Here is a 72,089-nt window from a genome sequence, read left to right as displayed (position 1 = left end):
TTCCAATCCTGAGACCCTTCCTATAGCTTGGGATGTGATATCCAACTCCTTCCCATTCCAATTCTAAGACCCTTCCTATACCATGAGACTTGATATCTCAATGCTTCTAATACGAAACCTGAGACCCTTCCTATAGCATGAGATGTGATATCTCAATGCTTCTAATACCAAACCTGAGACCCTTCCTATAGCATGAGATGGGATATCCAACTCCTTCCCAATCCAATCCTGAGACCCTTCCTATACCATGAGATGTGATATCTCAATGCTTCTAATACTAAACCTGAGACCCGTCCTATAACATGAGATGTAATGTCCTAATCCTTCCCCTTCCAAGCCTGAGACCCTTCCTTTAGCATGAGATGTGATATCCAACTTCTTCCCATTCCAATCCTGAGACCCTTCCGATAGCATGAGATGTGATATCTCAATGATTCTAATATGAAACCTGAGACCCTCCCTATAGCATGAGATGTGATATCCAAGTCCTTCCCATTCCAATCCTGAAACCCTTCCTATAACATGAGATGTGATATCTCAATGCTTCTAATACCAAACCTGAGACCCTTCCTATAACATGAGATAGGATATCCAACTCCTTCCCATTCCAATCCCGAGACCCTTCCGATAGCAGAGATGTGATATATCAATGCTTATACCAAACCTGAGACCCTTCCTATGACATGAGATGTCATATACTACTCCTTCCCATTCCAATCCTGGGACCCTTCCTATAGCATGAGATGTGATATCTCAATGCTTCTACCAAACCTGAGACCCTTCCTATAGCAAGAGATGTGATATACAAATCCTTCCCATTCCAAACCTGAGACCCTTCCTATAGCATGAGTTGTGATATCTCAATGCTTCTAATAGCAAACCTGAGATCCTTCCTATGACATGAGATGTGATATCCAATTCCTTCCCATTCCAAACCTGAGACCCTTCCTACAGCATGCGATGTGATATCCCAATGCTTCTAATACCACACCTGAGACCCGTCCAATAGCATGAGATGGGATATCCAAGTCCTTCCGATTCCAATCCTGAGACCCTTCCTATAGCATGAGAGTTGGTATCTCAATGCTTCTAATACCAAACCTGAGACCCTTCCTATAACATGAGATGGGATATCCAACTCTTTCCCATTCCAATCCTGAGACCCTTCCGATAGCAGAGATAGGATATCTCAATGCTTATACTAAACCTGAAACCTTTCCTATGGCATGAGATGTCATATACAACTCCTTCCCATTCCAATCCTGAGACCCTTCCTATAGCTTGAGATGTGATACCCAACTCCTTCCCATTCCAATTCTGAGACCCTTTTTATACCATGAGACTTGATATCTCAATGCTTCTAATACCAAACCTGAGACCCTTCCTATAGCTTGAGATGTGATATCCAACTCCTTCCCATTCCAACCTGAGACCCTTCCTATAGCATGAGATGTGATATCTCAATGTTTCTAATAAAAAACCTGAGACCCTTCCTAAAGCAAGAGATGTGATATCCAAATCCTTCCCATTCCAATCCTGAGATCCTTCCTATAACATGAGATGGGATATCCAACTCCTTCCCACTCCAATACCGAGACCCTTCCTATAGCTTGAGATGTGATATCCAACTCCTTCCCATTCCAATCCTGAGACCGTTCCAATAGCATGAGATGTGATATGTCAATGCTTATACCAAACCTGAGACCCTTCCTATAGCATGAGATGTGATATCCAACTCCTTCCCATTCCAATCCTGAGACCCTTCCTATAGCATGAGATGTGATATCTCAATGCCTCTAATACCAAACCTGAGATCCTTCCTCTAACATGAAATGTGATATCCAACTCCTTCCCTTTCCAAACCTGAGAGCCTACCTATTGCATGAGATGTGATATCCAAGTCCTTCCCATTCCAATCCTTAGACCCTTCCTACAGCATGCGATGTGATATCTCAATGCTTATACCAAACCTGAGACCCTTCCTATAGCATGAGATGTGATATCCAACTCCTTCCCATTCCAATCCTGAGACCCTTCCTATAGAATGAGATGTGATATCTCAATGCCTCTAATACCAAACCTGAGATCCTTCATCTAACATGAAATGTGATATCCAACTCCTTCCCTTTCCAAACCTGAGAGCCTACCTATAGCATGAGATGTGATATCCAACTCCTTCCCATTCCAATCCTGAGACACTTCCAATAGCAGACATATGATATCTCAATGCTTATACCAAACCTGAGACGCTTCCTATAACATGAGATGTGATATCCAACTCTTTCCAGTTCCAAACCTGAGAACCTTCCTATTGCATGAGATGTGATATCCAACTTCTTCCCATTCCAATCCTGAGACCCATCCGTTAGCATGAGATGTGATATCTCAATGCTTCTAATACCAAACCTGAGATCCTTCCTATAACATGAGATGTGATATCCAAATCACCTTCCAAACCTGAGACCCTCCCTATAGCATGAGATGTGATATCCAACTCCTTCCAGTTCCAAACCTGAGACCCTTCCTATAGCATGAGATGTGATATCCAACTCCTTCCCATTCCAATCCTGAGACCCTTCCAATAGCATGAGATGTGATATCTCAATGCCTCTAATACCAAACCTGAGATCCTTCCTCTAACATGAAATGTGATATCCAACTCCTTCCCTTTCCAAACCTGAGAGCCTTCCTATAGCATGAGATGGGATATCCAACTCATCCTATCCTGAGGCCGTTCCGATAGCATGAGATGTGATATCTCAATGCTTCTACCAAACCTGAGACCCATACTATGGCATGAGATGTGATATCAAACTCCTTCCCATTCCAATTCTGAGACCCTTCCTATACCATGAGACTTGATATCTCAATGCTTCTAATACGAAACCTGAGACCCTTCCTATAGCATGAGATGTGATATCCAATTCCTTCCCATTCCAAACCTGAGACCCTTCCTACAGCATGCGATGTCATATCTCAATGCTTCTAATACCAAACCTGAGACCCGTCCTATAACATGAGATGGGATATCCAACTCCTTCCCATTCCAAATCTGAGACCCTTCGTATAGCATGAGATGTGATATCTCAATGCTTCTAATACCAAACCTGGATCCTTCCTATAGCATGAAATGTGATATAAAACTCCGTCCCATTCCAATCCTGAGACACTTCCTATAACATGAGATGTGATATCCAACTCCTTACCATTCCAACCTGAGACCCTTCCTATAGCATGAGATGGGATATCCAACTCATCCTATCCTGAGACCGTTCTGATAGCATGAGATGTGATATTCCAATGCTTCTACCAAACCTGAGACCCATACTATGGCATGAGATGTGATATCAAACTCCTTCCCATTCCAATCCTGAGACCCTTCCTATAGCTTGAGATGTGATATCCAACTCCTTCCCATTCCAATTCTGAGACCCTTCCTATACCATGAGACTTGATATCTCAATGCTTCTAATACGAAACCTGAGACCCTTCCTATAGCATGAGATGTGATATCCAATTCCTTCCCATTCCAAACCTGAGACCCTTCCTACAGCATGCAATGTCATATCTCACTGCTTCTAATACCAAACCTGAGACCCGTCCTATAACATGAGATGGGATATCCAACTCCTTCCCATTCCAAATCTAAGACCCTTCGTATAGCATGAGATGTGATATCTCAATGCTTCTAATACCAAACCTGGATCCTTCCTATAGCATGAAATGTGATATAAAACTCCGTCCCATTCCAATCCTGCGTCCCTTCCTATAGCATGAGATTTGATATCTCAATGTTTCTACTACCAAACCTGAGACCTTTCCTATAACATGAGACGTGATATCCAACTCCTTCCCATTCCAATCCTGAGACTCTTCCTATAGCATGAGATGTGATATCTCAATGCTTCTACCAAACCTGAGACCCTTCCTATAGCATGAGATGTGATATCCAACTCCTTCCCATTCCAATCCTCAGACACTTTCTATAGCATGAGATGTGATATCTCAATGCTTCTAATACCAAACCTGAGACCCTTCCTATGGCATGAGATTTGATATCACACTCCTTCCCATTCCAATCCTGAGACCCTTCCTATAGCATGAGATATGATATCCAACTCCTCCCCATTCCAATCCGGAAACCCTTCCTATACCATGAGGTGTGAAATCTCAATGCTTCTAATACCAAACCTGAGACCCGTCCTATAACATGAGATGTGATATCCAAATCCTTCCCCTTCCAAAACTGAGACCCTTCCTTTAGCATGAGATGTGATATCCAGCTCCTTCCCATTCCAATCCTGAGACCCTTCCGATAGCATGAGATGTGATATCTGAATGCTTCTAATATCAAAACTGAGACCCTCCTTATAGCATGAGATGTGATATCTAAGTCCTTCCCATTCCAATCCTGAGATCCTTCTGATAGCAGAGATGTGATATCTCAATGCTTATACGAAACCTGAGACCCTTCCTATGGCATGAGTTGTGATATACAAATCCTTCCCATTCCAAACCAGAGACCCTTCCTATAGCGTGAGCTGTGATATCACAATGCTTGTAATACCAAACCTGAGACCCTTCCTATAGCATGAGATGTGATATCTCAATGCTTCTAATACCAAAACTGAGACCCGTCTTAAAGCATGAGATGTGATATCCAACTCCTTCTCATTCCAAACCTGAGGCCCTTCCTATAGCATATGTGATATCCAACTCCTTCCCATTCCAAACCTGAGACCCATCCTATAGCAAGAATGTAATATCCAACTCCTTCTCATTCCAATCCTGAGACCATTCCTATAGCATGAGATGTGATATCTCAATGCTTCTAATAGCAAACCTGAGATCCTTCCTATGACATGAGATGTGATATCCAATTCCTTTCCATTCCAAACCTGAGACCCTTCCTACAGCATGCGATGTGAATATCTCAATGCTTCTAATACCACACCTGAGACCCATCCAATAACATGAGATGGGATATCGAGGTCCTTCCCATTCCAATCCTGAGACCCTTCCTATAGCATGGGATGTGATATCTCAATGCTTCTAATACCAAACCTGAGACCCTTCCTATAACATGAGATGGTATATCCAACTCCTTCCCATTCCAATCCTGAGACCCTTCCGATAGCAGAGATGTGATATCTCAATGCTTATACCAAACCTGAGACCTTTCCTATGGCATGAGATGTGATATCCAAATCCTTCCCATTCCAATCCTGAGATCCTTCCTATAACATGAGATGTGATATCCAATTCCTTCCCATTCCAAACCTGAGACCCTTCCTATTGGATGAGATGTGATATCCAACTCCTTCCCATTCCAATCCTGAGACCCTTCCTATACCATGAGATGTGATATCTCAATGCTTCTAATACCAAACCTGGGACCCGTCCTATAACATGAGATATGATATCCAAATCCTTCCCCTTCCAAACCTTAGACCCTTCCTTTAGCATGAGATGTGATATCCAAATCCTTCCCATTCCAATCCTGAAACCCTTCCTATGGCATGAGATGTGATATCTCAATGTTTCTAATAAAAAACCTGAGACCCATCCTTTAGCATGAGATGTGATATCCAAATCCTTCCCATTCCAATCCTGAGACCCTTCCTATAGCATGAGATGTGATATCTCAATGCTTATACCAAACCTGAGACCCTTCCTATAGCCTGAGATGTGATATCCAACTCCTTCCCATTCCAATCCTGAGACCCTTCCTATAGCATGAGATGTGATATCTCAATGCCTCTAATACCAAACCTGAGATCCTTCCTCTAACATGAAATGTGATATCCAACTCCTTCCCTTTCCAAACCTGAGAGCCTACCTATAGCATGAGATGTGATATCCAAGTCCTTCCCATTCCAATCCTTAGACCCCTCCTACAGCATGCAATATGATATCTCAATGCTTATACCAAACCTGAGACCCTTCCTATAGCATGAGATGTGATATCCAACTCCTTCCCATTCCAATCCTGAGACCCTTCCTATAGCATGAGATGTGATATCTCAATGCCTCTAATACCAAACCTGAGATCCTTCCTCTAACATGAAATGTGATATCCAACTCCTTCCCTTTCCAAACCTGAGAGCCTACCTATAGCATGAGATGTGATATCCAAGTCCTTCCCATTCCAATCCTGAGATCCTTCCTATAACATGAGATGTGATATCCAATTCCTTCCCATTCCAAACCTGAGACCCTTCCTATTGGATGAGATGTGATATCCAACTCCTTCCCATTCCAATCCTGAGACTCTTCCTATACCATGAGATGTGATATCTCAATGCTTCTAATACCAAACCTGGGACCCGTCCTATAACATGAGATATGATATCCAAATCCTTCCCCTTCCAAACCTTAGACCCTTCCTTTAGCATGAGATGTGATATCCAAATCCTTCCCATTCCAATCCTGAAACCCTTCCTATGGCATGAGATGTGATATCTCAATGTTTCTAATAAAAAACCTGAGACCCATCCTTTAGCATGAGATGTGATATCCAAATCCTTCCCATTCCAATCCTGAGACCCTTCCTATAGCATGAGATGTGATATCTCAATGCTTATACCAAACCTGAGACCCTTCCTATAGCCTGAGATGTGATATCCAACTCCTTCCCATTCCAATCCTGAGACCCTTCCTATAGCATGAGATGTGATATCCAATTCCTTCCCATTCCAAACCTGAGACCCTTCCTATTGGATGAGATGTGATATCCAACTCCTTCCCATTCCAATCCTGAGACCCTTCCTATACCATGAGATGTGATATCTCAATGCTTCTAATACCAAACCTGGGACCCGTCCTATAACATGAGATATGATATCCAAATCCTTCCCCTTCCAAACCTTAGACCCTTCCTTTAGCATGAGATGTGATATCCAAATCCTTCCCATTCCAATCCTGAAACCCTTCCTATGGCATGAGATGTGATATCTCAATGTTTCTAATAAAAAACCTGAGACCCATCCTTTAGCATGAGATGTGATATCCAAATCCTTCCCATTCCAATCCTGAGACCCTTCCTATAGCATGAGATGTGATATCTCAATGCTTATACCAAACCTGAGACCCTTCCTATAGCCTGAGATGTGATATCCAACTCCTTCCCATTCCAATCCTGAGACCCTTCCTATAGCATGAGATGTGATATCTCAATGCCTCTAATACCAAACCTGAGATCCTTCCTCTAACATGAAATGTGATATCCAACTCCTTCCCTTTCCAAACCTGAGAGCCTACCTATAGCATGAGATGTGATATCCAAGTCCTTCCCATTCCAATCCTTAGACCCCTCCTACAGCATGCAATATGATATCTCAATGCTTATACCAAACCTGAGACCCTTCCTATAGCATGAGATGTGATATCCAACTCCTTCCCATTCCAATCCTGAGACCCTTCCTATAGCATGAGATGTGATATCTCAATGCCTCTAATACCAAACCTGAGATCCTTCCTCTAACATGAAATGTGATATCCAACTCCTTCCCTTTCCAAACCTGAGAGCCTACCTATAGCATGAGATGTGATATCCAAGTCCTTCCCATTCCAATCCTTAGACCCTTCCTACAGCATGCAATGTGATATCTCAATGATTCTAATACCAAACCTGAGACCCGTCCTATAACATGAGATGGGATATCCAACTCCTTCCCATTCCAATCCTGAGACACTTCCGATAGCAGAGATGTGATATCTCAATGCTTATACCAAACCTGAGACACTTCCCTTAACATGAGATGTGATATCCAACTCCTTCCAGTTCCAAACCTGAGACCCTTCCTATAGCATGAGATGTGATATCCAACTCCTTCCCATTCCAATCCTGGGTCCCATCCGATAGCATGAGATGTGATATCTCAATGCTTCTAATACCAAACCTGAGATCCTTCCTATAACATGGGATGTGATATCCAAATCCCCTTCCAAACCTGAGACCCTCCCTATAGCATGAGATGTGATATCCAACTCCTTCCAGTTCCAAACCTGAGACCCTTCCGATAGCATGAGATGTGATATCTCAATGCCTCTAATACCAAACCTGAGATCCTTCCTCTAACATGAAATGTGATATCCAACTCCTTCCCTTTCCAAACCTGAGAGCCTTCCTATAGCATGAGATGTGATATCCAACTCCTTCCCATTCCAATCTTGAGACCCTTCCGATAGCATGAGATGTGATATCTCAATGCCTCTAATACCAAACCTGAGATCCTTCCTCTAACATGAAATGTGATATCCAACTCCTTCCCTTTCCAAACCTCAGAGCCTTCCTATAGCATGAGATGTGATATCCAAGTCCTTCCCATTCCAATCCTGAGACCCTTCCTATAACATGAGATGTGATATCCAACTCCTTCCCATTCCAACCTGAGACCCTTCCTATAGCATGAGATGGGATATCCAACTCCATCCAAATCCAATCCTGAGACCCTTCAGATAGCATGAGATGTGATATCTCAATGCTTCTACCAAACCTGAGACCCATATTATGGCATGAGATGTGATATCAAACTCCTTCCCATTCCAATCCTGAGACCCTTCCTATAGCTTGGGATGTGATATCCAACTCCTTCCCATTCCAATTCTAAGACCCTTCCTATACCATGAGACTTGATATCTCAATGCTTCTAATACGAAACCTGAGACCCTTCCTATAGCATGAGATGTGATATCTCAATGCTTCTAATACCAAACCTGAGACCCTTCCTATAGCATGAGATGGGATATCCAACTCCTTCCCAATCCAATCCTGAGACCCTTCCTATACCATGAGATGTGATATCTCAATGCTTCTAATACTAAACCTGAGACCCGTCCTATAACATGAGATGTAATGTCCTAATCCTTCCCCTTCCAAGCCTGAGACCCTTCCTTTAGCATGAGATGTGATATCCAACTTCTTCCCATTCCAATCCTGAGACCCTTCCGATAGCATGAGATGTGATATCTCAATGATTCTAATATGAAACCTGAGACCCTCCCTATAGCATGAGATGTGATATCCAAGTCCTTCCCATTCCAATCCTGAAACCCTTCCTATAACATGAGATGTGATATCTCAATGCTTCTAATACCAAACCTGAGACCCTTCCTATAACATGAGATAGGATATCCAACTCCTTCCCATTCCAATCCCGAGACCCTTCCGATAGCAGAGATGTGATATATCAATGCTTATACCAAACCTGAGACCCTTCCTATGACATGAGATGTCATATACTACTCCTTCCCATTCCAATCCTGGGACCCTTCCTATAGCATGAGATGTGATATCTCAATGCTTCTACCAAACCTGAGACCCTTCCTATAGCAAGAGATGTGATATACAAATCCTTCCCATTCCAAACCTGAGACCCTTCCTATAGCATGAGATGTGATATCTCAATGCTTCTAATAGCAAACCTGAGATCCTTCCTATGACATGAGATGTGATATCCAATTCCTTCCCATTCCAAACCTGAGACCCTTCCTACAGCATGCGATGTGATATCCCAATGCTTCTAATACCACACCTGAGACCCGTCCAATAACATGAGATGGGATATCCAAGTCCTTCCGATTCCAATCCTGAGACCCTTCCTATAGCATGAGAGTTGGTATCTCAATGCTTCTAATACCAAACCTGAGACCCTTCCTATAACATGAGATGGGATATCCAACTCTTTCCCATTCCAATCCTGAGACCCTTCCGATAGCATGAGATGTGATATCTCAATGATTCTAATATGAAACCTGAGACCCTCCCTATAGCATGAGATGTGATATCCAAGTCCTTCCCATTCCAATCCTGAAACCCTTCCTATAACATGAGATGTGATATCTCAATGCTTCTAATACCAAACCTGAGACCCTTCCTATAAAATGAGATAGGATATCCAACTCCTTCCCATTCCAATCCCGAGACCCTTCCGATAGCAGAGATGTGATATATCAATGCTTATACCAAACCTGAGACCCTTCCTATGACATGAGATGTCATATACTACTCCTTCCCATTCCAATCCTGGGACCCTTCCTATAGCATGAGATGTGATATCTCAATGCTTCTACCAAACCTGAGACCCTTCCTATAGCAAGAGATGTGATATACAAATCCTTCCCATTCCAAACCTGAGACCCTTCCTATAGCATGAGATGTGATATCTCAATGCTTCTAATAGCAAACCTGAGATCCTTCCTATGACATGAGATGTGATATCCAATTCCTTCCCATTCCAAACCTGAGACCCTTCCTACAGCATGCGATGTGATATCCCAATGCTTCTAATACCACACCTGAGACCCGTCCAATAACATGAGATGGGATATCCAAGTCCTTCCGATTCCAATCCTGAGACCCTTCCTATAGCATGAGAGTTGGTATCTCAATGCTTCTAATACCAAACCTGAGACCCTTCCTATAACATGAGATGGGATATCCAACTCTTTCCCATTCCAATCCTGAGACCCTTCCGATAGCAGAGATAGGATATCTCAATGCTTATACTAAACCTGAAACCTTTCCTATGGCATGAGATGTCATATACAACTCCTTCCCATTCCAATCCTGAGACCCTTCCTATAGCTTGAGATGTGATACCCAACTCCTTCCCATTCCAATTCTGAGACCCTTTTTATACCATGAGACTTGATATCTCAATGCTTCTAATACCAAACCTGAGACCCTTCCTATAGCTTGAGATGTGATATCCAACTCCTTCCCATTCCAACCTGAGACCCTTCCTATAGCATGAGATGTGATATCTCAATGTTTCTAATAAAAAACCTGAGACCCTTCCTAAAGCAAGAGATGTGATATCCAAATCCTTCCCATTCCAATCCTGAGATCCTTCCTATAACATGAGATGGGATATCCAACTCCTTCCCACTCCAATACTGAGACCCTTCCTATAGCTTGAGATGTGATATCCAACTCCTTCCCATTCCAATCCTGAGACCGTTCCAATAGCATGAGATGTGATATGTCAATGCTCATACCAAACCTGAGACCCTTCCTATAGCATGAGATGTGATATCCAACTCCTTCCCATTCCAATCCTGAGACCCTTCCTATAGCATGAGATGTGATATCTCAATGCCTCTAATACCAAACCTGAGATCCTTCCTCTAACATGAAATGTGATATCCAACTCCTTCCCTTTCCAAACCTGAGAGCCTACCTATTGCATGAGATGTGATATCCAAGTCCTTCCCATTCCAATCCTTAGACCCTTCCTACAGCATGCGATGTGATATCTCAATGCTTATACCAAACCTGAGACCCTTCCTATAGCATGAGATGTGATATCCAACTCCTTCCCATTCCAATCCTGAGACCCTTCCTATAGAATGAGATGTGATATCTCAATGCCTCTAATACCAAACCTGAGATCCTTCATCTAACATGAAATGTGATATCCAACTCCTTCCCTTTCCAAACCTGAGAGCCTACCTATAGCATGAGATGTGATATCCAACTCCTTCCCATTCCAATCCTGAGACACTTCCAATAGCAGACATATGATATCTCAATGCTTATACCAAACCTGAGACGCTTCCTATAACATGAGATGTGATATCCAACTCTTTCCAGTTCCAAACCTGAGAACCTTCCTATTGCATGAGATGTGATATCCAACTTCTTCCCATTCCAATCCTGAGACCCATCCGTTAGCATGAGATGTGATATCTCAATGCTTCTAATACCAAACCTGAGATCCTTCCTATAACATGAGATGTGATATCCAAATCACCTTCCAAACCTGAGACCCTCCCTATAGCATGAGATGTGATATCCAACTCCTTCCAGTTCCAAACCTGAGACCCTTCCTATAGCATGAGATGTGATATCCAACTCCTTCCCATTCCAATCCTGAGACCCTTCCAATAGCATGAGATGTGATATCTCAATGCCTCTAATACCAAACCTGAGATCCTTCCTCTAACATGAAATGTGATATCCAACTCCTTCCCTTTCCAAACCTGAGAGCCTTCCTATAGCATGAGATGGGATATCCAACTCATCCTATCCTGAGGCCGTTCCGATAGCATGAGATGTGATATCTCAATGCTTCTACCAAACCTGAGACCCATACTATGGCATGAGATGTGATATCAAACTCCTTCCCATTCCAATTCTGAGACCCTTCCTATACCATGAGACTTGATATCTCAATGCTTCTAATACGAAACCTGAGACCCTTCCTATAGCATGAGATGTGATATCCAATTCCTTCCCATTCCAAACCTGAGACCCTTCCTACAGCATGCGATGTCATATCTCAATGCTTCTAATACCAAACCTGAGACCCGTCCTATAACATGAGATGGGATATCCAACTCCTTCCCATTCCAAATCTGAGACCCTTCGTATAGCATGAGATGTGATATCTCAATGCTTCTAATACCAAACCTGGATCCTTCCTATAGCATGAAATGTGATATAAAACTCCGTCCCATTCCAATCCTGAGACACTTCCTATAACATGAGATGTGATATCCAACTCCTTACCATTCCAACCTGAGACCCTTCCTATAGCATGAGATGGGATATCCAACTCATCCTATCCTGAGACCGTTCTGATAGCATGAGATGTGATATCTCAATGCTTCTACCAAACCTGAGACCCATACTATGGCATGAGATGTGATATCAAACTCCTTCCCATTCCAATCCTGAGACCCTTCCTATAGCTTGAGATGTGATATCCAACTCCTTCCCATTCCAATTCTGAGACCCTTCCTATACCATGAGACTTGATATCTCAATGCTTCTAATACGAAACCTGAGACCCTTCCTATAGCATGAGATGTGATATCCAATTCCTTCCCATTCCAAACCTGAGACCCTTCCTACAGCATGCAATGTCATATCTCACTGCTTCTAATACCAAACCTGAGACCCGTCCTATAACATGAGATGGGATATCCAACTCCTTCCCATTCCAAATCTAAGACCCTTCGTATAGCATGAGATGTGATATCTCAATGCTTCTAATACCAAACCTGGATCCTTCCTATAGCATGAAATGTGATATAAAACTCCGTCCCATTCCAATCCTGCGTCCCTTCCTATAGCATGAGATTTGATATCTCAATGTTTCTACTACCAAACCTGAGACCTTTCCTATAACATGAGACGTGATATCCAACTCCTTCCCATTCCAATCCTGAGACTCTTCCTATAGCATGAGATGTGATATCTCAATGCTTCTACCAAACCTGAGACCCTTCCTATAGCATGAGATGTGATATCCAACTCCTTCCCATTCCAATCCTCAGACACTTTCTATAGCATGAGATGTGATATCTCAATGCTTCTAATACCAAACCTGAGACCCTTCCTATGGCATGAGATTTGATATCACACTCCTTCCCATTCCAATCCTGAGACCCTTCCTATAGCATGAGATATGATATCCAACTCCTCCCCATTCCAATCCGGAAACCCTTCCTATACCATGAGGTGTGAAATCTCAATGCTTCTAATACCAAACCTGAGACCCGTCCTATAACATGAGATGTGATATCCAAATCCTTCCCCTTCCAAAACTGAGACCCTTCCTTTAGCATGAGATGTGATATCCAGCTCCTTCCCATTCCAATCCTGAGACCCTTCCGATAGCATGAGATGTGATATCTGAATGCTTCTAATATCAAAACTGAGACCCTCCTTATAGCATGAGATGTGATATCTAAGTCCTTCCCATTCCAATCCTGAGATCCTTCTGATAGCAGAGATGTGATATCTCAATGCTTATACGAAACCTGAGACCCTTCCTATGGCATGAGTTGTGATATACAAATCCTTCCCATTCCAAACCAGAGACCCTTCCTATAGCGTGAGCTGTGATATCACAATGCTTGTAATACCAAACCTGAGACCCTTCCTATAGCATGAGATGTGATATCTCAATGCTTCTAATACCAAAACTGAGACCCGTCTTAAAGCATGAGATGTGATATCCAACTCCTTCTCATTCCAAACCTGAGGCCCTTCCTATAGCATATGTGATATCCAACTCCTTCCCATTCCAAACCTGAGACCCATCCTATAGCAAGAATGTAATATCCAACTCCTTCTCATTCCAATCCTGAGACCATTCCTATAGCATGAGATGTGATATCTCAATGCTTCTAATAGCAAACCTGAGATCCTTCCTATGACATGAGATGTGATATCCAATTCCTTTCCATTCCAAACCTGAGACCCTTCCTACAGCATGCGATGTGAATATCTCAATGCTTCTAATACCACACCTGAGACCCATCCAATAACATGAGATGGGATATCGAGGTCCTTCCCATTCCAATCCTGAGACCCTTCCTATAGCATGGGATGTGATATCTCAATGCTTCTAATACCAAACCTGAGACCCTTCCTATAACATGAGATGGTATATCCAACTCCTTCCCATTCCAATCCTGAGACCCTTCCGATAGCAGAGATGTGATATCTCAATGCTTATACCAAACCTGAGACCTTTCCTATGGCATGAGATGTGATATCCAAATCCTTCCCATTCCAATCCTGAGATCCTTCCTATAACATGAGATGTGATATCCAATTCCTTCCCATTCCAAACCTGAGACCCTTCCTATTGGATGAGATGTGATATCCAACTCCTTCCCATTCCAATCCTGAGACCCTTCCTATACCATGAGATGTGATATCTCAATGCTTCTAATACCAAACCTGGGACCCGTCCTATAACATGAGATATGATATCCAAATCCTTCCCCTTCCAAACCTTAGACCCTTCCTTTAGCATGAGATGTGATATCCAAATCCTTCCCATTCCAATCCTGAAACCCTTCCTATGGCATGAGATGTGATATCTCAATGTTTCTAATAAAAAACCTGAGACCCATCCTTTAGCATGAGATGTGATATCCAAATCCTTCCCATTCCAATCCTGAGACCCTTCCTATAGCATGAGATGTGATATCTCAATGCTTATACCAAACCTGAGACCCTTCCTATAGCCTGAGATGTGATATCCAACTCCTTCCCATTCCAATCCTGAGACCCTTCCTATAGCATGAGATGTGATATCTCAATGCCTCTAATACCAAACCTGAGATCCTTCCTCTAACATGAAATGTGATATCCAACTCCTTCCCTTTCCAAACCTGAGAGCCTACCTATAGCATGAGATGTGATATCCAAGTCCTTCCCATTCCAATCCTTAGACCCCTCCTACAGCATGCAATATGATATCTCAATGCTTATACCAAACCTGAGACCCTTCCTATAGCATGAGATGTGATATCCAACTCCTTCCCATTCCAATCCTGAGACCCTTCCTATAGCATGAGATGTGATATCTCAATGCCTCTAATACCAAACCTGAGATCCTTCCTCTAACATGAAATGTGATATCCAACTCCTTCCCTTTCCAAACCTGAGAGCCTACCTATAGCATGAGATGTGATATCCAAGTCCTTCCCATTCCAATCCTGAGATCCTTCCTATAACATGAGATGTGATATCCAATTCCTTCCCATTCCAAACCTGAGACCCTTCCTATTGGATGAGATGTGATATCCAACTCCTTCCCATTCCAATCCTGAGACCCTTCCTATACCATGAGATGTGATATCTCAATGCTTCTAATACCAAACCTGGGACCCGTCCTATAACATGAGATATGATATCCAAATCCTTCCCCTTCCAAACCTTAGACCCTTCCTTTAGCATGAGATGTGATATCCAAATCCTTCCCATTCCAATCCTGAAACCCTTCCTATGGCATGAGATGTGATATCTCAATGTTTCTAATAAAAAACCTGAGACCCATCCTTTAGCATGAGATGTGATATCCAAATCCTTCCCATTCCAATCCTGAGACCCTTCCTATAGCATGAGATGTGATATCTCAATGCTTATACCAAACCTGAGACCCTTCCTATAGCCTGAGATGTGATATCCAACTCCTTCCCATTCCAATCCTGAGACCCTTCCTATAGCATGAGATGTGATATCCAATTCCTTCCCATTCCAAACCTGAGACCCTTCCTATTGGATGAGATGTGATATCCAACTCCTTCCCATTCCAATCCTGAGACCCTTCCTATACCATGAGATGTGATATCTCAATGCTTCTAATACCAAACCTGGGACCCGTCCTATAACATGAGATATGATATCCAAATCCTTCCCCTTCCAAACCTTAGACCCTTCCTTTAGCATGAGATGTGATATCCAAATCCTTCCCATTCCAATCCTGAAACCCTTCCTATGGCATGAGATGTGATATCTCAATGTTTCTAATAAAAAACCTGAGACCCATCCTTTAGCATGAGATGTGATATCCAAATCCTTCCCATTCCAATCCTGAGACCCTTCCTATAGCATGAGATGTGATATCTCAATGCTTATACCAAACCTGAGACCCTTCCTATAGCCTGAGATGTGATATCCAACTCCTTCCCATTCCAATCCTGAGACCCTTCCTATAGCATGAGATGTGATATCTCAATGCCTCTAATACCAAACCTGAGATCCTTCCTCTAACATGAAATGTGATATCCAACTCCTTCCCTTTCCAAACCTGAGAGCCTACCTATAGCATGAGATGTGATATCCAAGTCCTTCCCATTCCAATCCTTAGACCCCTCCTACAGCATGCAATATGATATCTCAATGCTTATACCAAACCTGAGACCCTTCCTATAGCATGAGATGTGATATCCAACTCCTTCCCATTCCAATCCTGAGACCCTTCCTATAGCATGAGATGTGATATCTCAATGCCTCTAATACCAAACCTGAGATCCTTCCTCTAACATGAAATGTGATATCCAACTCCTTCCCTTTCCAAACCTGAGAGCCTACCTATAGCATGAGATGTGATATCCAAGTCCTTCCCATTCCAATCCTTAGACCCTTCCTACAGCATGCAATGTGATATCTCAATGATTCTAATACCGAACTTGAGACCCGTCCTATAACATGAGATGGGATATCCAACTCCTTCCCATTCCAATCCTGAGACACTTCCGATAGCAGAGATGTGATATCTCAATATTTATACCAAACCTGAGACACTTCCCTTAACATGAGATGTGATATCCAACTCCTTCCAGTTCCAAACCTGAGACCCTTCCTATAGCATGAGATGTGATATTCAACTCCTTCCCATTCCAATCCTGAGTCCCATCCGATAGCATGAGATGTGATATCTCAATGCTTCTAATACCAAACCTGAGATCCTTCCTATAACATGAGATGGGATATCCAACTCCTTCCCACTCCAATACTGAGACCCTTCCTATAGCTTGAGATGTGATATCCAACTCCTTCCCATTCCAATCCTGAGACCGTTCCAATAGCATGAGATGTGATATGTCAATGCTTATACCAAACCTGAGACCCTTCCTATAGCATGAGATGTGATATCCAACTCCTTCCCATTCCAATCCTGAGACCCTTCCTATAGCATGAGATGTGATATCTCAATGCCTCTAATACCAAACCTGAGATCCTTCCTCTAACATGAAATGTGATATCCAACTCCTTCCCTTTCCAAACCTGAGAGCCTACCTATTGCATGAGATGTGATATCCAAGTCCTTCCCATTCCAATCCTTAGACCCTTCCTACAGCATGCGATGTGATATCTCAATGCTTATACCAAACCTGAGACCCTTCCTATAGCATGAGATGTGATATCCAACTCCTTCCCATTCCAATCCTGAGACCCTTCCTATAGAATGAGATGTGATATCTCAATGCCTCTAATACCAAACCTGAGATCCTTCATCTAACATGAAATGTGATATCCAACTCCTTCCCTTTCCAAACCTGAGAGCCTACCTATAGCATGAGATGTGATATCCAACTCCTTCCCATTCCAATCCTGAGACACTTCCAATAGCAGACATATGATATCTCAATGCTTATACCAAACCTGAGACGCTTCCTATAACATGAGATGTGATATCCAACTCTTTCCAGTTCCAAACCTGAGAACCTTCCTATTGCATGAGATGTGATATCCAACTTCTTCCCATTCCAATCCTGAGACCCATCCGTTAGCATGAGATGTGATATCTCAATGCTTCTAATACCAAACCTGAGATCCTTCCTATAACATGAGATGTGATATCCAAATCACCTTCCAAACCTGAGACCCTCCCTATAGCATGAGATGTGATATCCAACTCCTTCCAGTTCCAAACCTGAGACCCTTCCTATAGCATGAGATGTGATATCCAACTCCTTCCCATTCCAATCCTGAGACCCTTCCAATAGCATGAGATGTGATATCTCAATGCCTCTAATACCAAACCTGAGATCCTTCCTCTAACATGAAATGTGATATCCAACTCCTTCCCTTTCCAAACCTGAGAGCCTTCCTATAGCATGAGATGGGATATCCAACTCATCCTATCCTGAGGCCGTTCCGATAGCATGAGATGTGATATCTCAATGCTTCTACCAAACCTGAGACCCATACTATGGCATGAGATGTGATATCAAACTCCTTCCCATTCCAATTCTGAGACCCTTCCTATACCATGAGACTTGATATCTCAATGCTTCTAATACGAAACCTGAGACCCTTCCTATAGCATGAGATGTGATATCCAATTCCTTCCCATTCCAAACCTGAGACCCTTCCTACAGCATGCGATGTCATATCTCAATGCTTCTAATACCAAACCTGAGACCCGTCCTATAACATGAGATGGGATATCCAACTCCTTCCCATTCCAAATCTGAGACCCTTCGTATAGCATGAGATGTGATATCTCAATGCTTCTAATACCAAACCTGGATCCTTCCTATAGCATGAAATGTGATATAAAACTCCGTCCCATTCCAATCCTGAGACACTTCCTATAACATGAGATGTGATATCCAACTCCTTACCATTCCAACCTGAGACCCTTCCTATAGCATGAGATGGGATATCCAACTCATCCTATCCTGAGACCGTTCTGATAGCATGAGATGTGATATCTCAATGCTTCTACCAAACCTGAGACCCATACTATGGCATGAGATGTGATATCAAACTCCTTCCCATTCCAATCCTGAGACCCTTCCTATAGCTTGAGATGTGATATCCAACTCCTTCCCATTCCAATTCTGAGACCCTTCCTATACCATGAGACTTGATATCTCAATGCTTCTAATACGAAACCTGAGACCCTTCCTATAGCATGAGATGTGATATCCAATTCCTTCCCATTCCAAACCTGAGACCCTTCCTACAGCATGCAATGTCATATCTCACTGCTTCTAATACCAAACCTGAGACCCGTCCTATAACATGAGATGGGATATCCAACTCCTTCCCATTCCAAATCTAAGACCCTTCGTATAGCATGAGATGTGATATCTCAATGCTTCTAATACCAAACCTGGATCCTTCCTATAGCATGAAATGTGATATAAAACTCCGTCCCATTCCAATCCTGCGTCCCTTCCTATAGCATGAGATTTGATATCTCAATGTTTCTACTACCAAACCTGAGACCTTTCCTATAACATGAGACGTGATATCCAACTCCTTCCCATTCCAATCCTGAGACTCTTCCTATAGCATGAGATGTGATATCTCAATGCTTCTACCAAACCTGAGACCCTTCCTATAGCATGAGATGTGATATCCAACTCCTTCCCATTCCAATCCTCAGACACTTTCTATAGCATGAGATGTGATATCTCAATGCTTCTAATACCAAACCTGAGACCCTTCCTATGGCATGAGATTTGATATCACACTCCTTCCCATTCCAATCCTGAGACCCTTCCTATAGCATGAGATATGATATCCAACTCCTCCCCATTCCAATCCGGAAACCCTTCCTATACCATGAGGTGTGAAATCTCAATGCTTCTAATAACAAACCTGAGACCCGTCCTATAACATGAGATGTGATATCCAAATCCTTCCCCTTCCAAAACTGAGACCCTTCCTTTAGCATGAGATGTGATATCCAGCTCCTTCCCATTCCAATCCTGAGACCCTTCCGATAGCATGAGATGTGATATCTGAATGCTTCTAATATCAAAACTGAGACCCTCCTTATAGCATGAGATGTGATATCTAAGTCCTTCCCATTCCAATCCTGAGATCCTTCTGATAGCAGAGATGTGATATCTCAATGCTTATACGAAACCTGAGACCCTTCCTATGGCATGAGTTGTGATATACAAATCCTTCCCATTCCAAACCAGAGACCCTTCCTATAGCGTGAGCTGTGATATCACAATGCTTGTAATACCAAACCTGAGACCCTTCCTATAGCATGAGATGTGATATCTCAATGCTTCTAATACCAAAACTGAGACCCGTCTTAAAGCATGAGATGTGATATCCAACTCCTTCTCATTCCAAACCTGAGGCCCTTCCTATAGCATATGTGATATCCAACTCCTTCCCATTCCAAACCTGAGACCCATCCTATAGCAAGAATGTAATATCCAACTCCTTCTCATTCCAATCCTGAGACCATTCCTATAGCATGAGATGTGATATCTCAATGCTTCTAATAGCAAACCTGAGATCCTTCCTATGACATGAGATGTGATATCCAATTCCTTTCCATTCCAAACCTGAGACCCTTCCTACAGCATGCGATGTGAATATCTCAATGCTTCTAATACCACACCTGAGACCCATCCAATAACATGAGATGGGATATCGAGGTCCTTCCCATTCCAATCCTGAGACCCTTCCTATAGCATGGGATGTGATATCTCAATGCTTCTAATACCAAACCTGAGACCCTTCCTATAACATGAGATGGTATATCCAACTCCTTCCCATTCCAATCCTGAGACCCTTCCGATAGCAGAGATGTGATATCTCAATGCTTATACCAAACCTGAGACCTTTCCTATGGCATGAGATGTGATATCCAAATCCTTCCCATTCCAATCCTGAGATCCTTCCTATAACATGAGATGTGATATCCAATTCCTTCCCATTCCAAACCTGAGACCCTTCCTATTGGATGAGATGTGATATCCAACTCCTTCCCATTCCAATCCTGAGACCCTTCCTATACCATGAGATGTGATATCTCAATGCTTCTAATACCAAACCTGGGACCCGTCCTATAACATGAGATATGATATCCAAATCCTTCCCCTTCCAAACCTTAGACCCTTCCTTTAGCATGAGATGTGATATCCAAATCCTTCCCATTCCAATCCTGAAACCCTTCCTATGGCATGAGATGTGATATCTCAATGTTTCTAATAAAAAACCTGAGACCCATCCTTTAGCATGAGATGTGATATCCAAATCCTTCCCATTCCAATCCTGAGACCCTTCCTATAGCATGAGATGTGATATCTCAATGCTTATACCAAACCTGAGACCCTTCCTATAGCCTGAGATGTGATATCCAACTCCTTCCCATTCCAATCCTGAGACCCTTCCTATAGCATGAGATGTGATATCTCAATGCCTCTAATACCAAACCTGAGATCCTTCCTCTAACATGAAATGTGATATCCAACTCCTTCCCTTTCCAAACCTGAGAGCCTACCTATAGCATGAGATGTGATATCCAAGTCCTTCCCATTCCAATCCTTAGACCCCTCCTACAGCATGCAATATGATATCTCAATGCTTATACCAAACCTGAGACCCTTCCTATAGCATGAGATGTGATATCCAACTCCTTCCCATTCCAATCCTGAGACCCTTCCTATAGCATGAGATGTGATATCTCAATGCCTCTAATACCAAACCTGAGATCCTTCCTCTAACATGAAATGTGATATCCAACTCCTTCCCTTTCCAAACCTGAGAGCCTACCTATAGCATGAGATGTGATATCCAAGTCCTTCCCATTCCAATCCTGAGATCCTTCCTATAACATGAGATGTGATATCCAATTCCTTCCCATTCCAAACCTGAGACCCTTCCTATTGGATGAGATGTGATATCCAACTCCTTCCCATTCCAATCCTGAGACCCTTCCTATACCATGAGATGTGATATCTCAATGCTTCTAATACCAAACCTGGGACCCGTCCTATAACATGAGATATGATATCCAAATCCTTCCCCTTCCAAACCTTAGACCCTTCCTTTAGCATGAGATGTGATATCCAAATCCTTCCCATTCCAATCCTGAAACCCTTCCTATGGCATGAGATGTGATATCTCAATGTTTCTAATAAAAAACCTGAGACCCATCCTTTAGCATGAGATGTGATATCCAAATCCTTCCCATTCCAATCCTGAGACCCTTCCTATAGCATGAGATGTGATATCTCAATGCTTATACCAAACCTGAGACCCTTCCTATAGCCTGAGATGTGATATCCAACTCCTTCCCATTCCAATCCTGAGACCCTTCCTATAGCATGAGATGTGATATCCAATTCCTTCCCATTCCAAACCTGAGACCCTTCCTATTGGATGAGATGTGATATCCAACTCCTTCCCATTCCAATCCTGAGACCCTTCCTATACCATGAGATGTGATATCTCAATGCTTCTAATACCAAACCTGGGACCCGTCCTATAACATGAGATATGATATCCAAATCCTTCCCCTTCCAAACCTTAGACCCTTCCTTTAGCATGAGATGTGATATCCAAATCCTTCCCATTCCAATCCTGAAACCCTTCCTATGGCATGAGATGTGATATCTCAATGTTTCTAATAAAAAACCTGAGACCCATCCTTTAGCATGAGATGTGATATCCAAATCCTTCCCATTCCAATCCTGAGACCCTTCCTATAGCATGAGATGTGATATCTCAATGCTTATACCAAACCTGAGACCCTTCCTATAGCCTGAGATGTGATATCCAACTCCTTCCCATTCCAATCCTGAGACCCTTCCTATAGCATGAGATGTGATATCTCAATGCCTCTAATACCAAACCTGAGATCCTTCCTCTAACATGAAATGTGATATCCAACTCCTTCCCTTTCCAAACCTGAGAGCCTACCTATAGCATGAGATGTGATATCCAAGTCCTTCCCATTCCAATCCTTAGACCCCTCCTACAGCATGCAATATGATATCTCAATGCTTATACCAAACCTGAGACCCTTCCTATAGCATGAGATGTGATATCCAACTCCTTCCCATTCCAATCCTGAGACCCTTCCTATAGCATGAGATGTGATATCTCAATGCCTCTAATACCAAACCTGAGATCCTTCCTCTAACATGAAATGTGATATCCAACTCCTTCCCTTTCCAAACCTGAGAGCCTACCTATAGCATGAGATGTGATATCCAAGTCCTTCCCATTCCAATCCTTAGACCCTTCCTACAGCATGCAATGTGATATCTCAATGATTCTAATACCAAACTTGAGACCCGTCCTATAACATGAGATGGGATATCCAACTCCTTCCCATTCCAATCCTGAGACACTTCCGATAGCAGAGATGTGATATCTCAATACTTATACCAAACCTGAGACACTTCCCTTAACATGAGATGTGATATCCAACTCCTTCCAGTTCCAAACCTGAGACCCTTCCTATAGCATGAGATGTGATATTCAACTCCTTCCCATTCCAATCCTGAGTCCCATCCGATAGCATGAGATGTGATATCTCAATGCTTCTAATACCAAACCTGAGATCCTTCCTATAACATGAGATGTGATATCCAAATCCCCTTCCAAACCTGAGACCCTCCCTATAGCATGAGATGTGATATCCAAATCCTTCCAGTTCCAAACCTGAGACCCTTCCGATAGCATGAGATGTGATATCTCAATGCCTCTAATACCAAACCTGAGATCCTTCCTCTAACATGAAATGTGATATCCAACTCCTTCCCTTTCCAAACCTGAGAGCCTTCCTATAGCATGAGATGTGATATCCAACTCCTTCCCATTCCAATCTTGAGACCCTTCCGATAGCATGAGATGTGATATCTCAATGCCTCTAATACCAAACCTGAGATCCTTCCTCTAACATGAAATGTGATATCCAACTCCTTCCCTTTCCAAACCTCAGAGCCTTCCTATAGCATGAGATGTGATATCCAAGTCCTTCCCATTCCAATCCTGAGACCCTTCCTATAACATGAGATGTGATATCCAACTCCTTCCCATTCCAACCTGAGACCCTTCCTATAGCATGAGATGGGATATCTCAATGCCTCTAATACCAAACCTGAGATCCTTCCTCTAACATGAAATGTGATATCCAACTCCTTCCCTTTCCAAACCTGAGAGCCTACCTATAGCATGAGATGTGATATCCAAGTCCTTCCCATTCCAATCCTTAGACCCTTCCTACAGCATGCAATGTGATATCTCAATGATTCTAATACCAAACCTGAGACCCGTCCTATAACATGAGATGGGATATCCAACTCCTTCCCATTCCAATCCTGAGACACTTCCGATAGCAGAGATGTGATATCTCAATGCTTATACCAAACCTGAGACACTTCCCTTAACATGAGATGTGATATCCAACTCCTTCCAGTTCCAAACCTGAGACCCTTCCTATAGCATGAGATGTGATATCCAACTCCTTCCCATTCCAATCCTGGGTCCCATCCGATAGCATGAGATGTGATATCTCAATGCTTCTAATACCAAACCTGAGATCCTTCCTATAACATGGGATGTGATATCCAAATCCCCTTCCAAACCTGAGACCCTCCCTATAGCATGAGATGTGATATTCAACTCCTTCCAGTTCCAAACCTGAGATCCTTCCGATAGCATGAGATGTGATATCTCAATGCCTCTAATACCAAACCTGAGATCCTTCCTCTAACATGAAATGTGATATCCAACTCCTTCCCTTTCCAAACCTGAGAGCCTTCCTATAGCATGAGATGTGATATCCAACTCCTTCCCATTCCAATCTTGAGACCCTTCCGATAGCATGAGATGTGATATCTCAATGCCTCTAATACCACACCTGAGATCCTTCCTCTAACATGAAATGTGATATCCAACTCCTTCCCTTTCCAAACCTCAGAGCCTTCCTATAGCATGAGATGTGATATCCAAGTCCTTCCCATTCCAATCCTGAGACCCTTCCTATAACATGAGATGTGATATCCAACTCCTTCCCATTCCAACCTGAGACCCTTCCTATAGCATGAGATGGGATATCCAACTCCATCCAAATCCAATCCTGAGACCCTTCAGATAGCATGAGATGTGATATCTCAATGCTTCTACCAAACCTGAGACCCATATTATGGCATGAGATGTGATATCAAACTCCTTCCCATTCCAATCCTGAGACCCTTCCTATAGCTTGGGATGTGATATCCAACTCCTTCCCATTCCAATTCTAAGACCCTTCCTATACCATGAGACTTGATATCTCAATGCTTCTAATACGAAACCTGAGACCCTTCCTATAGCATGAGATGTGATATCTCAATGCTTCTAATACCAAACCTGAGACCCTTCCTATAGCATGAGATGGGATATCCAACTCCTTCCCAATCCAATCCTGAGACCCTTCCTATACCATGAGATGTGATATCTCAATGCTTCTAATACTAAACCTGAGACCCGTCCTATAACATGAGATGTAATGTCCTAATCCTTCCCCTTCCAAGCCTGAGACCCTTCCTTTAGCATGAGATGTGATATCCAACTTCTTCCCATTTCAATCCTGAGACCCTTCCGATAGCATGAGATGTGATATCTCAATGATTCTAATATGAAACCTGAGACCCTCCCTATAGCATGAGATGTGATATCCAAGTCCTTCCCATTCCAATCCTGAAACCCTTCCTATAACATGAGATGTGATATCTCAATGCTTCTAATACCAAACCTGAGACCCTTCCTATAACATGAGATAGGATATCCAACTCCTTCCCATTCCAATCCCGAGACCCTTCCGATAGCAGAGATGTGATATATCAATGCTTATACCAAACCTGAGACCCTTCCTATGACATGAGATGTCATATACTACTCCTTCAAATTCCAATCCTGGGACCCTTCCTATAGCATGAGATGTGATATCTCAATGCTTCTACCAAACCTGAGACCCTTCCTATAGCAAGAGATGTGATATACAAATCCTTCCCATTCCAAACCTGAGACCCTTCCTATAGCATGAGATGTGATATCTCAATGCTTCTAATAGCAAACCTGAGATCCTTCCTATGACATGAGATGTGATATCCAATTCCTTCCCATTCCAAACCTGAGACCCTTCCTACAGCATGCGATGTGATATCCCAATGCTTCTAATACCACACCTGAGACCCGTCCAATAACATGAGATGGGATATCCAAGTCCTTCCGATTCCAATCCTGAGACCCTTCCTATAGCATGAGAGTTGGTATCTCAATGCTTCTAATACCAAACCTGAGACCCTTCCTATAACATGAGATGGGATATCCAACTCTTTCCCATTCCAATCCTGAGACCCTTCCGATAGCAGAGATAGGATATCTCAATGCTTATACTAAACCTGAAACCTTTCCTATGGCATGAGATGTCATATACAACTCCTTCCCATTCCAATCCTGAGACCCTTCCTATAGCTTGAGATGTGATACCCAACTCCTTCCCATTCCAATTCTGAGACCCTTTTTATACCATGAGACTTGATATCTCAATGCTTCTAATACCAAACCTGAGACCCTTCCTATAGCTTGAGATGTGATATCCAACTCCTTCCCATTCCAACCTGAGACCCTTCCTATAGCATGAGATGTGATATCTCAATGTTTCTAATAAAAAACCTGAGACCCTTCCTAAAGCAAGAGATGTGATATCCAAATCCTTCCCATTCCAATCCTGAGATCCTTCCTATAACATGAGATGGGATATCCAACTCCTTCCCACTCCAATACTGAGACCCTTCCTATAGCTTGAGATGTGATATCCAACTCCTTCCCATTCCAATCCTGAGACCGTTCCAATAGCATGAGATGTGATATGTCAATGCTTATACCAAACCTGAGACCCTTCCTATAGCATGAGATGTGATATCCAACTCCTTCCCATTCCAATCCTGAGACCCTTCCTATAGCATGAGATGTGATATCTCAATGCCTCTAATACCAAACCTGAGATCCTTCCTCTAACATGAAATGTGATATCCAACTCCTTCCCTTTCCAAACCTGAGAGCCTACCTATTGCATGAGATGTGATATCCAAGTCCTTCCCATTCCAATCCTTAGACCCTTCCTACAGCATGCGATGTGATATCTCAATGCTTATACCAAACCTGAGACCCTTCCTATAGCATGAGATGTGATATCCAACTCCTTCCCATTCCAATCCTGAGACCCTTCCTATAGAATGAGATGTGATATCTCAATGCCTCTAATACCAAACCTGAGATCCTTCATCTAACATGAAATGTGATATCCAACTCCTTCCCTTTCCAAACCTGAGAGCCTACCTATAGCATGAGATGTGATATCCAACTCCTTCCCATTCCAATCCTGAGACACTTCCAATAGCAGACATATGATATCTCAATGCTTATACCAAACCTGAGACGCTTCCTATAACATGAGATGTGATATCCAACTCTTTCCAGTTCCAAACCTGAGAACCTTCCTATTGCATGAGATGTGATATCCAACTTCTTCCCATTCCAATCCTGAGACCCATCCGTTAGCATGAGATGTGATATCTCAATGCTTCTAATACCAAACCTGAGATCCTTCCTATAACATGAGATGTGATATCCAAATCACCTTCCAAACCTGAGACCCTCCCTATAGCATGAGATGTGATATCCAACTCCTTCCAGTTCCAAACCTGAGACCCTTCCTATAGCATGAGATGTGATATCCAACTCCTTCCCATTCCAATCCTGAGACCCTTCCAATAGCATGAGATGTGATATCTCAATGCCTCTAATACCAAACCTGAGATCCTTCCTCTAACATGAAATGTGATATCCAACTCCTTCCCTTTCCAAACCTGAGAGCCTTCCTATAGCATGAGATGGGATATCCAACTCATCCTATCCTGAGGCCGTTCCGATAGCATGAGATGTGATATCTCAATGCTTCTACCAAACCTGAGACCCATACTATGGCATGAGATGTGATATCAAACTCCTTCCCATTCCAATTCTGAGACCCTTCCTATACCATGAGACTTGATATCTCAATGCTTCTAATACGAAACCTGAGACCCTTCCTATAGCATGAGATGTGATATCCAATTCCTTCCCATTCCAAACCTGAGACCCTTCCTACAGCATGCAATGTCATATCTCAATGCTTCTAATACCAAACCTGAGACCCGTCCTATAACATGAGATGGGATATCCAACTCCTTCCCATTCCAAATCTGAGACCCTTCGTATAGCATGAGATGTGATATCTCAATGCTTCTAATACCAAACCTGGATCCTTCCTATAGCATGAAATGTGATATAAAACTCCGTCCCATTCCAATCCTGAGACACTTCCTATAACATGAGATGTGATATCCAACTCCTTACCATTCCAACCTGAGACCCTTCCTATAGCATGAGATGGGATATCCAACTCATCCTATCCTGAGACCGTTCTGATAGCATGAGATGTGATATCTCAATGCTTCTACCAAACCTGAGACCCATACTATGGCATGAGATGTGATATCAAACTCCTTCCCATTCCAATCCTGAGACCCTTCCTATAGCTTGAGATGTGATATCCAACTCCTTCCCATTCCAATTCTGAGACCCTTCCTATACCATGAGACTTGATATCTCAATGCTTCTAATACGAAACCTGAGACCCTTCCTATAGCATGAGATGTGATATCCAATTCCTTCCCATTCCAAACCTGAGACCCTTCCTACAGCATGCAATGTCATATCTCACTGCTTCTAATACCAAACCTGAGACCCGTCCTATAACATGAGATGGGATATCCAACTCCTTCCCATTCCAAATCTAAGACCCTTCGTATAGCATGAGATGTGATATCTCAATGCTTCTAATACCAAACCTGGATCCTTCCTATAGCATGAAATGTGATATAAAACTCCGTCCCATTCCAATCCTGCGTCCCTTCCTATAGCATGAGATTTGATATCTCAATGTTTCTACTACCAAACCTGAGACCTTTCCTATAACATGAGACGTGATATCCAACTCCTTCCCATTCCAATCCTGAGACTCTTCCTATAGCATGAGATGTGATATCTCAATGCTTCTACCAAACCTGAGACCCTTCCTATAGCATGAGATGTGATATCCAACTCCTTCCCATTCCAATCCTCAGACACTTTCTATAGCATGAGATGTGATATCTCAATGCTTCTAATACCAAACCTGAGACCCTTCCTATGGCATGAGATTTGATATCACACTCCTTCCCATTCCAATCCTGAGACCCTTCCTATAGTATGAGATATGATATCCAACTCCTCCCCATTCCAATCCGGAAACCCTTCCTATACCATGAGGTGTGAAATCTCAATGCTTCTAATACCAAACCTGAGACCCGTCCTATAACATGAGATGTGATATCCAAATCCTTCCCCTTCCAAAACTGAGACCCTTCCTTTAGCATGAGATGTGATATCCAGCTCCTTCCCATTCCAATCCTGAGACCCTTCCGATAGCATGAGATGTGATATCTGAATGCTTCTAATATCAAAACTGAGACCCTCCTTATAGCATGAGATGTGATATCTAAGTCCTTCCCATTCCAATCCTGAGATCCTTCTGATAGCAGAGATGTGATATCTCAATGCTTATACGAAACCTGAGACCCTTCCTATGGCATGAGTTGTGATATACAAATCCTTCCCATTCCAAACCAGAGACCCTTCCTATAGCGTGAGCTGTGATATCACAATGCTTGTAATACCAAACCTGAGACCCTTCCTATAGCATGAGATGTGATATCTCAATGCTTCTAATACCAAAACTGAGACCCGTCTTAAAGCATGAGATGTGATATCCAACTCCTTCTCATTCCAAACCTGAGGCCCTTCCTATAGCATATGTGATATCCAACTCCTTCCCATTCCAAACCTGAGACCCATCCTATAGCAAGAATGTAATATCCAACTCCTTCTCATTCCAATCCTGAGACCATTCCTATAGCATGAGATGTGATATCTCAATGCTTCTAATAGCAAACCTGAGATCCTTCCTATGACATGAGATGTGATATCCAATTCCTTTCCATTCCAAACCTGAGACCCTTCCTACAGCATGCGATGTGAATATCTCAATGCTTCTAATACCACACCTGAGACCCATCCAATAACATGAGATGGGATATCGAGGTCCTTCCCATTCCAATCCTGAGACCCTTCCTATAGCATGGGATGTGATATCTCAATGCTTCTAATACCAAACCTGAGACCCTTCCTATAACATGAGATGGTATATCCAACTCCTTCCCATTCCAATCCTGAGACCCTTCCGATAGCAGAGATGTGATATCTCAATGCTTATACCAAACCTGAGACCTTTCCTATGGCATGAGATGTGATATCCAAATCCTTCCCATTCCAATCCTGAGATCCTTCCTATAACATGAGATGTGATATCCAATTCCTTCCCATTCCAAACCTGAGACCCTTCCTATTGGATGAGATGTGATATCCAACTCCTTCCCATTCCAATCCTGAGACCCTTCCTATACCATGAGATGTGATATCTCAATGCTTCTAATACCAAACCTGGGACCCGTCCTATAACATGAGATATGATATCCAAATCCTTCCCCTTCCAAACCTTAGACCCTTCCTTTAGCATGAGATGTGATATCCAACTCCTTCCCTTTCCAAACCTGAGAGCCTACCTATAGCATGAGATGTGATATCCAAGTCCTTCCCATTCCAATCCTTAGACCCCTCCTACAGCATGCAATATGATATCTCAATGCTTATACCAAACCTGAGACCCTTCCTATAGCATGAGATGTGATATCCAACTCCTTCCCATTCCAATCCTGAGACCCTTCCTATAGCATGAGATGTGATATCTCAATGCCTCTAATAATAAACCTGAGATCCTTCCTCTAACATGAAATGTGATATCCAACTCCTTCCCTTTCCAAACCTGAGAGCCTACCTATAGCATGAGATGTGATATCCAAGTCCTTCCCATTCCAATCCTGAGATCCTTCCTATAACATGAGATGTGATATCCAATTCCTTCCCATTCCAAACCTGAGACCCTTCCTATTGGATGAGATGTGATATCCAACTCCTTCCCATTCCAATCCTGAGACCCTTCCTATACCATGAGATGTGATATCTCAATGCTTCTAATACCAAACCTGGGACCCGTCCTATAACATGAGATATGATATCCAAATCCTTCCCCTTCCAAACCTTAGACCCTTCCTTTAGCATGAGATGTGATATCCAAATCCTTCCCATTCCAATCCTGAAACCCTTCCTATGGCATGAGATGTGATATCTCAATGTTTCTAATAAAAAACCTGAGACCCATCCTTTAGCATGAGATGTGATATCCAAATCCTTCCCATTCCAATCCTGAGACCCTTCCTATAGCATGAGATGTGATATCTCAATGCTTATACCAAACCTGAGACCCTTCCTATAGCCTGAGATGTGATATCCAACTCCTTCCCATTCCAATCCTGAGACCCTTCCTATAGCATGAGATGTGATATCCAATTCCTTCCAATTCCAAACCTGAGACCCTTCCTATTGGATGAGATGTGATATCCAACTCCTTCCCATTCCAATCCTGAGACCCTTCCTATACCATGAGATGTGATATCTCAATGCTTCTAATACCAAACCTGGGACCCGTCCTATAACATGAGATATGATATCCAAATCCTTCCCCTTCCAAACCTTAGACCCTTCCTTTAGCATGAGATGTGATATCCAAATCCTTCCCATTCCAATCCTGAAACCCTTCCTATGGCATGAGATTTGATATCTCAATGTTTCTAATAAAAAACCTGAGACCCATCCTTTAGCATGAGATGTGATATCCAAATCCTTCCCATTCCAATCCTGAGACCCTTCTTATAGCATGAGATGTGATATCTCAATGCTTATACCAAACCTGAGACCCTTCCTATAGCCTGAGATGTGATATCCAACTCCTTCCCATTCCAATCCTGAGACCCTTCCTATAGCATGAGATGTGATATCTCAATGCCTCTAATACCAAACCTGAGATCCTTCCTCTAACATGAAATGTGATATCCAACTCCTTCCCTTTCCAAACCTGAGAGCCTACCTATAGCATGAGATGTGATATCCAAGTCCTTCCCATTCCAATCCTTAGACCCCTCCTACAGCATGCAATATGATATCTCAATGCTTATACCAAACCTGAGACCCTTCCTATAGCATGAGATGTGATATCCAACTCCTTCCCATTCCAATCCTGAGACCCTTCCTATAGCATGAGATGTGATATCTCAATGCCTCTAATACCAAACCTGAGATCCTTCCTCTAACATGAAATGTGATATCCAACTCCTTCCCTTTCCAAACCTGAGAGCCTACCTATAGCATGAGATGTGATATCCAAGTCCTTCCCATTCCAATCCTTAGACCCTTCCTACAGCATGCAATGTGATATCTCAATGATTCTAATACCAAACCTGAGACCCGTCCTATAACATGAGATGGGATATCCAACTCCTTCCCATTCCAATCCTGAGACACTTCCGATAGCAGAGATGTGATATCTCAATACTTATACCAAACCTGAGACACTTCCCTTAACATGAGATGTGATATCCAACTCCTTCCAGTTCCAAACCTGAGACCCTTCCTATAGCATGAGATGTGATATTCAACTCCTTCCCATTCCAATCCTGAGTCCCATCCGATAGCATGAGATGTGATATCTCAATGCTTCTAATACCAAACCTGAGATCCTTCCTATAACATGAGATGTGATATCCAAATCCCCTTCCAAACCTGAGACCCTCCCTATAGCATGAGATGTGATATTCAACTCCTTCCAGTTCCAAACCTGAGACCATTCCGATAGCATGAGATGTGATATCTCAATGCCTCTAATACCAAACCTGAGATCCTTCCTCTAACATGAAATGTGATATCCAACTCCTTCCCTTTCCAAACCTGAGAGCCTTCCTATAGCATGAGATGTGATATCCAACTCCTTCCCATTCCAATCTTGAGACCCTTCCGATAGCATGAGATGTGATATCTCAATGCCTCTAATACCAAACCTGAGATCCTTCCTCTAACATGAAATGTGATATCCAACTCCTTCCCTTTCCAAACCTCAGAGCCTTCCTATAGCATGAGATGTGATATCCAAGTCCTTCCCATTCCAATCCTGAGACCCTTCCTATAACATGAGATGTGATATCCAACTCCTTCCCATTCCAACCTGAGACCCTTCCTATAGCATGAGATGGGATATCTCAATGCCTCTAATACCAAACCTGAGATCCTTCCTCTAACATGAAATGTGATATCCAACTCCTTCCCTTTCCAAACCTGAGATCCTACCTATAGCATGAGATGTGATATCCAAGTCCTTCCCATTCCAATCCTTAGACCCTTCCTACAGCATGCAATGTGATATCTCAATGATTCTAATACCAAACCTGAGACCCGTCCTATAACATGAGATGGGATATCCAACTCCTTCCCATTCCAATCCTGAGACACTTCCGATAGCAGAGATGTGATATCTCAATGCTTATACCAAACCTGAGACACTTCCCTTAACATGAGATGTGATATCCAACTCCTTCCAGTTCCAAACCTGAGACCCTTCCTATAGCATGAGATGTGATATCCAACTCCTTCCCATTCCAATCCTGGGTCCCATCCGATAGCATGAGATGTGATATCTCAATGCTTCTAATACCAAACCTGAGATCCTTCCTATAACATGGGATGTGATATCCAAATCCCCTTCCAAACCTGAGACCCTCCCTATAGCATGAGATGTGATATCCAACTCCTTCCAGTTCCAAACCTGAGACCCTTCCGATAGCATGAGATGTGATATCTCAATGCCTCTAATACCAAACCTGAGATCCTTCCTCTAACATGAAATGTGATATCCAACTCCTTCCCTTTCCAAACCTGAGAGCCTTCCTATAGCATGAGATGTGATATCCAACTCCTTCCCATTCCAATCTTGAGACCCTTCCGATAGCATGAGATGTGATATCTCAATGCCTCTAATACCAAACCTGAGATCCTTCCTCTAACATGAAATGTGATATCCAACTCCTTCCCTTTCCAAACCTCAGAGCCTTCCTATAGCATGAGATGTGATATCCAAGTCCTTCCCATTCCAATCCTGAGACCCTTCCTATAACATGAGATGTGATATCCAACTCCTTCCCATTCCAACCTGAGACCCTTCCTATAGCATGAGATGGGATATCCAACTCCATCCAAATCCAATCCTGAGACCCTTCAGATAGCATGAGATGTGATATCTCAATGCTTCTACCAAACCTGAGACCCATATTATGGCATGAGATGTGATATCAAACTCCTTCCCATTCCAATCCTGAGACCCTTCCTATAGCTTGGGATGTGATATCCAACTCCTTCCCATTCCAATTCTAAGACCCTTCCTATACCATGAGACTTGATATCTCAATGCTTCTAATACGAAACCTGAGACCCTTCCTATAGCATGAGATGTGATATCTCAATGCTTCTAATACCAAACCTGAGACCCTTCCTATAGCATGAGATGGGATATCCAACTCCTTCCCAATCCAATCCTGAGACCCTTCCTATACCATGAGATGTGATATCTCAATGCTTCTAATACTAAACCTGAGACCCGTCCTATAACATGAGATGTAATGTCCTAATCCTTCCCCTTCCAAGCCTGAGACCCTTCCTTTAGCATGAGATGTGATATCCAACTTCTTCCCATTCCAATCCTGAGACCCTTCCGATAGCATGAGATGTGATATCTCAATGATTCTAATATGAAACCTGAGACCCTCCCTATAGCATGAGATGTGATATCCAAGTCCTTCCCATTCCAATCCTGAAACCCTTCCTATAACATGAGATGTGATATCTCAATGCTTCTAATACCAAACCTGAGACCCTTCCTATAACATGAGATAGGATATCCAACTCCTTACCATTCCAATCCCGAGACCCTTCCGATAGCAGAGATGTGATATATCAATGCTTATACCAAACCTGAGACCCTTCCTATGACATGAGATGTCATATACTACTCCTTCCCATTCCAATCCTGGGACCCTTCCTATAGCATGAGATGTGATATCTCAATGCTTCTACCAAACCTGAGACCCTTCCTATAGCAAGAGATGTGATATACAAATCCTTCCCATTCCAAACCTGAGACCCTTCCTATAGCATGAGATGTGATATCTCAATGCTTCTAATAGCAAACCTGAGATCCTTCCTATGACATGAGATGTGATATCCAATTCCTTCCCATTCCAAACCTGAGACCCTTCCTACAGCATGCAATGTGATATCCCAATGCTTCTAATACCACACCTGAGACCCGTCCAATAACATGAGATGGGATATCCAAGTCCTTCCGATTCCAATCCTGAGACCCTTCCTATAGCATGAGAGTTGGTATCTCAATGCTTCTAATACCAAACCTGAGACCCTTCCTATAACATGAGATGGGATATCCAACTCTTTCCCATTCCAATCCTGAGACCCTTCCGATAGCAGAGATAGGATATCTCAATGCTTATACTAAACCTGAAACCTTTCCTATGGCATGAGATGTCATATACAACTCCTTCCCATTCCAATCCTGAGACCCTTCCTATAGCTTGAGATGTGATACCCAACTCCTTCCCATTCCAATTCTGAGACCCTTTTTATACCATGAGACTTGATATCTCAATGCTTCTAATACCAAACCTGAGACCCTTCCTATAGCTTGAGATGTGATATCCAACTCCTTCCCATTCCAACCTGAGACCCTTCCTATAGCATGAGATGTGATATCTCAATGTTTCTAATAAAAAACCTGAGACCCTTCCTAAAGCAAGAGATGTGATATCCAAATCCTTCCCATTCCAATCCTGAGATCCTTCCTATAACATGAGATGGGATATCCAACTCCTTCCCACTCCAATACTGAGACCCTTCCTTTAGCTTGAGATGTGATATCCAACTCCTTCCCATTCCAATCCTGAGACCGTTCCTATAGCATGAGATGTGATATGTCAATGCTTATACCAAACCTGAGACCCTTCCTATAGCATGAGATGTGATATCCAACTCCTTCCCATTCCAATCCTGAGACCCTTCCTATAGCATGAGATGTGATATCTCAATGCCTCTAATACCAAACCTGAGATCCTTCCTCTAACATGAAATGTGATATCCAACTCCTTCCCTTTCCAAACCTGAGAGCCTACCTATTGCATGAGATGTGATATCCAAGTCCTTCCCATTCCAATCCTTAGACCCTTCCTACAGCATGCGATGTGATATCTCAATGCTTATACCAAACCTGAGACCCTTCCTATAGCATGAGATGTGATATCCAACTCCTTCCCATTCCAATCCTGAGACCCTTCCTATAGAATGAGATGTGATATCTCAATGCCTCTAATACCAAACCTGAGATCCTTCATCTAACATGAAATGTGATATCCAACTCCTTCCCTTTCCAAACCTGAGAGCCTACCTATAGCATGAGATGTGATATCCAACTCCTTCCCATTCCAATCCTGAGACACTTCCAATAGCAGACATATGATATCTCAATGCTTATACCAAACCTGAGACGCTTCCTATAACATGAGATGTGATATCCAACACTTTCCAGTTCCAAACCTGAGAACCTTCCTATTGCATGAAATGTGATATCCAACTTCTTCCCATTTCAATCCTGAGACCCATCCGTTAGCATGAGATGTGATATCTCAATGCTTCTAATACCAAACCTGAGATCGTTCCTATAACATGAGATGTGATATCCAAATCACCTTCCAAACCTGAGACCCTCCCTATAGCATGAGATGTGATATCCAACTCCTTCCAGTTCCAAACCTGAGACCCTTCCTATAGCATGAGATGTGATATCCAACTCCTTCCCATTCCAATCCTGAGACCCTTCCAATAGCATGAGATGTGATATCTCAATGCCTCTAATACCAAACCTGAGATCCTTCCTCTAACATGAAATGTGATATCCAACTCCTTCCCTTTCCAAACCTGAGAGCCTTCCTATAGCATGAGATGGGATATCCAACTCATCCTATCCTGAGGCCGTTCCGATAGCATGAGATGTGATATCTCAATGCTTCTACCAAACCTGAGACCCATACTATGGCATGAGATGTGATATCAAACTCCTTCCCATTCCAATTCTGAGACCCTTCCTATACCATGAGACTTGATATCTCAATGCTTCTAATACGAAACCTGAGACCCTTCCTATAGCATGAGATGTGATATCCAATTCCTTCCCATTCCAAACCTGTGACCCTTCCTACAGCATGCGATGTCATATCTCAATGCTTCTAATACCAAACCTGAGACCCGTCCTATAACATGAGATGGGATATCCAACTCCTTCCCATTCCAAATCTGAGACCCTTCGTATAGCATGAGATGTGATATCTCAATGCTTCTAATACCAAACCTGGATCCTTCCTATAGCATGAAATGTGATATAAAACTCCGTCCCATTCCAATCCTGAGACACTTCCTATAACATGAGATGTGATATCCAACTCCTTACCATTCCAACCTGAGACCCTTCCTATAGCATGAGATGGGATATCCAACTCATCCTATCCTGAGACCGTTCCGATAGCATGAGATGTGATATCTCAATGCTTCTACCAAACCTGAGACCCATACTATGGCATGAGATGTGATATCAAACTCCTTCCCATTCCAATCCTGAGACCCTTCCTATAGCTTGAGATGTGATATCCAACTCCTTCCCATTCCAATTCTGAGACCCTTCCTATACCATGAGACTTGATATCTCAATGCTTCTAATACGAAACCTGAGACCCTTCCTATAGCATGAGATGTGATATCCAATTCCTTCCCATTCCAAACCTGAGACCCGTCCTATAACATGAGATGGGATATCCAACTCCTTCCCATTCCAAATCTAAGACCCTTCGTATAGCATGAGATGTGATATCTCAATGCTTCTAATACCAAACCTGGATCCTTCCTATAGCATGAAATGTGATATAAAACTCCGTCCCATTCCAATCCTGCGTCCCTTCCTATAGCATGAGATTTGATATCTCAATGTTTCTACTACCAAACCTGAGACCTTTCCTATAACATGAGACGTGATATCCAACTCCTTCCCATTCCAATCCTGAGACTCTTCCTATAGCATGAGATGTGATATCTCAATGCTTCTACCAAACCTGAGACCCTTCCTATAGCATGAGATGTGATATCCAACTCCTTCCCATTCCAATCCTCAGACACTTTCTATAGCATGAGATGTGATATCTCAATGCTTCTAATACCAAACCTGAGACCCTTCCTATGGCATGAGATTTGATAACACACTCCTTCCCATTCCAATCCTGAGACCCTTCCTATAGCATGAGATATGATATCCAACTCCTCCCCATTCCAATCCGGAAACCCTTCCTATACCATGAGGTGTGAAATCTCAATGCTTCTAATACCAAACCTGAGACCCGTCCTATAACATGAGATGTGATATCCAAATCCTTCCCCTTCCAAAACTGAGACCCTTCCTTTAGCATGAGATGTGATATCCAGCTCCTTCCCATTCCAATCCTGAGACCCTTCCGATAGCATGAGATGTGATATCTCAATGCTTCTAATATCAAAACTGAGACCCTCCTTATAGCATGAGATGTGATATCTAAGTCCTTCCCATTCCAATCCTGAGATCCTTCTGATAGCAGAGATGTGATATCTCAATGCTTATACGAAACCTGAGACCCTTCCTATGGCATGAGTTGTGATATACAAATCCTTCCCATTCCAAACCAGAGACCCTTCCTATAGCGTGAGCTGTGATATCACAATGCTTGTAATACCAAACCTGAGACCCTTCCTATAGCATGAGATGTGATATCTCAATGCTTCTAATACCAAAACTGAGACCCGTCTTAAACCATGAGATGTGATATCCAACTCCTTCTCATTCCAAACCTGAGGCCCTTCCTATAGCATATGTGATATCCAACTCCTTCCCATTCCAAACCTGAGACCCATCCTATAGCAAGAATGTAATATCCAACTCCTTCTCATTCCAATCCTGAGACCATTCCTATAGCATGAGATGTGATATCTCAATGCTTCTAATAGCAAACCTGAGATCCTTCCTATGACATGAGATGTGATATCCAATTCCTTTCCATTCCAAACCTGAGACCCTTCCTACAGCATGCGATGTGAATATCTCAATGCTTCTAATACCACACCTGAGACCCATCCAATAACATGAGATGGGATATCCAGGTCCTTCCCATTCCAATCCTGAGACCCTTCCTATAGCATGGGATGTGATATCTCAATGCTTCTAATACCAAACCTGAGACCCTTCCTATAACATGAGATGGTATATCCAACTCCTTCCCATTCCAATCCTGAGACCCTTCCGATAGCAGAGATGTGATATCTCAATGCTTATACCAAACCTGAGACCTTTCCTATGGCATGAGATGTGATATCCAAATCCTTCCCATTCCAATCCTGAGATCCTTCCTATAACATGAGATGTGATATCCAATTCCTTCCCATTCCAAACCTGAGACCCTTCCTATTGGATGAGATGTGATATCCAACTCCTTCCCATTCCAATCCTGAGACCCTTCCTATACCATGAGATGTGATATCTCAATGCTTCTAATACCAAACCTGGGACCCGTCCTATAACATGAGATATGATATCCAAATCCTTCCCCTTCCAAACCTGAGACCCTTCCTTTAGCATGAGATGTGATATCCAAATCCTTCCCATTCCAATCCTGAAACCCTTCCTATGGCATGAGATGTGATATCTCAATGTTTCTAATAAAAAACCTGAGACCCATCCTTTAGCATGAGATGTGATATCCAAATCCTTCCCATTCCAATCCTGAGACCCTTCCTATAGCATGAGATGTGATATCTCAATGCTTATACCAAACCTGAGACCCTTCCTATAGCCTGAGATGTGATATCCAACTCCTTCCCATTCCAATCCTGAGACCCTTCCTATAGCATGAGATGTGATATCTCAATGCCTCTAATACCAAACCTGAGATCCCTCCTCTAACATGAAATGTGATATCCAACTCCTTCCCTTTCCAAACCTGAGAGCCTACCTATAGCATGAGATGTGATATCCAAGTCCTTCCCATTCCAATCCTTAGACCCCTCCTACAGCATGCAATATGATATCTCAATGCTTATACCAAACCTGAGACCCTTCCTATAGCATGAGATGTGATATCCAACTCCTTCCCATTCCAATCCTGAGACCCTTCCTATAGCATGAGATGTGATATCTCAATGCCTCTAATACCAAACCTGAGATCCTTCCTCTAACATGAAATGTGATATCCAACTCCTTCCCTTTCCAAACCTGAGAGCCTACCTATAGCATGAGATGTGATATCCAAGTCCTTCCCATTCCAATCCTTAGACCCTTCCTACAGCATGCAATGTGATATCTCAATGATTCTAATACCAAACCTGAGACCCGTCCTATAACATGAGATGGGATATCCAACTCCTTCCCATTCCAATCCTGAGACACTTCCGATAGCAGAGATGTGATATCTCAATGCTTATACCAAACCTGAGACACTTCCCTTAACATGAGATGTGATATCCAACTCCTTCCAGTTCCAAACCTGAGACCCTTCCTATAGCATGAGATGTGATATTCAACTCCTTCCCATTCCAATCCTGAGTCCCATCCGATAGCATGAGATGTGATATCTCAATGCTTCTAATACCAAACCTGAGATCCTTCCTATAACATGAGATGTGATATCCAAATCCCCTTCCAAACCTGAGACCCTCCCTATAGCATGAGATGTGATATCCAACTCCTTCCAGTTCCAAACCTGAGACCCTTCCGATAGCATGAGATGTGATATCTCAATGCCTCTAATACCAAACCTGAGATCCTTCCTCTAACATGAAATGTGATATCCAACTCCTTCCCTTTCCAAACCTGAGAGCCTTCCTATAGCATGAGATGTGATATCCAACTCCTTCCCATTCCAATCTTGAGACCCTTCCGATAGCATGAGATGTGATATCTCAATGCCTCTAATACCAAACCTGAGATCCTTCCTCTAACATGAAATGTGATATCCAACTCCTTCCCTTTCCAAACCTCAGAGCCTTCCTATAGCATGAGATGTGATATCCAAGTCCTTCCCATTCCAATCCTGAGACCCTTCCTATAACATGAGATGTGATATCCAACTCCTTCCCATTCCAACCTGAGACCCTTCCTATAGCATGAGATGGGATATCCAACTCCATCCAAATCCAATCCTGAGACCCTTCAGATAGCATGAGATGTGATATCTCAATGCTTCTACCAAACCTGAGACCCATATTATGGCATGAGATGTGATATCAAACTCCTTCCCATTCCAATCCTGAGACCCTTCCTATAGCTTGGGATGTGATATCCAACTCCTTCCCATTCCAATTCTAAGACCCTTCCTATACCATGAGACTTGATATCTCAATGCTTCTAATACGAAACCTGAGACCCTTCCTATAGCATGAGATGTGATATCTCAATGCTTCTAATACCAAACCTGAGACCCTTCCTATAGCATGAGATGGGATATCCAACTCCTTCCCAATCCAATCCTGAGACCCTTCCTATACCATGAGATGTGATATCTCAATGCTTCTAATACTAAACCTGAGACCCGTCCTATAACATGAGATGTAATGTCCTAATCCTTCCCCTTCCAAGCCTGAGACCCTTCCTTTAGCATGAGATGTGATATCCAACTTCTTCCCATTCCAATCCTGAGACCCTTCCGATAGCATGAGATGTGATATCTCAATGATTCTAATATGAAACCTGAGACCCTCCCTATAGCATGAGATGTGATATCCAAGTCCTTCCCATTCCAATCCTGAAACCCTTCCTATAACATGAGATGTGATATCTCAATGCTTCTAATACCAAACCTGAGACCCTTCCTATAACATGAGATAGGATATCCAACTCCTTCCCATTCCAATCCTGAGACCCTTCCGATAGCAGAGATGTGATATATCAATGCTTATACCAAACCTGAGACCCTTCCTATGACATGAGATGTCATATACTACTCCTTCCCATTCCAATCCTGGGACCCTTCCTATAGCATGAGATGTGATATCTCAATGCTTCTACCAAACCTGAGACCCTTCCTATAGCAAGAGATGTGATATACAAATCCTTCCCATTCCAAACCTGAGACCCTTCCTATAGCATGAGATGTGATATCTCAATGCTTCTAATAGCAAACCTGAGATCCTTCCTATGACATGAGATGTGATATCCAATTCCTTCCCATTCCAAACCTGAGACCCTTCCTACAGCATGCGATGTGATATCCCAATGCTTCTAATACCACACCTGAGACCCGTCCGATAACATGAGATGGGATATCCAAGTCCTTCCGATTCCAATCCTGAGACCCTTCCTATAGCATGAGAGTTGGTATCTCAATGCTTCTAATACCAAACCTGAGACCCTTCCTATAACATGAGATGGGATATCCAACTCTTTCCCATTCCAATCCTGAGACCCTTCCGATAGCAGAGATAGGATATCTCAATGCTTATACTAAACCTGAAACCTTTCCTATGGCATGAGATGTCATATACAACTCCTTCCCATTCCAATCCTGAGACCCTTCCTATAGCTTGAGATGTGATACCCAACTCCTTCCCATTCCAATTCCGAGACCCTTTTTATACCATGAGACTTGATATCTCAATGCTTCTAATACCAAACCTGAGACCCTTCCTATAGCTTGAGATGTGATATCCAACTCCTTCCCATTCCAACCTGAGACCCTTCCTATAGCATGAGATGTGATATCTCAATGTTTCTAATAAAAAACCTGAGACCCTTCCTAAAGCAAGAGATGTGATATCCAAATCCTTCCCATTCCAATCCTGAGATCCTTCCTATAACATGAGATGGGATATCCAACTCCTTCCCACTCCAATACTGAGACCCTTCCTTTAGCTTGAGATGTGATATCCAACTCCTTCCCATTCCAATCCTGAGACCGTTCCTATAGCATGAGATGTGATATGTCAATGCTTATACCAAACCTGAGACCCTTCCTATAGCATGAGATGTGATATCCAACTCCTTCCCATTCCAATCCTGAGACCCTTCCTATAGCATGAGATGTGATATCTCAATGCCTCTAATACCAAACCTGAGATCCTTCCTCTAACATGAAATGTGATATCCAACTCCTTCCCTTTCCAAACCTGAGAGCCTACCTATTGCATGAGATGTGATATCCAAGTCCTTCCCATTCCAATCCTTAGACCCTTCCTACAGCATGCGATGTGATATCTCAATGCTTATACCAAACCTGAGACCCTTCCTATAGCATGAGATGTGATATCCAACTCCTTCCCATTCCAATCCTGAGACCCTTCCTATAGAATGAGATGTGATATCTCAATGCCTCTAATACCAAACCTGAGATCCTTCATCTAACATCAAATGTGATATCCAACTCCTTCCCTTTCCAAACCTGAGAGCCTACCTATAGCATGAGATGTGATATCCAACTCCTTCCCATTCCAATCCTGAGACACTTCCAATAGCAGACATATGATATCTCAATGCTTATACCAAACCTGAGACGCTTCCTATAACATGAGATGTGATATCCAACTCTTTCCAGTTCCAAACCTGAGAACCTTCCTATTGCATGAGATGTGATATCCAACTTCTTCCCATTCCAATCCTGAGACCCATCCGTTAGCATGAGATGTGATATCTCAATGCTTCTAATACCAAACCTGAGATCGTTCCTATAACATGAGATGTGATATCCAAATCACCTTCCAAACCTGAGACCCTCCCTATAGCATGAGATGTGATATCCAACTCCTTCCAGTTCCAAACCTGAGACCCTTCCTATAGCATGAGATGTGATATCCAACTCCTTCCCATTCCAATCCTGAGACCCTTCCAATAGCATGAGATGTGATATCTCAATGCCTCTTATACCAAACCTGAGATCCTTCCTCTAACATGAAATGTGATATCCAACTCCTTCCCTTTCCAAACCTGAGAGCCTTCCTATAGCATGAGATGGGATATCCAACTCATCCTATCCTGAGGCCGTTCCGATAGCATGAGATGTGATATCTCAATGCTTCTACCAAACCTGAGACCCATACTATGGCATGAGATGTGATATCAAACTCCTTCCCATTCCAATTCTGAGACCCTTCCTATACCATGAGACTTGATATCTCAATGTTTCTAATACGAAACCTGAGACCCTTCCTATAGCATGAGATGTGATATCCAATTCCTTCCCATTCCAAACCTGAGACCCTTCCTACAGCATGCGATGTCATATCTCAATGCTTCTAATACCAAACCTGAGACCCGTCCTATAACATGAGATGGGATATCCAACTCCTTCCCATTCCAAATCTGAGACCCTTCGTATAGCATGAGATGTGATATCTCAATGCTTCTAATACCAAACCTGGATCCTTCCTATAGCATGAAATGTGATATAAAACTCCGTCCCATTCCAATCCTGAGACACTTCCTATAACATGAGATGTGATATCCAACTCCTTACCATTCCAACCTGAGACCCTTCCTATAGCATGAGATGGGATATCCAACTCATCCTATCCTGAGACCGTTCCGATAGCATGAGATGTGATATCTCAATGCTTCTACCAAACCTGAGACCCATACTATGGCATGAGATGTGATATCAAACTCCTTCCCATTCCAATCCTGAGACCCTTCCTATAGCTTGAGATGTGATATCCAACTCCTTCCCATTCCAATTCTGAGACCCTTCCTATACCATGAGACTTGATATCTCAATGCTTCTAATACGAAACCTGAGACCCTTCCTATAGCATGAGATGTGATATCCAATTCCTTCCCATTCCAAACCTGAGACCCGTCCTATAACATGAGATGGGATATCCAACTCCTTCCCATTCCAAATCTAAGACCCTTCGTATAGCATGAGATGTGATATCTCAATGCTTCTAATACCAAACCTGGATCCTTCCTATAGCATGAAATGTGATATAAAACTCCGTCCCATTCCAATCCTGCGTCCCTTCCTATAGCATGAGATTTGATATCTCAATGTTTCTACTACCAAACCTGAGACCTTTCCTATAACATGAGACGTGATATCCAACTCCTTCCCATTCCAATCCTGAGACTCTTCCTATAGCATGAGATGTGATATCTCAATGCTTCTACCAAACCTGAGACCCTTCCTATAGCATGAGATGTGATATCCAACTCCTTCCCATTCCAATCCTCAGACACTTTCTATAGCATGAGATGTGATATCTCAATGCTTCTAATACCAAACCTGAGACCCTTCCTATGGCATGAGATTTGATATCACACTCCTTCCCATTCCAATCCTGAGACCCTTCCTATAGCATGAGATATGATATCCAACTCCTCCCCATTCCAATCCGGAAACCCTTCCTATACCATGAGGTGTGAAATCTCAATGCTTCTAATACCAAACCTGAGACCCGTCCTATAACATGAGATGTGATATCCAAATCCTTCCCCTTCCAAAACTGAGACCCTTCCTTTAGCATGAGATGTGATATCCAGCTCCTTCCCATTCCAATCCTGAGACCCTTCCGATAGCATGAGATGTGATATCTCAATGCTTCTAATATCAAAACTGAGACCCTCCTTATAGCATGAGATGTGATATCTAAGTCCTTCCCATTCCAATCCTGAGATCCTTCTGATAGCAGAGATGTGATATCTCAATGCTTATACGAAACCTGAGACCCTTCCTATGGCATGAGTTGTGATATACAAATCCTTCCCATTCCAAACCAGAGACCCTTCCTATAGCGTGAGCTGTGATATCACAATGCTTGTAATACCAAACCTGAGACCCTTCCTATAGCATGAGATGTGATATCTCAATGCTTCTAATAGCAAACCTGAGATCCTTCCTATGACATGAGATGTGATATCCAATTCCTTTCCATTCCAAACCTGAGACCCTTCCTACAGCATGCGATGTGAATATCTCAATGCTTCTAATACCACACCTGAGACCCATCCAATAACATGAGATGGGATATCCAGGTCCTTCCCATTCCAATCCTGAGACCCTTCCTATAGCATGGGATGTGATATCTCAATGCTTCTAATACCAAACCTGAGACCCTTCCTATAACATGAGATGGTATATCCAACTCCTTCCCATTCCAATCCTGAGACCCTTCCGATAGCAGAGATGTGATATCTCAATGCTTATACCAAACCTGAGACCTTTCCTATGGCATGAGATGTGATATCCAAATCCTTCCCATTCCAATCCTGAGATCCTTCCTATAACATGAGATGTGATATCCAATTCCTTCCCATTCCAAACCTGAGACCCTTCCTATTGGATGAGATGTGATATCCAACTCCTTCCCATTCCAATCCTGAGACCCTTCCTATACCATGAGATGTGATATCTCAATGCTTCTAATACCAAACCTGGGACCCGTCCTATAACATGAGATATGATATCCAAATCCTTCGCCTTCCAAACCTGAGACCCTTCCTTTAGCATGAGATGTGATATCCAAATCCTTCCCATTCCAATCCTGAAACCCTTCCTATGGCATGAGATGTGATATCTCAATGTTTCTAATAAAAAACCTGAGACCCATCCTTTAGCATGAGATGTGATATCCAAATCCTTCCCATTCCAATCCTGAGACCCTTCCTATAGCATGAGATGTGATATCTCAATGCTTATACCAAACCTGAGACCCTTCCTATAGCCTGAGATGTGATATCCAACTCCTTCCCATTCCAATCCTGAGACCCTTCCTATAGCATGAGATGTGATATCTCAATGCCTCTAATACCAAACCTGAGATCCTTCCTCTAACATGAAATGTGATATCCAACTCCTTCCCTTTCCAAACCTGAGAGCCTACCTATAGCATGAGATGTGATATCCAAGTCCTTCCCATTCCAATCCTTAGACCCCTCCTACAGCATGCAATATGATATCTCAATGCTTATACCAAACCTGAGACCCTTCCTATAGCATGAGATGTGATATCCAACTCCTTCCCATTCCAATCCTGAGACCCTTCCTATAGCATGAGATGTGATATCTCAATGCCTCTAATACCAAACCTGAGATCCTTCCTCTAACATGAAATGTGATATCCAACTCCTTCCCTTTCCAAACCTGAGAGCCTACCTATAGCATGAGATGTGATATCCAAGTCCTTCCCATTCCAATCCTTAGACCCTTCCTACAGCATGCAATGTGATATCTCAATGATTCTAATACCAAACCTGAGACCCGTCCTATAACATGAGATGGGATATCCAACTCCTTCCCATTCCAATCCTGAGACACTTCCGATAGCAGAGATGTGATATCTCAATGCTTATACCAAACCTGAGACACTTCCCTTAACATGAGATGTGATATCCAACTCCTTCCAGTTCCAAACCTGAGACCCTTCCTATAGCATGAGATGTGATATCCAACTCCTTCCCATTCCAATCCTGAGACCCTTCCTATAGCATGAGATGTGATATCTCAATGCCTCTAATACCAAACCTGAGATCCTTCCTTTAACATGAAATGTGATATCCAACTCCTTCCCTTTCCAAACCTGAGAGCCTACCTATAGCATGAGATGTGATATCCAAGTCCTTCCCATTCCAATCCTTAGACCCCTCCTACAGCATGCAATATGATATCTCAATGCTTATACCAAACCTGAGACCCTTCCTATAGCATGAGATGTGATATCCAACTCCTTCCCATTCCAATCCTGAGACCCTTCCTATAGCATGAGATGTGATATCTCAATGCCTCTAATACCAAACCTGAGATCCTTCCTCTAACATGAAATGTGATATCCAACTCCTTCCCTTTCCAATCCTGAGACACTTCCGATAGCAGAGATGTGATATCTCAATGCTTATACCAAACCTGAGACACTTCCCTTAACATGAGATGTGATATCCAACTCCTTCCAGTTCCAAACCTGAGACCCTTCCTATAGCATGAGATGTGATATCCAACTCCTTCCCATTCCAATCCTGAGTCCCATCCGATAGCATGAGATGTGATATCTCAATGCTTCTAATACTAAACCTGAGATCCTTCCTATAACATGAGATGTGATATCCAAATCCCCTTCCAAACCTGAGACCCTCCCTATAGCATGAGATGTGATATCCAACTCCTTCCAGTTCCAAACCTGAGACCCTTCCGATAGCATGAGATGTGATATCTCAATGCCTCTAATACCAAACCTGAGATCCTTCCTCTAACATGAAATGTGATATCCAACTCCTTCCCTTTCCAAACCTGAGAGCCTTCCTATAGCATGAGATGTGATATCCAACTCCTTCCCATTCCAATCTTGAGACCCTTCTGATAGCATGAGATGTGATATCTCAATGCCTCTAATACCAAACCTGAGATCCTTCCTCTAACATGAAATGTGATATCCAACTCCTTCCCTTTCCAAACCTCAGAGCCTTCCTATAGCATGAGATGTGATATCCAAGTCCTTCCCATTCCAATCCTGAGACCCTTCCTATAACATGAGATGTGATATCCAACTCCTTCCCATTCCAACCTGAGACCCTTCCTATAGCATGAGATGGGATATCCAACTCCATCCAAATCCAATCCTGAGACCCTTCAGATAGCATGAGATGTGATATCTCAATGCTTCTACCAAACCTGAGACCCATATTATGGCATGAGATGTGATATCAAACTCCTTCCCATTCCAATCCTGAGACCCTTCCTATAGCTTGGGATGTGATATCCAACTCCTTCCCATTCCAATTCTAAGACCCTTCCTATACCATGAGACTTGATATCTCAATGCTTCTAATACGAAACCTGAGACCCTTCCTATAGCATGAGATGTGATATCTCAATGCTTCTAATACCAAACCTGAGACCCTTCCTATAGCATGAGATGGGATATCCAACTCCTTCCCAATCCAATCCTGAGACCCTTCCTATAGCATGAGATGTGATATCTCAATGCTTCTAATACTAAACCTGAGACCCGTCCTATAACATGAGATGTAATGTCCTAATCCTTCCCCTTCCAAGCCTGAGACCCTTCCTTTAGCATGAGATGTGATATCCAACTTCTTCCCATTCCAATCCTGAGACCCTTCCGATAGCATGAGATGTGATATCTCAATGATTCTAATATGAAACCTGAGACCCTCCCTATAGCATGAGATGTGATATCCAAGTCCTTCCCATTCCAATCCTGAAACCCTTCCTATAACATGAGATGTGATATCTCAATGCTTCTAATACCAAACCTGAGACCCTTCCTATAACATGAGATAGGATATCCAACTCCTTCCCATTCCAATCCCGAGACCCTTCCGATAGCAGAGATGTGATATATCAATGCTTATACCAAACCTGAGACCCTTCCTATGACATGAGATGTCATATACTACTCCTTCCCATTCCAATCCTGGGACCCTTCCTATAGCATGAGATGTGATATCTCAATGCTTCTACCAAACCTGAGACCCTTCCTATAGCAAGAGATGTGATATACAAATCCTTCCCATTCCAAACCTGAGACCCTTCCTATAGCAAGAGATGTGATATCCAAATCCTTCCCATTCCAATCCTGAAACCCTTCCTATGGCAAGAGATGTGATATCTCAATGTTTCTAATAAAAAACCTGAGACCCATCCTTTAGCATGAGATGTGATATCCAAATCCATCCCATTCCAATCCTGAGACCCTTCCTATAGCATGAGATGTGATATCTCAATGCTTATACCAAACCTGAGACCCTTCCTATAGCATGAGATGTGATATCCAACTCCTTCCCATTCCAATCCTGAGACCCTTCCTATAGCATGTGATGTGATATCTCAATGCCTCTAATACCAAACCTGAGATCCTTCCTCTAACATGAAATGTGATATCCAACTCCTTCCCTTTCCAAACCTGAGAGCCTACCTATAGCATGAGATGTGATATCCAAGTCCTTCCCATTCCAATCCTTAGACCCTTCCTACAGCATGCAATATGATATCTCAATGCTTATACCAAACCTGAGACCCTTCCTATAGCATGAGATATGATATCCAACTCCTTCCCATTCCAATCCTGAGACCCTTCCTATAGCATGAGATTGGATATCCAACTCATCCTATCCTGAGACCGTTCCGATAGCATGAGATGTGATATCTCAATGCTTCTACCAAACCTGAGACCCATACTATGGCATGAGATGTGATATCAAACTCCTTCCCATTCCAATCCTGAGACCCTTCCTATAGCTTGAGATGTGATATCCAACTCCTTCCCATTCCAATTCTGAGACCCTTCCTATACCATGAGACTTGATATCTCAATGCTTCTAATACGAAACCTGAGACCCTTCCTATAGCATGAGATGTGATATCCAATTCCTTCCCATTCCAAACCTGAGACCCTTCCTACAGCATGTGATGTCATATCTCAATGCTTCTAATACCAAACCTGAGACCCGTCCTATAACATGAGATGGGATATCCAACTCCTTCCCATTCCAAATCTAAGACCCTTCATATAGCATGAGATGTGATATCTCAATGCTTCTAATACCAAACCTGGATCCTTCCTATAGCATGAAATGTGATATAAAACTCCGTCCCATTCCAATCCTGCGTCCCTTCCTATAGCATGAGGTTTGATATCTCAATGTTTCTACTACCAAACCTGAGACCTTTCCTATAACATGAGACGTGATATCCAACTCCTTCCCATTCCAATCCTGAGACTCTTCCTATAGCATGAGATGTGATATCTCAATGCTTCTACCAAACCTGAGACCCTTCCTATAGCATGAGATGTGATATCCAACTCCTTCCCATTCCAATCCTCAGACACTTTCTATAGCATGAGATGTGATATCTCAATGCTTCTAATACCAAACCTGAGACCCTTCCTATGGCATGAGATTTGATATCACACTCCTTCCCATTCCAATCCTGAGACCCTTCCTATAGCATGAGATATGATATCCAACTCCTCCCCATTCCAATCCGGAAACCCTTCCTATACCATGAGGTGTGAAATCTCAATGCTTCTAATAGCAAACCTGAGACCCGTCCTATAACATGAGATGTGATATCCAAATCCTTCCCCTTCCAAAACTGAGACCCTTCCTTTAGCATGAGATGTGATATTCCAGCTCCTTCCCATTCCAATCCTGAGACCCTTCCGATAGCATGAGATGTGATATCTCAATGCTTCTAATATCAAAACTGAGACCCTCCTTATAGCATGAGATGTGATATCTAAGTCCTTCCCATTCCAATCCTGAGATCCTTCTGATAGCAGAGATGTGATATCTCAATGCTTATACGAAACCTGAGACCCTTCCTATGGCATGAGTTGTGATATACAAATCCTTCCCATTCCAAACCAGAGACCCTTCCTATAGCGTGAGCTGTGATATCACAATGCTTGTAATACCAAACCTGAGACCCTTCCTATAGCATGAGATGTGATATCTCAATGCTTCTAATACCAAAACTGAGACCCGTCTTAAAGCATGAGATGTGATATCCAACTCCTTCTCATTCCAAACCTGAGGCCCTTCCTATAGCATATGTGATATCCAACTCCTTCCCATTCCAAACCTGAGACCCATCCTATAGCAAGAATGTAATATCCAACTCCTTCTCATTCCAATCCTGAGACCATTCCTATAGCATGAGATGTGATATCTCAATGCTTCTAATAGCAAACCTGAGATCCTTCCTATGACATGAGATGTGATATCCAATTCCTTTCCATTCCAAACCTGAGACCCTTCCTACAGCATGCGATGTGAATATCTCAATGCTTCTAATACCACACCTGAGACCCATCCAATAACATGAGATGGGATATCCAGGTCCTTCCCATTCCAATCCTGAGACCCTTCCTATAGCATGGGATGTGATATCTCAATGCTTCTAATACCAAACCTGAGACCCTTCCTATAACATGAGATGGTATATCCAACTCCTTCCCATTCCAATCCTGAGACCCTTCCGATAGCAGAGATGTGATATCTCAATGCTTATACCAAACCTGAGACCTTTCCTATGGCATGAGATGTGATATCCAAATGCTTCCCATTCCAATCCTGAGATCCTTCCTATAACATGAGATGTGATATCCAATTCCTTCCCATTCCAAACCTGAGACCCTTCCTATTGGATGAGATGTGATATCCAACTCCTTCCCATTCCAATCCTGAGACCCTTCCTATACCATGAGATGTGATATCTCAATGCTTCTAATACCAAACCTGGGACCCGTCCTATAACATGAGATATGATATCCAAATCCTTCCCCTTCCAAACCTGAGACCCTTCCTTTAGCATGAGATGTGATATCCAAATCCTTCCCATTCCAATCCTGAAACCCTTCCTATGGCATGAGATGTGATATCTCAATGTTTCTAATAAAAAACCTGAGACCCATCCTTTAGCATGAGATGTGATATCCAAATCCTTCCCATTCCAATCCTGAGACCCTTCCTATAGCATGAGATGTGATATCTCAATGCTTATACCAAACCTGAGACCCTTCCTATAGCCTGAGATGTGATATCCAACTCCTTCCCATTCCAATCCGGAGACCCTTCCTATAGCATGAGATGTGATATCTCAATGCCTCTAATACCAAACCTGAGATCCTTCCTCTAACATGAAATGTGATATCCAACTCCTTCCCTTTCCAAACCTGAGAGCCTACCTATAGCATGAGATGTGATATCCAAGTCCTTCCCATTCCAATCCTTAGACCCCTCCTACAGCATGCAATATGATATCTCAATGCTTATACCAAACCTGAGACCCTTCCTATAGCATGAGATGTGATATCCAACTCCTTCCCATTCCAATCCTGAGACCCTTCCTATAGCATGAGATGTGATATCTCAATGCCTCTAATACCAAACCTGAGATCCTTCCTCTAACATGAAATGTGATATCCAACTCCTTCCCTTTCCAAACCTGAGAGCCTACCTATAGCATGAGATGTGATATCCAAGTCCTTCCCATTCCAATCCTGAGACCCTTCCTACAGCATGCAATGTGATATCTCAATGATTCTAATACCAAACCTGAGACCCGTCCTATAACATGAGATGGGATATCCAACTCCTTCCCATTCCAATCCTGAGACACTTCCGATAGCAGAGATGTGATATCTCAATGCTTATACCAAACCTGAGACACTTCCCTTAACATGAGATGTGATATCCAACTCCTTCCAGTTCCAAACCTGAGACCCTTCCTATAGCATGAGATGTGATATTCAACTCCTTCCCATTCCAATCCTGAGTCCCATCCGATAGCATGAGATGTGATATCTCAATGCTTCTAATACCAAACCTGAGATCCTTCCTATAACATGAGATGTGATATCCAAATCCCCTTCCAAACCTGAGACCCTCCCTATAGCATGAGATGTGATATCCAACTCCTTCCAGTTCCAAACCTGAGACCCTTCCGATAGCATGAGATGTGATATCTCAATGCCTCTAATACCAAGCCTGAGATCCTTCCTCTAACATGAAATGTGATATCCAACTCCTTCCCTTTCCAAACCTGAGAGCCTTCCTATAGCATGAGATGTGATATCCAACTCCTTCCCATTCCAATCTTGAGACCCTTCCGATAGCATGAGATGTGATATCTCAATGCCTCTAATACCAAACCTGAGATCCTTCCTCTAACATGAAATGTGATATCCAACTCCTTCCCTTTCCAAACCTCAGAGCCTTCCTATAGCATGAGATGTGATATCCAAGTCCTTCCCATTCCAATCCTGAGACCCTTCCTATAACATGAGATGTGATATCCAACTCCTTCCCATTCCAACCTGAGACCCTTCCTATAGCATGAGATGGGATATCCAACTCCATCCAAATCCAATCCTGAGACCCTTCAGATAGCATGAGATGTGATATCTCAATGCTTCTACCAAACCTGAGACCCATATTATGGCATGAGATGTGATATCAAACTCCTTCCCATTCCAATCCTGAGACCCTTCCTATAGCTTGGGATGTGATATCCAACTCCTTCCCATTCCAATTCTAAGACCCTTCCTATACCATGAGATGTGATATCTCAATGATTCTAATACTAAACCTGAGACCCGTCCTATAACATGAGATGTAATGTCCTAATCCTTCCCCTTCCAAGCCTGAGACCCTTCCTTTAGCATGAGATGTGATATCCAACTTCTTCCCATTCCAATCCTGAGACCCTTCCGATAGCATGAGATGTGATATCTCAATGATTCTAATATGAAACCTGAGACCCTCCCTATAGCATGAGATGTGATATCCAAGTCCTTCCCATTCCAATCCTGAAACCCTTCCTATAACATGAGATGTGATATCTCAATGCTTCTAATACGAAACCTGAGACCCTTCCTATAGCATGAGATGTGATATCTCAATGCTTCTAATACCAAACCTGAGACCCTTCCTATAGCATGAGATGGGATATCCAACTCCTTCCCAATCCAATCCTGAGACCCTTCCTATACCATGAGATGTGATATCTCAATGATTCTAATACTAAACCTGAGACCCGTCCTATAACATGAGATGTAATGTCCTAATCCTTCCCCTTCCAAGCCTGAGACCCTTCCTTTAGCATGAGATGTGATATCCAACTTCTTCCCATTCCAATCCTGAGACCCTTCCGATAGCATGAGATGTGATATCTCAATGATTCTAATATGAAACCTGAGACCCTCCCTATAGCATGAGATGTGATATCCAAGTCCTTCCCATTCCAATCCTGAAACCCTTCCTATAACATGAGATGTGATATCTCAATGCTTCCAATACCAAACCTGAGACCCTTCCTATAACATGAGATAGGATATCCAACTCCTTCCCATTCCAATCCCGAGACCCTTCCGATAGCAGAGATGTGATATATCAATGCTTATACCAAACCTGAGACCCTTCCTATGACATGAGATGTCATATACTACTCCTTCCCATTCCAATCCTGGGACCCTTCCTATAGCATGAGATGTGATATCTCAATGCTTCTACCAAACCTGAGACCCTTCCTATAGCAAGAGATGTGATATACAAATCCTTCCCATTCCAAACCTGAGACCCTTCCTATAGCAAGAGATGTGATATCCAAATCCTTCCCATTCCAATCCTGAAACCCTTCCTATGGCAAGAGATGTGATATCTCAATGTTTCTAATAAAAAACCTGAGACCCATCCTTTAGCATGAGATGTGATATCCAAATCCATCCCATTCCAATCCTGAGACCCTTCCTATAGCATGAGATGTGATATCTCAATGCTTATACCAAACCTGAGACCCTTCCTATAGCATGAGATGTGATATCCAACTCCTTCCCATTCCAATCCTGAGACCCTTCCTATAGCATGTGATGTGATATCTCAATGCCTCTAATACCAAACCTGAGATCCTTCCTCTAACATGAAATGTGATATCCAACTCCTTCCCTTTCCAAACCTGAGAGCCTACCTATAGCATGAGATGTGATATCCAAGTCCTTCCCATTCCAATCCTTAGACCCTTCCTACAGCATGCAATATGATATCTCAATGCTTATACCAAACCTGAGACCCTTCCTATAGCATGAGATATGATATCCAACTCCTTCCCATTCCAATCCTGAGACCCTTCCTATAGCATGAGATGGGATATCCAACTCATCCTATCCTGAGACCGTTCCGATAGCATGAGATGTGATATCTCAATGCTTCTACCAAACCTGAGACCCATACTATGGCATGAGATGTGATATCAAACTCCTTCCCATTCCAATCCTGAGACCCTTCCTATAGCTTGAGATGTGATATCCAACTCCTTCCCATTCCAATTCTGAGACCCTTCCTATACCATGAGACTTGATATCTCAATGCTTCTAATACGAAACCTGAGACCCTTCCTATAGCATGAGATGTGATATCCAATTCCTTCCCATTCCAAACCTGAGACCCTTCCTACAGCATGTGATGTCATATCTCAATGCTTCTAATACCAAACCTGAGACCCGTCCTATAACATGAGATGGGATATCCAACTCCTTCCCATTGCAAATCTAAGACCCTTCATATAGCATGAGATGTGATATCTCAATGCTTCTAATACCAAACCTGGATCCTTCCTATAGCATGAAATGTGATATAAAACTCCGTCCCATTCCAATCCTGCGTCCCTTCCTATAGCATGAGATTTGATATCTCAATGTTTCTACTACCAAACCTGAGACCTTTCCTATAACATGAGACGTGATATCCAACTCCTTCCCATTCCAATCCTGAGACTCTTCCTATAGCATGAGATGTGATATCTCAATGCTTCTACCAAACCTGAGACCCTTCCTATAGCATGAGATGTGATATCCAACTCCTTTCCATTCCAATCCTCAGACACTTTCTATAGCATGAGATGTGATATCTCAATGCTTCTAATACCAAACCTGAGACCCTTCCTATGGCATGAGATTTGATATCACACTCCTTCCCATTCCAATCCTGAGACCCTTCCTATAGCATGAGATATGATATCCAACTCCTCCCCATTCCAATCCGGAAACCCTTCCTATACCATGAGGTGTGAAATCTCAATGCTTCTAATACCAAACCTGAGACCCGTCCTATAACATGAGATGTGATATCCAAATCCTTCCGCTTCCAAAACTGAGACCCTTCCTTTAGCATGAGATGTGATATCCAGCTCCTTCCCATTCCAATCCTGAGACCCTTCCGATAGCATGAGATGTGATATCTCAATGCTTCTAATATCAAAACTGAGACCCTCCTTATAGCATGAGATGTGATATCTAAGTCCTTCCCATTCCAATCCTGAGATCCTTCTGATAGCAGAGATGTGATATCTCAATGCTTATACGAAACCTGAGACCCTTCCTATGGCATGAGTTGTGATATACAAATCCTTCCCATTCCAAACCAGAGACCCTTCCTATAGCGTGAGCTGTGATATCACAATGCTTGTAATACCAAACCTGAGACCCTTCCTATAGCATGAGATGTGATATCTCAATGCTTCTAATACCAAAACTGAGACCCGTCTTAAAGCATGAGATGTGATATCCAACTCCTTCTCATTCCAAACCTGAGGCCCTTCCTATAGCATATGTGATATCCAACTCCTTCCCATTCCAAACCTGAGACCCATCCTATAGCAAGAATGTAATATCCAACTCCTTCTCATTCCAATCCTGAGACCATTCCTATAGCATGAGATGTGATATCTCAATGCTTCTAATAGCAAACCTGAGATCCTTCCTATGACATGAGATGTGATATCCAATTCCTTTCCATTCCAAACCTGAGACCCTTCCTACAGAATGCGATGTGAATATCTCAATGCTTCTAATACCACACCTGAGACCCATCCAATAACATGAGATGGGATATCCAGGTCCTTCCCATTCCAATCCTGAGACCCTTCCTATAGCATGGGATGTGATATCTCAATGCTTCTAATACCAAACCTGAGACCCTTCCTATAACATGAGATGGTATATCCAACTCCTTCCCATTCCAATCCTGAGACCCTTCCGGTAGCAGAGATGTGATATCTCAATGCTTATACCAAATCTGAGACCTTTCCTATGGCATGAGATGTGATATCCAAATCCTTCCCATTCCAATCCTGAGATCCTTCCTATAACATGAGATGTGATATCCAATTCCTTCCCATTCCAAACCTGAGACCCTTCCTATTGGATGAGATGTGATATCCAACTCCTTCCCATTCCAATCCTGAGACCCTTCCTATACCATGAGATGTGATATCTCAATGCTTCTAATACCAAACCTGGGACCCGTCCTATAACATGAGATATGATATCCAAATCCTTCCCCTTCCAAACCTGAGACCCTTCCTTTAGCATGAGATGTGATATCCAAATCCTTCCCATTCCAATCCTGAAACCCTTCATATGGCATGAGATGTGATATCTCAATGTTTCTAATAAAAAACCTGAGACCCATCCTTTAGCATGAGATGTGATATCCAAATCCTTCCCATTCCAATCCTGAGACCCTTCCTATAGCATGAGATGTGATATCTCAATGCTTATACCAAACCTGAGACCCTTCCTATAGCCTGAGATGTGATATCCAACTCCTTCCCATTCCAATCCTGAGACCCTTCCTATAGCATGAGATGTGATATCTCAATGCCTCTAATACCAAACCTGAGATCCTCCTTTAACATGAAATGTGATATCCAACTCCTTCCCTTTCCAAACCTGAGAGCCTACCTATAGCATGAGATGTGATATCCAAGTCCTTCCCATTCCAATCCTTAGACCCCTCCTACAGCATGCAATATGATATCTCAATGCTTATACCAAACCTGAGACCCTTCCTATAGCATGAGATGTGATATCCAACTCCTTCCCATTCCAATCCTGAGACCCTTCCTATAGCATGAGATGTGATATCTCAATGCCTCTAATACCAAACCTGAGATCCTTCCTCTAACATGAAATGTGATATCCAACTCCTTCCCTTTCCAATCCTGAGACACTTCCGATAGCAGAGATGTGATATCTCAATGCTTATACCAAACCTGAGACACTTCCCTTAACATGAGATGTGATATCCAACTCCTTCCAGTTCCAAACCTGAGACCCTTCCTATAGCATGAGATGTGATATCCAACTCCTTCCCATTCCAATCCTGAGTCCCATCCGATAGCATGAGATGTGATATCTCAATGCTTCTAATACTAAACCTGAGATCCTTCCTATAACATGAGATGTGATATCCAAATCCCCTTCCAAACCTGAGACCCTCCCTATAGCATGAGATGTGATATCCAACTCCTTCCAGTTCCAAACCTGAGACCCTTCCGATAGCATGAGATGTGATATCTCAATGCCTCTAATACCAAACCTGAGATCCTTCCTCTAACATGAAATGTTATATCCAACTCCTTCACTTTCCAAACCTGAGAGCCTTCCCATACCATGAGATGTGATATCCAACTCCTTCCCATTCCAATCTTGAGACCCTTCCGATAGCATGAGATGTGATATCTCAATGCCTCTAATACCAAACCTGAGATCCTTCCTCTAACATGAAATGTGATATCCAACTCCTTCCCTTTCCAAACCTCAGAGCCTTCCTATAGCATGAGATGTGATATCCAAGTCCTTCCCATTCCAATCCTGAGACCCTTCCTATAACATGAGATGTGATATCCAACTCCTTCCCATTCCAACCTGAGACCCTTCCTATAGCATGAGATGGGATATCCAACTCCATCCAAATCCAATCCTGAGACCCTTCAGATAGCATGAGATGTGATATCTCAATGCTTCTACCAAACCTGAGACCCATATTATGGCATGAGATGTGATATCAAACTCCTTCCCATTCCAATCCTGAGACCCTTCCTATAGCTTGGGATGTGATATCCAACTCCTTCCCATTCCAATTCTAAGACCCTTCCTATACCATGAGACTTGATATCTCAATGCTTCTAATACGAAACCTGAGACCCTTCCTATAGCATGAGATGTGATATCTCAATGCTTCTAATACCAAACCTGAGACCCTTCCTATAGCATGAGATGGGATATCCAACTCCTTCCCAATCCAATCCTGAGACCCTTCCTATACCATGAGATGTGATATCTCAATGCTTTTAATACTAAACCTGAGACCCGTCCTATAACATGAGATGTAATGTCCTAATCCTTCCCCTTCCAATCCTGAGACCCTTCCTTTAGCATGAGATGTGATATCCAACTTCTTCCCATTCCAATCCTGAGACCCTTCCGATAGCATGAGATGTGATATCTCAATGATTCTAATATGAAACCTGAGACCCTCCCTATAGCATGAGATGTGATATCCAAGTCCTTCCCATTCCAATCCTGAGACCCTTCCGATAGCATGAGATGTGATATCTCAATGATTCTAATATGAAACCTGAGACCCTCCCTATAGCATGAGATGTGATATCCAAGTCCTTCCCATTCCAATCCTGAAACCCTTCCTATAACATGAGATGTGATATCTCAATGCTTCTAATACCAAACCTGAGACCCTTCCTATAACATGAGATAGGATATCCAACTCCTTCCCATTCCAATCCCGAGACCCTTCCGATAGCAGAGATGTGATATATCAATGCTTATACCAAACCTGAGACCCTTCCTATGACATGAGATGTCATATACTACTCCTTCCCATTCCAATCCTGGGACCCTTCCTATAGCATGAGATGTGATATCTCAATGCTTCTACCAAACCTGAGACCCTTCCTATAGCAAGAGATGTGATATACAAATCCTTCCCATTCCAAACCTGAGACCCTTCCTATAGCAAGAGATGTGATATCCAAATCCTTCCCATTCCAATCCTGAAACCCTTCCTATGGCAAGAGATGTGATATCTCAATGTTTCTAATAAAAAACCTGAGACCCATCCTTTAGCATGAGATGTGATATCCAAATCCATCCCATTCCAATCCTGAGACCCTTCCTATAGCATGAGATGTGATATCTCAATGCTTATACCAAACCTGAGACCCTTCCTATAGCATGAGATGTGATATCCAACTCCTTCCCATTCCAATCCTGAGACCCTTCCTATAGCATGTGATGTGATATCTCAATGCCTCTAATACCAAACCTGAGATCCTTCCTCTAACATGAAATGTGATATCCAACTCCTTCCCTTTCCAAACCTGAGAGCCTACCTATAGCATGAGATGTGATATCCAAGTCCTTCCCATTCCAATCCTTAGACCCTTCCTACAGCATGCAATATGATATCTCAATGCTTATACCAAACCTGAGACCCTTCCTATAGCATGAGATATGATATCCAACTCCTTCCCATTCCAATCCTGAGACCCTTCCTATAGCATGAGATGGGATATCCAACTCATCCTATCCTGAGACCGTTCCGATAGCATGAGATGTGATATCTCAATGCTTCTACCAAACCTGAGACCCATACTATGGCATGAGATGTGATATCAAACTCCTTCCCATTCCAATCCTGAGACCCTTCCTATAGCTTGAGATGTGATATCCAACTCCTTCCCATTCCAATTCTGAGACCCTTCCTATACCATGAGACTTGATATCTCAATGCTTCTAATACGAAACCTGAGACCCTTCCTATAGCATGAGATGTGATATCCAATTCCTTCCCATTCCAAACCTGAGACCCTTCCTACAGCATGTGATGTCATATCTCAATGCTTCTAATACCAAACCTGAGACCCGTCCTATAACATGAGATGGGTGTTAAGACGGATTTCTGAACTCTGTCCTGGTGGCGCAGAGGTTCAGAAGGCCAACCTAATTACTTGGAACAGGGTAACCTCTGGACAAGCCAGACCAATCAAGGTAGCGATCGCGGCGGTCAAGACTAGGTCTCAAGAGGGGTGAGGGTGACTGAAAGCCCGCAATGAGCACACAAAGCAAGAGCGCTTACAAACTACTCCAAACAGTTGTTTATATCAAAAATAGATACACATTTATTATAAGGCCTTGAAACTAATAACTACAGTAAAAGCAGCAATATACAACGATATTAAACCAACACATACACTATCCACCCAATATATATACAGAATACACAGTTTCACAGCATTAGCAGCACGAAATATGTTATCCACCTGCAGGGGAAGGAAAACAGGCAGTGCGAACCAATGCGTGTGATATGTCCGCCTTCTGAGGCCCCTAACTAGATGGTAGTCCAATCCCTACGAAGAGTGGAGCCTAGCGCTCAAAAGTACCTGCACACGCCGGTGCCAATGGGCAGAAGGTGAAGCTCTTCGGAGGACGTTGAACAGCTCTGTAGGGAGCTCTAATGAAGGAGAACACGGTCCGCGACTCTAGCGCAGCCTCCACTGTGAGGCAGAAGCAGGGCGCGAGTACGGACAAGGGGTGCTGTATTTACAGCGGGGAAAAGCAAGGGGCACTGCAGGAGGGCGACCAGATCCTAGCTAATCTACTCACCGGTCCCCGAAGCAAGCAGGCCCGAGCTTCTCCTCGATAGATACAGCTTCTGGCAGGTTCTGAAGAGCAGGGAACGTCTCGTCGTCGTGCAGAGTAAAAAGACGTCCCGATCGAAGAAACAAGCACAGTTTTGTCGCCACCGCAGGGCAACGGAACGGCCGGGTGTATTCAAGCCAAACGAGCACCGCTCACCTCTAGCTTAGGACTGCTAAGCAAACGAAGCGTGTGAGCATGCCCCGGACTCAGAATACCACCCAACCTGTCGGCGATTACAGAGCAGGCCTCCTTAGTAAGCTGGTCAGTCAACTGGATGGCCCAGAGACACTTCCGAAGGCTTACAGCAGGAGTTGATGAAGGTGCCGGGAATAGCTGGTCCTGCTATTCCAATAGGTCGAAGCGCCAGTACAGGCCTTCTTGTTCGATCTTAGGTGGAAAGGGCTTCACCGGACGACAGCAATGAGGAGCAGAAGTTCTTCAGGGGGTCACCAGTGATTCCTCGGTCCAGCCTCGTGTTCGCAGGATACTTGGCTCCTGTATCCCTGGGTTCGCAAGAACTCAGGAGATCGACATGGCAGTGGTGTTTCCAGCTCCCTCTTATCCACGGTTCCCTTCGCGCCAAAACGGAGGGGAGCCAATGGGAGATCCGCTCATCAACACACATACCATACGTGGACCAATCACGGACCACGGTGGTCCCAGGCATTCACACCACCCTAGACTCTCTGGCACCCAGGATGTGTATTGGGACCAGACAGCCCAGCCCACATCCTGGGGGCACTCAAACGACATGTAGAAGCCCGCGAAAGCAACCGTGTTTCGCGGGAAACTACATGCCCAAATAAGGAAGGCCCCGGGTCGCCTGACCCGGGGGAAGGTAAAGGGAGCAAGACGGACAGTGGACTAGACAAAGGAGCCTCGTGGTCCGGCCATTTTGGGTAGCCGGGCCACCCTTTTGTGTTCGCGGCAAAAAGGTGCTCAGAACGGCAAAAGGAGCTCAAAATAAACCAAATGATCGCTGCCACCAGCCCAGTCCCTGAATGACTTGCACCGATCCAAAAACCATCCTATAAGAGTGTCTAGGGTCTGTAGAAGGCTAGAGACCCAAGAGAGCTGTAACTTAGCTTACAGTGCCCTCTTGTGTCGTGTTGCACTAAAATGGCGACACGATAAAAGAAACTACGGGAAACAGCGTTCCCCGGTACTGACTGTCTTAAGGGCATGTCAGTTTCCCCGTAAGAAAGGAGCGAAAGCCCAGAGGAGTACAGCAGAAGGCTGCACTTCTCTGGCAAAGTCAAGAAAACAGGTTGAAAACAATAGCAAAAAGTTTAGGGGTTGCCACATGGAAGGAAAGTTCCCTACAATAACGAAATCTTTCCTAACACTCGCCCCTCCCAGACTATGGACAGGGGGAACTAATCCACCCCTGGATGAGTCTCTTGTTCAGGTCGGTAAAACATTCTGGACAACCCATCAGCATTGCTATGTTGGACACCTGGCCTATGCTCAATAGTGAAGTCGAAGCCTTGTAGACTTATGGACCACCTAAGCAACTTTGGATTCTCCCCCTTCATGTTCATTAGCCACTTTAACGGCTTATGGTCAGTCTGCACAGTGAAGTGGGTCCCATAGAGGTAGGGCCGCAGCTTCCTTAGGGCCCACACAACAGAGAAACATTCTTTCTCTACCGTGGACCATCTGAGCTCTCTGTCCTTAAGCTGGCGACTAATAAAACCGATAGGGTGTTCCTTACCCTTCTCATCTACTTGTGATAGTACAGCTCCTATCCCAGTGTCAGAGGCATCCGTCTGCACGATAAAAGGTCTTTGATAATCAGGGGCCCTGAGCACAGGGGCCTGGCACAAGGAGTCTTTCAAGCCATTGAAGGCCTTCTCACACTCGTCAGTCCAAGTTACCTTCTTGGGTTTCTTCGGAGTTGTGAGGGCAGTCAGAGGAGCAGCTATGGTGCCATAGTCTGCCACAAAATTGCGGTAATAACCCGTGAGTCCTAAGAAGGCTCTCACTTGGGTTTGCGTAGTGGGGGTAGGCCAGTCTTGTACGGCTTGTACCTGACTGAGTAGAGGCTGTCTCCTCCCTCCAACTACTTCATGTCCAAGGTAAACCACTGAGCCTTGTCCATTTTGGTGAGGGGCCACTCGGACACCCTCAAAAGAGCTAACTGAAGGACTGCTTGGGAACAGGTCGGGGAGAGGTTCAGACTCCTCTTCCTCAACATCTGAAGCCAGGAGCAGTGCTACGATTTCGACGCTTGGGCCGAAAGCCTTCAGCCTATTCACGGGAAGCACTTTGGGAGCCTGTCCAGGCCTTCCAAGGTCCACTGAATAGTTAACCTCACCCAGGGGCTCCACCACTGGGTAAGGGCCTGACCATTTGTCCTGTAAAGCTCGAGGCCTTATGAGATTCATGATCAGGACTTGCTGACCAAGTGTAAAGTTGATGAGGGAAGCTTTCTGGTCGTACCAAGGTTTCACCAGCGCTTGCCCTGCCTTCAATTTATCACTAGTCAAGCCTATCAGAAGTACCATCCGTTTTCTGAGCCCTAGCACATAATCAACTACATTGGTAGTAACAGGGGGAGTGGGCATCTCCCATCCCTCTTTGATGATGGCTAAGGGTCCCCGTACGGGATGACCGAACAGAAGTTCGAAGGGGCTGAAGCCAACACCCTCCTGCGGTACCTCTCGGTAGGCAAACAGCAAGCATGAAACAAGAAGATCCCATTTTCTTCTCTGAGGCTCCTCCAGAGCCCCAATCATGCTTTTTAACGTCCTGTTAAGACGCCCCCCCAGACCATCGGTCTGGGGGCGGTATGCAGAAGAGAACCTGTAGGTGACCCCACATTCTTTCCACATAGCCTGCCTATACTTCGACATAAAGTTGCTGCCATCACCCGGCACAACTTCTTTAGGGAAGCCAACCCTAGTAAACATGCCGAGTAAAGCTTCTGCAACTGGCTTGGCAGTTACAGTTGTAAATGGGACGGCCTCAGGATACCTGGTTGCATGGTCGACCAGCACCAGGATAAACCTATTGCCTGAGGATGTTTGCGGGTCAAGGGGACCAACCATGTCGATCCCTACCCTTTCAAATGGTACCCCCACAACTGGGAGCGGTACCAACGGAGCTTGGATTGTCGCACCAACCTTACCAGACAACTGGCAGGCGGCACAACTCCTGCAGTGACTTTCTACTTGCTCCCCCATCTTGGGCCAGTAGAAGTGCATGGATAACCTTTGCTTGGTCCTCCTCATACCAAGGTGACCAGCAAGGGGAACGACATGCGCCAACTGCAGGAGGAAGGGCCTAACAGCAAGGGAAACCACCAACCTCCTATGGTCTCCTTCTGTAGACTCTGTGGGCTCACTATAAAGGAGTCCACCTTCCTGGTAAATCCTTTGCAACCCAGGAGGTTCACCCTCAAGCTGGGAGCAGGCCTGTCTCCTTAGGCCTTCCAGAGATGGGCACTCACGTTGGCCCTTACTGAAGTCGTCCCTATCAGGACCTCCTTCAACTAACAAGTCTTTTAGTTCAGGATGGTCGTTGGGGTCGAACACTTCAGGCATCGCCACCTCCTCGTCAGGCTCGGGCGATTGACCAACTCCCTCCACCGCAGTGGTAGGCGAGTTCGGGGGAATATTCTCTTTCCCCCGTCGGGACTTGTTGACTCCTTTCGCCTTGGGTTTCCCCTTCGGCTGGGGCGGCGTATTGGACTTGGCCAATGCTGCCCGTGCTTGAGACCGTGTGTAGGGTCTTTCGGCAGTGTCTCCTACGAGCCCTAGAGCTCTGAGATCATTGCCCAACAAGACCTTTCCCGGGACGTTTCTCTGAATGCTCACTGGAATCCTAACTGCTGTACCATTTAAAGTTAGATTAACAGGGATCACGGGAAACATACGGAGGGGGCCGTCAGCCAACTTAGTGGGCATCAGAGTAGCTCTGGCAACTTCCTCTGAGTCTACCAAGGTAGAATCCACTACAGTTCGACTGCACCCACTATCCCTAAGAGCTGGAGTATCCACTCCATTGATCAGCACACTGTCTTTAAAGTAGTGCTTGGTATTATCCGGAATCCTAGCATACGCCTCTGCGACTTTAGGCTCCCAGGAACCCAGGGACACTAAAACTACCTCAGCCTCTATCCCGCTGGGAAATGAGTCTGAGGAGAAGGATGCTCCTGTAATCTCTTCTTCCTCGTAGGAGGAGAAGGCCAGATTAGCGGAGTGGACCCCCAAAGGTCTAACCTTACAACGGGGATCCCCCTTCACATGGTCAGTTGCTCCACAAGAAAAACAAGCCCCATTGGGTCTGTTTACGTAGGGAGGCTTATTATAACCAGAGTTCTGTTTCGGAGGCGAACCTCCACTACCCTGTGAGTTCTCGGATGGCTTACCCTTATTTTTCTTTTTGTGGCCCTTATGGGAAGAAGATTTAGCAGATTCCCCACCCTCCACATCTTTGGACTTTTTCCCTTCTTCCTGCTTACCAGGATGAGTTTTGTCCTTATGGGACACTCGATGTGACACCCATAAATCTGCTGCAATGGCCAGCTTCTTAGGATCTATCTCCTTCGAATCGGCCAAATGCTGCTTAAGCTCCGGGGAAGAAGAAGCAAAAATGTGTTCCAGCATGACCAGATTGATCATGCCTTCGAAGGTAGAAACCTTATAACCTTCAACCCAGCCAGTCAAGTTTTTCAGGGACTCAGCTACATACGACACCCAAGTACCACCTTCCTTTTTCTTATACTCTCTAAACCTTTTCAAATATTGGGTCGGAGTCTTCCCAAACTTTAAAATGAGAGTCTGCTTCAACATTGCAAAATCAGCGCGCTCAGCCTTCGACATTTCCATAATGGCACTGCAACCAGAATGGGGCAGTCTGCTGAGTAACCATGCAATCTTATCCGCATTATCAACCTCTTGAACCTCGCATGCATACTCAAACGCATTTAACCAGTCCATAATGTCATTTCGTTCCTCATACACACTGAGCAGATCTTTTGGAAACCGTGGATGAGAGGAAGCCCCAGAACCATGTCCAGGACCCTTGGACCCATTTGCGAACTGAAGCTTGGCCAGTTCCAACTGGTGATCCCTGTCTTTTTGTTTTTCTGCCTGGTCGATTTTCAGTTTGGCTATGCTGAATTCAAGCTCCTGCTGCCTAAACCGCAGCTCTTGCTTCTTGAATTCAAGCATAGCCTCCCCATCAACACTGGCAGAGGAAACGTTAGACATTACATCCTCCCTGTCCTCGTGGTCGTGATGGATCAGTGCAGCGGCAGAACCGTCGGTTCTGCCAGTGAGAGCAGCCCCACCACCTTCTGCACTGTCCTCGGAAGTTATAGCGTCAAGCTGCGCTTCTTGCCACGCCACGATTCTCTGGATCATTTCCAATTTAGTGCCTTGAGAGGAAACCCCTCTCTCCGCACACATCTTCTTCAATGTTTCAGATTTCGAAGCATTTAAGGTTAATAAAGTATTCGTTTCCATACTGTCGATAGGACTATGGCCTTTTTAACGTTATATTCAATACTTTACTGCGTGTCCTGGTTGGAATAACCTGAAAACGCCTTAGCTCGTGCGCAACACTGGATACCTTCAGTCGTATCCCACCGCTGTACACCAATTTGTTAAGACGGATTTCTGAACTCTGTCCTGGTGGCGCAGAGGTTCAGAAGGCCAACCTAATTACTTGGAACAGGGTAACCTCTGGACAAGCCAGACCAATCAAGGTAGCGATCGCGGCGGTCAAGACTAGGTCTCAAGAGGGGTGAGGGTGACTGAAAGCCCGCAATGAGCACACAAAGCAAGAGCGCTTACAAACTACTCCAAACAGTTGTTTATATCAAAAATAGATACACATTTATTATAAGGCCTTGAAACTAATAACTACAGTAAAAGCAGCAATATACAACGATATTAAACCAACACATACACTATCCACCCAATATATATACAGAATACACAGTTTCACAGCATTAGCAGCACGAAATATGTTATCCACCTGCAGGGGAAGGAAAACAGGCAGTGCGAACCAATGCGTGTGATATGTCCGCCTTCTGAGGCCCCTAACTAGATGGTAGTCCAATCCCTACGAAGAGTGGAGCCTAGCGCTCAAAAGTACCTGCACACGCCGGTGCCAATGGGCAGAAGGTGAAGCTCTTCGGAGGACGTTGAACAGCTCTGTAGGGAGCTCTAATGAAGGAGAACACGGTCCGCGACTCTAGCGCAGCCTCCACTGTGAGGCAGAAGCAGGGCGCGAGTACGGACAAGGGGTGCTGTATTTACAGCGGGGAAAAGCAAGGGGCACTGCAGGAGGGCGACCAGATCCTAGCTAATCTACTCACCGGTCCCCGAAGCAAGCAGGCCCGAGCTTCTCCTCGATAGATACAGCTTCTGGCAGGTTCTGAAGAGCAGGGAACGTCTCGTCGTCGTGCAGAGTAAAAAGACGTCCCGATCGAAGAAACAAGCACAGTTTTGTCGCCACCGCAGGGCAACGGAACGGCCGGGTGTATTCAAGCCAAACGAGCACCGCTCACCTCTAGCTTAGGACTGCTAAGCAAACGAAGCGTGTGAGCATGCCCCGGACTCAGAATACCACCCAACCTGTCGGCGATTACAGAGCAGGCCTCCTTAGTAAGCTGGTCAGTCAACTGGATGGCCCAGAGACACTTCCGAAGGCTTACAGCAGGAGTTGATGAAGGTGCCGGGAATAGCTGGTCCTGCTATTCCAATAGGTCGAAGCGCCAGTACAGGCCTTCTTGTTCGATCTTAGGTGGAAAGGGCTTCACCGGACGACAGCAATGAGGAGCAGAAGTTCTTCAGGGGGTCACCAGTGATTCCTCGGTCCAGCCTCGTGTTCGCAGGATACTTGGCTCCTGTATCCCTGGGTTCGCAAGAACTCAGGAGATCGACATGGCAGTGGTGTTTCCAGCTCCCTCTTATCCACGGTTCCCTTCGCGCCAAAACGGAGGGGAGCCAATGGGAGATCCGCTCATCAACACACATACCATACGTGGACCAATCACGGACCACGGTGGTCCCAGGCATTCACACCACCCTAGACTCTCTGGCACCCAGGATGTGTATTGGGACCAGACAGCCCAGCCCACATCCTGGGGGCACTCAAACGACATGTAGAAGCCCGCGAAAGCAACCGTGTTTCGCGGGAAACTACATGCCCAAATAAGGAAGGCCCCGGGTCGCCTGACCCGGGGGAAGGTAAAGGGAGCAAGACGGACAGTGGACTAGACAAAGGAGCCTCGTGGTCCGGCCATTTTGGGTAGCCGGGCCACCCTTTTGTGTTCGCGGCAAAAAGGTGCTCAGAACGGCAAAAGGAGCTCAAAATAAACCAAATGATCGCTGCCACCAGCCCAGTCCCTGAATGACTTGCACCGATCCAAAAACCATCCTATAAGAGTGTCTAGGGTCTGTAGAAGGCTAGAGACCCAAGAGAGCTGTAACTTAGCTTACAGTGCCCTCTTGTGTCGTGTTGCACTAAAATGGCGACACGATAAAAGAAACTACGGGAAACAGCGTTCCCCGGTACTGACTGTCTTAAGGGCATGTCAGTTTCCCCGTAAGAAAGGAGCGAAAGCCCAGAGGAGTACAGCAGAAGGCTGCACTTCTCTGGCAAAGTCAAGAAAACAGGTTGAAAACAATAGCAAAAAGTTTAGGGGTTGCCACATGGAAGGAAAGTTCCCTACAATAACGAAATCTTTCCTAACAATGGGATATCCAACTCCTTCCCATTCCAAATCTAAGACCCTTCATATAGCATGAGATGTGATATCTCAATGCTTCTAATACCAAACCTGGATACTTCCTATAGCATGAAATGTGATATAAAACTCCGTCCCATTCCAATCCTGCGTCCCTTCCTATAGCATGAGATTTGATATCTCAATGTTTCTACTACCAAACCTGAGACCTTTCCTATAACATGAGACGTGATATCCAACTCCTTCCCATTCCAATCCTGAGACTCTTCCTATAGCATGAGATGTGATATCTCAATGCTTCTACCAAACCTGAGACCCTTCCTATAGCATGAGATGTGATATCCAACTCCTTCCCATTCCAATCCTCAGACACTTTCTATAGCATGAGATGTGATATCTCAATGCTTCTAATACCAAACCTGTGACCCTTCCTATGGCATGAGATTTGATATCACACTCCTTCCCATTCCAATCCTGAGACCCTTCCTATAGCATGAGATATGATATCCAACTCCTCCCCATTCCAATCCGGAAACCCTTCCTATACCATGAGGTGTGAAATCTCAATGCTTCTAATACCAAACCTGAGACCCGTCCTATAACATGAGATGTGATATCCAAATCCTTCCCCTTCCAAAACTGAGACCCTTCCTTTAGCATGAGATGTGATATCCAGCTCCTTCCCATTCCAATCCTGAGACCCTTCCGATAGCATGAGATGTGATATCTCAATGCTTCTAATATCAAAACTGAGACCCTCCTTATAGCATGAGATGTGATATCTAAGTCCTTCCCATTCCAATCCTGAGATCCTTCTGATAGCAGAGATGTGATATCTCAATGCTTATACGAAACCTGAGACCCTTCCTATGGCATGAGTTGTGATATACAAATCCTTCCCATTCCAAACCAGAGACCCTTCCTATAGCGTGAGCTGTGATATCACAATGCTTGTAATACCAAACCTGAGACCCTTCCTATAGCATGAGATGTGATATCTCAATGCTTCTAATACCAAAACTGAGACCCGTCTTAAAGCATGAGATGTGATATCCAACTACTTCTCATTCCAAACCTGAGGCCCTTCCTATAGCATATGTGATATCCAACTCCTTCCCATTCCAAACCTGAGACCCATCCTATAGCAAGAATGTAATATCCAACTCCTTCTCATTCCAATCCTGAGACCATTCCTATAGCATGAGATGTGATATCTCAATGCTTCTAATAGCAAACCTGAGATCCTTCCTATGACATGAGATGTGATATCCAATTCCTTTCCATTCCAAACCTGAGACCCTTCCTACAGAATGCGATGTGAATATCTCAATGCTTCTAATACCACACCTGAGACCCATCCAATAACATGAGATGGGATATCCAGGTCCTTCCCATTCCAATCCTGAGACCCTTCCTATAGCATGGGATGTGATATCTCAATGCTTCTAATACCAAACCTGAGACCCTTCCTATAACATGAGATGGTATATCCAACTCCTTCCCATTCCAATCCTGAGACCCTTCCGGTAGCAGAGATGTGATATCTCAATGCTTATACCAAACCTGAGACCTTTCCTATGGCATGAGATGTGATATCCAAATCCTTCCCATTCCAATCCTGAGATCCTTCCTATAACATGAGATGTGATATCCAATTCCTTCCCATTCCAAACCTGAGACCCTTCCTATTGGATGAGATGTGATATCCAACTCCTTCCCATTCCAATCCTGAGACCCTTCCTATACCATGAGATGTGATATCTCAATGCTTCTAATACCAAACCTGGGACCCGTCCTATAACATGAGATATGATATCCAAATCCTTCCCCTTCCAAACCTGAGACCCTTCCTTTAGCATGAGATGTGATATCCAAATCCTTCCCATTCCAATCCTGAAACCCTTCATATGGCATGAGATGTGATATCTCAATGTTTCTAATAAAAAACCTGAGACCCATCCTTTAGCATGAGATGTGATATCCAAATCCTTCCCATTCCAATCCTGAGACCCTTCCTATAGCATGAGATGTGATATCTCAATGCTTATACCAAACCTGAGACCCTTCCTATAGCCTGAGATGTGATATCCAACTCCTTCCCATTCCAATCCTGAGACCCTTCCTATAGCATGAGATGTGATATCTCAATGCCTCTAATACCAAACCTGAGATCCTTCCTTTAACATGAAATGTGATATCCAACTCCTTCCCTTTCCA

Source organism: Ambystoma mexicanum, chromosome 13 (genome assembly GCF_040938575.1).
Source record: "Ambystoma mexicanum isolate Mex_15411 chromosome 13, UKY_AmexF1_1, whole genome shotgun sequence".
Classification (NCBI taxonomy): domain Eukaryota; kingdom Metazoa; phylum Chordata; class Amphibia; order Caudata; family Ambystomatidae; genus Ambystoma; species Ambystoma mexicanum.
Note: the sequence above shows the minus strand (reverse complement) of the source record.